Raw genomic sequence first — 72,089 nt, 5'->3', positions numbered from 1 at the left:
AGAGCGTCCATGTGACCCAGCCACCCCGCTGGCAGCTCTTAGCCAATTAACACAGAGACACCTGCACATCCACGCTATTGCTGCACTGTCCAGATAGCTGAGCCGGCCCAGATGCCCAGAGGAACAGAAAAGGAAATATCATGGAATATTCTGCCATGAAGGAAGACGAAATCATGGCATTTTTAGGAAAATACTCACAACTAGAAACCTTTCCCACCCCCACCCCCAGTTTTTAATGACAGGGTCTCGTGTACCCCAAGCCGGCATTGAACTCCCTCTGTAGCTGTGGATGACCTTGACCTCCAGAGTGCTAAGGTCACAGACTGGTGCCATTACTCTTGATGAAAACCATGATGTTAATCAAAATAAACCAGACTCGGAAAGACAAATGCCACATTGTCTCTCAGGAGCAGAACCTAAATTTAAAAGTGTGTAAGACTCTGTGTGTGTGTGTGTGCGTGTGTGTGTGTGTGTGTGTGTGTGTGAGAGAGAGAGAGAGAGAGAGAGAGAGAGAGAGAGAGAGAGAAGAGAACCACTAGAAACAGGATCATGGTAAGGAGGAGGAACTCCTAACAGAAGTGGAAATAGAGTGGAGAGCGCAACAGAATAAGCAGGGGCTGTCTAGAGGAGGGGAGCGAGTGCATGGGGGGAAAAGGAGGCAGATACAATGAAGCGGAAAGACCCGGATGTATGAACAAATCTTATTGAAACCCTTGACTTTGTTACACTAGCTTAAATGGGTTTGGTTTGGTTTGGTTTGGTTTTGGTTTTCTCTGTTTTGGGTTTTCAAGACAGGGTTTCTCTAACTTTGGAGCCTGTCCTGGAACTCACTTTATAGACCAGGCTGGCCTCAAACTCACAGAGATCCGCCTGCCTCAGCCTCCTGAGTACTGAGATTAAAGGTGTGCGCCACCACCACCTGGCTTTAAATGATTAATTTTTTAAAAACATTTTTAATAGAGTCATTAACTGGGGAGATAGTTTGGTGGTAAAAGTACTTTACACACAAGCCTGCATTTACTCCCTGGGACTCCGAAAGCTAGGGACAGTGGCTCACATCTGGAACTTCAGTTCTGCTACAATAAGATTCATATTCTCTCTCTCTCTCTCTCTCTCTCTCTCTCTCTCAATATAAAATTTAAACCAATCAATCAGTCTAGTGATAAAAGTAGTCATTGGGTCAGCATCTCCCTATATAGATATAAAGGCATGTAAGATAATTCTGAGGGGCATATTCTATACCAAGGTTTTTCTGCAGGGTTTGAAACCCAGTCACGCCGACAATAACCTGCTCTATAAACCTTCAGAAACGGCTTCCTCGCTTTCTGGGTGCATAACTCTAGTTGCCAACTAGCATTTCTTTGGAGCAGCTGCCACATAAACCATTTGCCATTGTGTCTTTACTGCAGGGTCTGTTTCAAGAGGAACTTTACTAGTGACATCTCCATTCTAGGTAGAATGTTGCTGATGGTCCCTTCAAAATTTATCCAGCGAGATGGCTCAGTGGTTAAAGGCACTTGACACAGAAGCATGTCCTCTGACTTCCTTCCACATGTGTACTGTGATATGTGTGCTTCACACGTACACACACAGATGAGGAGGAGGCATGGGTGCCCCCCCACACTGATGACGATGATGGAATTCATTTAAAAGATATCTTCAAATTTATCCTATTGAAGGAGAGCTATATTCTCCTCTCAAATTACTTTCCTGCCATGGGAAAGAGGCAGAGCTCTGCTATGTGGGAACTTCCCAGAACCTCCTTGGCTCCAGGCCACCGCCAACTGTTGATGTCCCTACACTACTTTGCCACATAAGAAAGCAACACCATCTTGGAGTCCTGGTGTCCCGTTTGATCAGGGCTGTGCAGTTTCTAAACCTAACTGCATCGAGCAACTCAGTTCTCAGTAGGGAAATGTGAGTGGAAATAGTGGAGCTGATATCTGCCTTCTTTAAAAGCCAAATACTGCCAGGTGGTGGTGGTGCACGCCTTTAATCCCAGCACTCGGGAGGCAGAGGCAGGCGGATCTTTGGGAGTTCGAGGCCAGCCTGGTCTACAAGAGCTAGTTCCAGGACAGGCTCCAAAGCTACAGAGAAACCCTGTCTCGAAAAACCAAAAAAAAAAAAAAAAGCCAAATGCTAAGATGTAATATGCCATGTTAACAGAGGGGAAACCCCACACATAGTAAATACAGCAGCGTGTTAAGGGAGGGAACCCTACACCTTCATCCTGATTGGTGTAAAGTACTTGAGAAGCTTGAACTCCATTTTACCAACAGCACTCAGGAAACTGAGTCAAAGGAAATGGCTTCAACCTGATAACGAGCCTAATTGAAAACAGTACCCAGCAGGATGATTGACAGAAACAGAAATAGGCACTGCATGCCGGCTTCTGCCATTGCTAGCCACAGCAATATAAGAAACAGAAAGCATCCAAAATGAAAGCGAAAATATTGTTTTATAGACATCCTGAACGAGCTGCAGGAGATCCTGAGAATTCCCACACCACAAAAACTATTAGCGCTAATAAATTCAGCAAGTGCATGCTACAAAAGCAGTCAGCTGTGTTTCCATGGACTAGCAATGGGCAACCTGGAAACTCAATTAAGAAAACAATTCCATTTATAATAGCATCAAATTGAATAAAACACTTTGAAGCAAATTTAACCCAGGAGGTACAAGAATCAGCCACTAAAAAAAACTATAATATGTTAGTGAAATAAATTAAATGAAACCGGCTTCAGTGAGGCTGGAAAATTAATAGCGTTAACGTGGCAGGGCTGCCGGAAGCCACTGACATGATATAATGACTGTGAAAATGCCCAAAGGCCTTTTTCTTTATGTGTTTGAGTGTGTGGAGTGTGGTATGTTTTTCACATGTGCAGAAGCATGTGCATTTGTGGGTGCCCGTCCAAGTGGAGGCTGGGGGTGTCTTCCTCAGTCACTCTCCTGCTTATACATCTAGGCAAGGTCTCTCACTTACAGTTATGCTTGCTCTGGAGACTCCCCTGTCCCTGCCTCCCCAGTGCTGAGATTATAAAGTGGCTGTCATACTTGTGCAGTGTCGATGTGGCTGCTGGGGATCCCAACTCCAGCCTTCATGATTGCAAAGCAATCAGTGCACCCACTGAGCCATCACCCCAGTCCCTAACAGCCTTTTAAAAAAAAATGTGGAAAAGTTGATTCTAAAACTCACATGGAATAAGAAGAGCCCCCAATAACCAAACATATTTAAAAAGAAAACCCTCAGGGCTGGAAAGATGGCTCAGAGGTTAAGAGCACTGACTGCTTTTCCAGAGGTCCTGAGTTCAATTTCCAGCAACCACATGGTGGCTCACAGCCATCTGTAATGAGATATATTGTGCCTTCTTCTAGCATGCAGGCATACATGCAGGCAGAACACCATATACATAATAAATAAACAAATAAATCCAAAAAAAAGAAAATCCTCAGACAGAACATGGTGGCTCAAACCTGCAATCCCTGCACTCAGGAGTAGGACGTAGGAGGCTCAAAAGCCCAAGTGATCTTCATTCATGTAGTGAGCATGAGGCCAGCTTGAGCTACACGAGATCCTGTCAAAAGAAAAGAAAGGAAGCAAGAAAGAGTCGAGTGTGAGGACTCTTAGTTTTCAGTTTTAAAATTGATCCAAGTGACACTGACATAAAGATATATAAAAAACACAGACCACCAGAATTTGAAGTCCACAAATTAACCCAGGCATGCAAAATTACATTGGTGAGGTAACTTTTTAAAAAAATTCATTTATAGATTTATTTTTTTTATTTTATATGTATGGGGGTTTTGCCTGCATGTATATATACATACATGACATGCCCATAGAGGCCAGAAGAGGGCATCAGATTCCCTAGGATTGGAGTTACAGATGGTTGTGATCTGCCCTGTGGGTGTGTCCTCTGGAAGAGCAAAGTGCTTCCCTGATGAGCCATCTCTCTCTCTGGTTCCTTGGTGAAATGATTTTCACATGTGTGCCTAGGCTACTCAAAGGGGAAAGAATAGCAGAGTTTTCAATGAAGTTGGGAAAATTCAATATCCACATGCTAATGAATGAAGTTGGATGCCTGTTTCATATATCACAAAAATTAATTCAAAATGATCCAAGTTATAAAGAGCTAAAACTATGAAATTCTTAGGGCAAAGCACAGGAGAAAGCTTTCATGGGCTTGGGTCTGTTCGTTGATTGTTTTAGTGTGTGTGAGAGCATGCATGTGTGTGTTTCTGTCTTCGTGCACACACCCATGACTTCGCGTGTCCGTTGGCAAGTGTGAAGGACAAAAAAAAATAACTTGGTGGCATCTGTTGTCTCCTTTGACCAAGTGGGTCCCCATTTAGCCACAAGTTCTTTTACCTGTTGGGCCATCTTGCCAGCCATGTCCACTGATGCTCCAATATGGTAACTAAAGCACAAGGAACAACAACCACAAAAGTAGATAAATTAGACTTTGCCCGGATTAGGAACCTTTTTGTATCAAAGTGTCTTTCATCCCAGCACTAGGGAAGCAGAGGCAGGCGGGACTCACTGGTAGGAGAAAACTAATTCCCACAAGTCTGTGCCCTGACTTTCACACATGTGCCAGGGCACACGCATGCACATCTGCACACACGTGCCAGGGCACACGCATGCACATCTGCACACACACACACACACAAATCCACAGTGAAACAGCAGGGAGTACCATGGCCCATATAGAGATGCCTCACATCAAAATAAAACAGATTAGAGAGTAACAACAGTATCGTTGAACTGACAACGATACAGAGACTTTAAAACCCTGGTACACCACTAATAGGACCGCGGCACAGCCACCATAGAAGGCGGTTTGGAGATATCTCCGAGAGTTACACAGGGCCTGAGAGTCTTTGGCGTAGTTCATTTTCTTGTTAACAGTATCGGCACCCACCTGAAGAGGCAGGGCCTTGGGTTGAGGATAAGATTTCATCACTCCAAGCAATATGATGACTGAATTTCTGTGATGTCCAATGTGAGAACCATTAGCCACATGAGACTGTTTAATATTACTACTTTGTCTTAAAACAGGCTCTCACTGTGTAGCCCTGGCTGGCCTGAAACTCACTATGTAGATCAGGCTGGTTCCTAACCTGCAATCCTTTGGCCTCAGCATCAGTTGTGCTGGAATTAAAGGTGCACAACTTGCCCTAACTAAAGAGAATATTTTAAGTAAAGAGCAAAATGAGTCACGACAAACTCCCCAAGAAGCTTCATTTCCACAGCTCCATGGGGTCTATCAAGATGCAGGGGTCAGCAAGGTCATATGTGATGGCACATACCTTTGATCCCAGCACTTGGGAGGCAGATGCAAAAGAACCTGTGAGTTCCATATTAGCTTAGTCTACATATCGAGTTGATGTGGGGTGTCCTTCTGTATGTGTGTTGCTTTTATGGGTTGATGAATAAAGCTGTTTTGGCCAATGGCTTAGCAGAGTAAAGCCAAACAGAGATAGAGGGAGAGAGAGAGAGTAGGTGGAGTCAAGGAGACATCAGGTAGCCACCAAAGGAGAAAGATGCCAGAACATTACCTGTAAGCCACAACCTCGTGGCAATACGTAGATCAATAGAAATGGGTTAATTTAAGATGTAAGGACTAGCTAGGAATATACCTGATCCATTGGCCAAACAGTGTTGTAATTACTATATGAAAGCACAGTCTCCGTCTAGTTCCAGGCCAGCCAGGATTACATAACGAGATGAGCCCCGCCCCTCAAGAAAAGTACAGATTTGGTAGCTGGACATGGTGGCCAACGCCTTTAATCCCAGCACTTGGGAGCCAGAAACATGCAGAGCCATGTAGGTTTGTAACCAGCCTGGCCTACGTAGTGAGTTCCTGGGCAGTCAGAGCAACAAGCTATGCAGAGAGACCCTGACACGATCGATCAATTGATAGATAGATAGATAGATAGATAGATAGATAGATAGATAGATAGACAGACAGGATTATTTTTGAAGTGGGGGTTATTTATTTAGTTTTGTTTTTCAAGACAGAGTTTCTCTGTGTAGCCCTGGATGTTCTGGTACTCGGTCTAGTAGATTCATCTGCCTCTGCCTCCCAACTACTGGAATTAAAGGTATGTGCCACCCTTACCTGGCTGAAAGAGTTTGGTTTTTTTTGCTTTTAAAATTCAGGGGTCAAAGATGGATATGGTGGCACACACCTTTAATCCCAACACTTGAGAAACAAGTGGATCTCTGAATTCAAGGCCATCTTGGTCTACAGAGTGAATTCCAGACAGCCCCTTGCCTAGTTAAAAGGATTTGTTTTATTTGGTTTTTTGTTTGTTTGTTTTTAAGATTCAGGGATTAGGCCTGGAGAAATGACCCAGTGGTTAAGGGCACTGATTGCTCTTCCAGAGGACCCGGTTCATTAATATATATTAATATATATTACTTACAGAGGACCCGGTTCAATTCCCAGCACTTATATGGCTGCTCACAGCTGTCTGTAACTCCAAAATCTGACTCACACAGAAATACATGCAGACAAAGCACCAAAGCAAATAAAAAAAAAAAAAGATTCAGGGATCAAAGCTGAATGTGGTAGCACACACCTTTAATCCCAGCCCTCAAGAGGCAGGTGAATCTCTGAATTCAAGGCCAGCTTGGTTTACAGATTGAGTTCCAGATATCCAGGGTTCACGAATGCCCATTGTATTTTCAGGGAGATGAGGAGGGACAGCATCTCTTCAGCAAGGGCACTCTTGAGTCAACCCTAACTCCCTAGCTGGGTTTTGTAACCTTGTAACTAAAGAGTTAATTCTTCTGGGCTGAGATAGTCAGACACCACCCTGAATGTGGGTTGAAGGTTTAACTCGGAAACGCAGGATAGGGACTAGCCATAGGTCAGAGCCAAGGAAAGCTTTCCAGCCAGAAAGAAGTGAGAGACACCAGAGATCCAAGCCTGATGGAGCAATCTTCAGAGTGTCCACTAGGGGGCATCAACAGCACCCACTTTAAAGGTTATGTAAAATCAAATACATACCAGAAAACCTAATCCCTGTCACCAAGTTACCCATACTAGAGGGAAGTGGAGAGAGCCTGGGGTAAGAAACACGGGTTGCTTTAAAATTTCAGGTTTTCTGCTTTCTCATATTGCTCGTGAGCACGGCCACACACAATATATTGGTGCCCCCACACACATACACAAACACACTTTTTCTCAAGAGGAAAAAAAACACATGCAAATACTTTTGGTTTAGTTTTTGGTTTTTAGAGACAGGGTTTCTTTGTGCATCCCTGGCTGTCCTGGAACTCACCATGTAGACCAGACTGACCTCAAACTCAGAGATCCACCTGCCTCTGACTCCTGAGTACTGGGATTAAAGGCATGCACTGAAGAGAAATGACTGCTTAAGTTCCGAAGGAAACCTGCACTGGAGGCTGGGGAGATGGCTCAGCAGACAAAATTCTTTTCGTGCTTTAGCAAGAAGACCTGAGTTTGGATTCTCAGCATCCATGTAAAGAGCTGGGCCTATTCCTAGAATCCCAATACTGGGAAGGCTGAGACAGGAGCATCCCTGGGGATTGCCCAACACGCCAGTATGGTCAAACTGCTGAGGTCTGTGTTCTGTGAAAGACCCTATCTCAGGCCAGTGAGATGGCTCAGAGCATAAGGGTGCTTAGAATGCTTGCTTCATAAACCTGAGAATCTGTGTCAATCCCCGGAACCCACATAATGGAGAGAACGGACTCCATACGCTTATCCTCTGATTTCCACATGATCACCTTGGCATGTGTGTGTGTACACACACACTCACAAATTACACCTGAATTATTTTTCTGCACATGAATCTTGTAGCAGTGTTATTTGTGAGTGATAGATCAAGAAGGAACCCAAATGTCTCCAGGTGATGAATTAACAAACCAAGGTAGGCAAGTCCATGCCACGGAGGCTTACAAAGCAACAAAACGTGATCGAGCTATATCTCCCCTACCCGGTATTATTTATATTATTAATAATACTCTTTTTGTATTATTATTGTTTCTATGCAATTTATAACTTGAGTCTCTGTACCAAGATCATCTGAGCATTTGGAGATAGAGGGTGTTGTTTGATAGTGTGTGTGTGTGTGTGTGCGCACACACACTGACAAATGAAATACTTTTACTCTGGCCTTGGGAATTGCCTCACCTCAGATCTCACACATAAATCTGAATGACAATAACACTTGCTTTCAGGGTATCCTGAAGTTCAGTGAAGTGGTACCACAGTGGCCCTCATCAAAGTGGCATGAGAGGCTCATGAATAGAGCCCACTGTTTCCCGTTCTGTTTGACAGAAAGGCAGTGAGTTTATGTGGTTTGCTTGGTTTCCCTCGTGGAGTATACGGAGGGGCTAAAGACAGGCTGTGGCGTGCATGACCTGTATTGTGGTTATTTTGGGTGGTTTTGTTTGTTTAGTTAGTTGATTTGAGGTCTTTGAGACAGAAACTTGCTATGGAGCCCAGTTGGTCTCGAACCTAGGAACCTATGATCTTCCTGCCTCCACCATCAAGTGTGGGGATTCAGGTGTGTGCCCAGAAATGGGGTGGATTTTATCCTGGTTGTATCAGAATGTGATATGCTGTGAGCATCTTGTGAAGACAGGCTCCTTGGGAGTCTCCCACCTTGGTTTGGAAAAAGCGCCACGCCTCAGCATGGAGTTCACGCCGAAATACCAGCCCTCCTTCCCTTTCCTCTTAGTCAAGTTCTTCCTGACTCATGGGGAAGATTGCTCTTTCTAAACCCTCAGGGCCCAAGACCAAGTGTCAGGCTGAGCTTGTTAGGGTTGCCTATGACCCAGTCCTGACAGGTCTGTGTCACCAGCCTGAATGACAGGTAGAACAGGCTGTGGAAGCTACAGGAAGCCACAGTCATCCTTAATGTCACCTTCCCAGCTGTCTGAAGCCCTAACCCAGGCCGTGTGGTATTGCCAAAGATGCTATGAGCCATAGTGTTTATGTCACCTCTGCCTTCTAAATAACCACACCTTGCAATTTGACACTGTCCTTGGTTCCTGTGAGTTCCTGAAGCCTCCTGAGGGTCATTACAGTTCACCGGCAACCTGAATGTCTTGGGAACTTGTGGTGTAGTAACCAGCTGGGGCAGAAGGGGAAATATTTTAAACAGACACTGTGCCCACCTTGGTTTAAACTCTTAACAATGGATTCTGAAGTGTTAGAATTTCCCCAAGCATCATATGCCTGGGGAAGGGAAAGGCTAAAGCTTTGGTTCCCACCAGAGGAGGAACTCACCTCCCAGGAGGAGATTTCTACAGTTTTTCCAATCTGTCAGACTACCCTGTAGGATAGACCAGAACCAAGTCAGGGATGACAGGTCAGTGATGGGCATGACCACACCTCAACCAGTACCACTTAGAGCTCCATGCCTCTTGATTCCTATTTAAAACACCTTACGAGACCTGGATAGAGGTGGGCAGTCCTTGGGCTTCCCACAGGTCAGGGAACCCTGATTGCTCTTCGAGCAGATGAGGGAGGGGGACTTGATCGGGGGAGGGGGAGGGAAATGGGAAGCGGTTGTGGGGACGAGGCAGAAATCCTTAATAAATAAATAAATTTAAAAAAAATAAAATTAAACCTAATGTCAATATACCAAAACTAGACTTGTGGGGGTGGCCGCTGTTCCACTTGGTCCTTCCCAATATGGCCACAAAGCATGAATGTTCATTCTCTGCTTTTTTTTTTAATTTTGTCTTGGAGCTTTTGGGGTTTTTTTGGGGGGGGGTGTTTGTTTGTTTGTTTGTTTTATTTTTTGTTTTGTGAATGTCTGTGTACTACTTGCATGACCGGTACTAGAGGAAGCCAGGAGAGAGTGTCAGATCACCTGAAACTGGAGTTAAAGACAGTAGTGACCTAGTGTGGGGATGCCAGGAACCAAGCTAGGTCCTCTGGAAGCGTAACCCATGCTCCTAACTGTTGAATTATTCTCTGCACCCCTCAGTCCCTGTTTTGAGGTGGTGTTGGTGTTGGTGGGCTTTTTATTATTGTCTGTGTTTTATTTTGCTTTGTTTGACAAGATCTCATTATGAGACCCCAACTATCCTGGAACTCACTACATAGACCAGATTGGGCTTAAACTCACAAACTTGCAAACTCTGCCTGCAAGTGCCAGGAGCAAAAGTGTATGTCTGTCTCTTTTTTATTTATTTATTTATTAAAAATTTCCACCTCCTCCCATTTCCCTCCCATTCCCCACTCCCCTCCCTCTCCAGTCCTAAGAGAAGTCAGGGTGCCCTGCCCTGTGGGAAGTCCAAGGCCCTTTCCCCTCCATCCAGGTCTAGGAAGGTGTGCATCCAAACAGATTAGGTTCCCAAAAGCCAGTACATGCAGTAGAATGAAAACCCAGTGCCATTGCCCTTGGCTTCTCAGTCAGCCCTCATTGTCAGCCACATTCAGAGAGTCTGGTCTGATCTTTAACTAGCACAATGGGGACAGGTGGTCAAGCCTAGCTTATCAAGATGCTTGGATTGAGGCTTATCCTAAGCCCAGGGGAGGCAGTTCCTGATGGGAGAGTGAGGATTGTCTTGAACCCGGGCTCCAACAGTACCAGCTGGGACCTTGGACTCCTTTCTGGGAGTATAACACGTTGTACTTCTTGTTGAGGCTCCGTGTTCCTCCTCTGTGAAAGAAAATCTGAGACCTCTCTCCCAGCACCATCGTGGGTATAAATGAGATACATTCATCCCTCAGTATCTGGGGATTGTTTCCAAGACTCCTCCCCAAACTCAGATTTGCAGATATACAAGAGGCCCTTGGTTTATCGATAGCCAGTGTGCACCACCTGTTCTCTAGGCAAGCATTGTACCACTAAGCTGCACCCCCAGCCCTCTTTCCACTTTTATTTTGAGATATGGTCTCCACTAAGTTTCCCTGACTGCCCTTGAAATGTCCTTCTGCCTCAGCCTTCCCAATAGCTGGGAGTACATGCCTTCACCACCAGGTATGGCTCAAACACCATCTATTTCTTTGTATTCTATTTTTTGGGCTGCAGAGATGGGTCAGCAGTCCTAGACACTTGCTGCTCTTGCGGAGACCACAGTTCAGTCTCCACAACCCACATCCAGCAGCTCACCACCATCTGTAGCAACAGCCCCAGGGGGGACGACTCCTTGTTGTGGCCTGTGATAGCACCTGCGCACATGTGCACATCCCTCAAACACGCATACATGTGCATGCATGCACACAAATAGTGTGTTTCATTCCTGCACTTTGGGGATCAATCTGCACGCTAGGCAAGCACTTGACAACCACTGAGCAGAATGCCCTGCTCCCGCCCATATTCTGTAAATGAATTACAGACAACTCAGAATCTCTCATCCAAGGTAAGGGCTCTAGAAACATTTGTTATGCCGTATTCTCTAGGGAACATTAATAGAAGGAAAGTCCATACACGCTGCATACAGAAACAACTCTTCTCCGAACATTTTCACTCGGCAGCTGGCTGGAACATGAGCGCAAAACTGCAGTTGGGAAGGGTGGGCGTCAGCAGGCATTGAGCACAGACCTGCGACCCTGGACAGATGCAGAGACGAGCGTGGGTGTGTATGTAAAGGTGGACGTCATAAGGAGCATCACGCCTCACTCACAGCCTAAGCCACCATCCCTGTAATGAAGCGTCCCACCTGCCAGGCCTGGAGGGAGGCTGGGCAACAAGGAGGGAGACTCAAGCCACAGCTTTGCTTTCATGTCCCAAGCTCCCCGCTGCTGGAGAAGCCGGGCAGAACCACTTATCAAGAGTTATTTCAGGGCTTCATAAACAATTATCAACAATTATACAACTCTTGCTAGGTGCCTCAGGGCAGACAGATGTCACACACAAGGTCGGTGCCCTCTGGGAAGTTCATCTAAAAGCAAAGACAAGGTTTAAAAAAAACAAAAACCAAAAAAAAAAAACAGAACAGAACAGGAAAAACAAGCATGGGGTGGGGTGCTCTTCTGGCCTATGGCCAGGCCTGCTGGTAGCTCTTTGGTTCCTAGGAACGGGGTGTCCCTTCTCAGGGCTTGCCCACAGAACAGCTCAAGCCTCCTACGGGAGCCAGTCAGATGTAGTCCATGATTCAGAGGCCCTCCTTCCCAGCCAGGCACACCTAGTGCTGTGTGACATCAAGCATATGACCTCACGTCTCTGAACTTCACTGCTTCATTTAAATTATGGGGATGACATTGGGACTGACTCACAGGGTCAATGATTTAAGGAGTAAAGTCAAGAAAAGTTTTTGGCGTAGGTGTGGTGAGGAGAAAAGGCCCGGCCGACATCCCTTGCTTCCCTGGTGTTTATCCAGGTTACAGTTGCATCTGAAACATGCCTTCCACTGATGGCTACTTGAATGTCCTAAATATTACAGGGTTCTTGTGCACACCAACATTCGGTAATGTGTTTTAACGGCTCTTCCAATAGGGTACTGCTTTGTTTGAGGGATGCTGCTTGGCTTGTCGTTCTGAAACATGACTTTACTAGGAGCCAATGAGATGGCTCTTTGGGTAAAGGAGCATGCCTCCGAGTGGGGTGACCTGACTTCAATCTTGGAATCCACATGGTGGAAGCAGAGAACTCACTCCCAAATGTTGTCCTCTGACTTCCACATGTGAGTAGTGAAATATGAACAGAAAACATAAATAAAATGTTAAAAAACATATAAACATTATTTTACTGTCATTGTAATTTGTTATCATTATGATATCGTCTGTCATCTTATATCATTATTTTCATCATTATAATTTGTCATTTTAATCATTTAAAGTATACAGTTCAGTAATATCAATTTATGTTGTTTTGCTAGGATGTGTGTGTACTGTACAGTTGGATACATGTGAGTGCATGTACAAGCGTGCACCTTGTTGGAAACCCGGGACAAATGACTAACTGTGGTGCCTATTAGTGTACCAAAGTGCACCCTGGTTGCCAGGCTCACTCAGTACCTGGGCCTCCTCTTCTTACCATGCCTCCTACCACAAACCTCTCCAGCCCAGGGGCTTTGATTTCCTTCCCAGCTTCTGACTCCGACATAACCCTGGCATTCGGGCCACACTCTCTTGGTCCTCCACTCTGATCTCCTGGTCCCCTCTCTCGCACCTCTCTTTTCTTCCTTTCTGGTTCCACTGGCCCCACCCCATGGCCTGGTCTATCCTGTCATCCATGTTCAATCTGCTCCTTTCTCTCTCTGCCCTGGACTCTTTCCAGGTCCCTATGGTTGAACTCTCCCTCAAATCTACAATAAAAACCTTCCTCACCAGACCTTGGAACTGTCATGTCCTCGTTTCCATTCACACATGTGTACAAAGGCCAAAGACTGATGTTGGGTGTCTTATTCTCCACCTTACTCTTTAAGATACTACCTCTCAATGAACCTGGATGTCATTCGTTCAGCTACATTGATTGACCAATGAGCTCCAGGGATCTGCCTGTCTCTATCATTTCCCTCCCTAGCCCTGCCATTTAGATATGTGCCTAAATCTTATCCTACATGGGTGCTGTGATAAAACTCAGGCCCTCACACTTGTAAGGTTGACATGTTACTGACTGGGCTCTCTCCCCAGCCTGTTTGTCACCTTATTAAAAAACATCATTGCTTTTGAATATTATTTTGCTATCACTGTTATACATTACATAATTTGCCATCTTAACCTCTTAAAGCGTACAGCTCAGCCAGATGTGGTGGTGTACATATTTAATCTCAGCACTCAGGTGACAGGGACAGGCGGATCTCTGTGAGTTCGAGGCCAACCTGGTCTATATAACCAGTTCCAGGCCAGTCAGACCTGTACAGTGAGACCCTATCTTATAAAATTGAGGGGGGGGAGTACTGTTTTGTACTATGAAGTGTATTCACCGTGTTATACAATAGATAGCTAGAAAATTTTCACTTTGCAAAAATGGAACTGAGCACCATTTCCTCGTGTCTCCTTTCCTGGCTCCCTGAGGCAGGGGAGAAAGGGCAGCAGGTCAAGGGGAGATGGAAGAGAAAGATGCCCCTTAACATGGGATCTGCATTCCTGCTGGCAGGGAGTCAAGAAGCTTCACATGACTGATAAAGCCAAAATGGCCTACAGAGATAGCAGTCGAACACCCAAAGACGTCACAAACAAGGCTGGTAAAGCAGCCTGTGCTGACTCAGGGCCAGGGTGGTGACGGTCTTGAGTTCACCTCTACCAGCTCCCCTCTCGCACCCCTAAACCTAACCAGTGTACTTCTTAACCACTTTACTATTTCATTTACCAAAGGAAATCCTTCAGGATAAGAAAAACAGGTAAACCAGGCTGAGTGTTTTTCCTCTCCTTCTCTTCCTTCCTTCCTTCCTTTCTTTCTTTCTTTCTTCCTTTCTCTTTTTTCTTAACTTTACAAGTCACTTAAGTTGTAAATGTTAGCCTTTTTACCTTGTTATAAGTTACAACCTGTGAGCAAGGCTACATAGAAAACCACAGAATTATACATGTAGCCACTGCAAAGTCACTGCACACAATATTTTCTCTTGTGAAGACTGACAGGACCACAAGCAGGGAGAGAACTGACTCCTGTAAGTTGTCCTCTGTTCTGTATGCATTTGCACACACACATGCACGCACACACATGTGCACACTGTGGCACACATACACATAAAATAAAACATTTTAAATGTTAAAAATTAAACAATAGATGCCCGTGCTTCACTTTAAGGAATGCCCTGAGCCTTATCTCTACTTAATAAACTCACTAATTCTGCCTTATTCTGACTTGTTCTGGATTCTCTCTCTCCCTCTCTTCCTTCCTTTCTTTCTTTCTTTCTTTACTTCTTTCTTTCTTTCTTTCTTTTTTTCAAGACAGAATTTCTCTGTGTAGCCCTGGCTGTCCTGGAACTTGATCTGTAGACCAGGCTGGCCTCAAATTTAAGAGATTTGCCTGCCTGTGCTTCCCGAATGCTGCACCTAGAGGCATGCACCATCATGCTGGGCTTGTTCTGGATTCTTTTCTGCAACGTAGTCAAGGATCCAAGTTGACTTAAGTGAAGGTCCCTAAGAGGGAAAGAACTCCTCAGGCTGTTGGCAACAGTGCCGGGCTGCATCTTCCTGTCACCACTGACAACACCAGCCCTTGGGGACCACCACACCAGTCTCTGTTTCTATGAAAAGCTTCTTTTAACCCTATATACAAAGCCAAAGAACAGGGTCCACAGCAGCTGCAGCTGCCCACACTAGAGACGCACAAACAAGCCAGTCAAACTCCCTGCGTGGGTGGAGGAGTAACTCGTGAAGCCCCACCCCTCGAAGAGTTGCTATTGGTTACTGCTGGGGAAGAGAGCATCAGTTTTCTTCAGGGAAGCAGCTCCAGTACATTGTCCTACATCCATGCACACACACAGGGAGCACTAAGTGGATTCAGTGGCCTAAAAAAAAATAAGAGCATATGATGTTGGGAAGAAAAAGTGGGCTGGGGGAGGGGCAAGAGGGAAGAGAATGGGGATGGATTTGATCAAAATACAGTATACGTATCTATGAAATTCTCAAACAGCAAAAAAAAAAATATCATAAAATGAACCAGGACCCACAACATGGGGCTGGAGAGATGGCTCAGCAGTTAAGAGCATGGGCTGCTCTTCCAGAGGACCTGGGTTCAATTCCCAGCACTCGCATGGCAGCTCACAACGGTCTGTGACTCCAGTTGTGGGGGATCTGGCACCCTCTCACAAACATCGTGCAATCAAAACCCCAATGCATATAAATACATAAATATAAATAAGTAAATAAACCTTTAAAAATAGGATCTACCATATAAGTTATGGAACTTAGAACAAAATTAAAAAGTAAAGCTCTGTGCTGGGCTGAAGAGATGGCTCAGGGGTTCAGAGTACATACTGCTCTTGCAGAGGAGCCGAGTTCAATTCCAAGGCCCCACACCAAGCAGCTCACAACCACTGTAACTGCAGCCCCAGAGGGTCTGATGCTTCTGGCCTCCATGGGCACCTGTACCTATCGGCATGCACACATAATTAGAATTCTGTGCTCGGGATGTACAGAAATTGTCAGGTTGGAAACAGCAGAGAATTAAGCCACACTCAGGGCCCTTCTGAATACAGTCACAGAGGTCACGAGGCAAGGCCACAGAAGCCTAAGGTCCCAGAAGACGAGTGGCTTTCCTGAGGTCACACACACCAGCTGGGGCTGAGGTCCAAGCCTATAATGTTCTGTGACTCCCAAGCGGGGAATGCAGCCGAATTGGTAGCATCCCCAGGGCTCCAGCCTCATGATCACACATACCAGCTGTGGTGAGGAAGCCCCTACACCTCAAGAGGATCAGAAACTCAAGATCATCCTCCGCTGCAGTGAGAGCGTGAGTCCAGCCTGGCCTACATGACCCGGTGGCAAGAGAAGAAAATTTGCCTGCTTCTTTTTCTTCCTACATTGGCTAACGGGAAGCTGCTGATGGCGGGCTCGCGTGCCAGGCCCCCAGAGTCGCTCGAGTCACGTGGCCAGGTCCTCTATATGATTTTAATATGAGCAATGAGAACCCCCCCTTTTTAATTAATTGGTTTGAGTGTTTCCAAAGAATTAAATTAGCCCACAGATGCAGTCTCAGCAGAGGGGATCAGTCACGCTCAGTCCTCTGTGACAACTCTGCTTAGCTCCTAGTGTGTCACAGCCCCACGGTAGGGATGGACACTAGGATTACTTTCCAGAGCTATAACCTTCAATCCTGTTTAGTACTTTCATTAAACTGCTGAACTCAGAGACCTGTCCCCTCGAAAGTCTTTAAAAGTAGGTGCCGTGGAGATTGCTCGGTGGTTAAAGCCCACAAGTATGAGGGCTGTAGCTTGATCTCCAGAATCAACGTAAATGCCGGGCACCACACCCACCCACAGTCCCAACCGCAGCAAATACAGACAAGGGCTCCTGGAGCAAGCCGGCTAGGCAGACTAGTCCTATCTACCCGCTCTGGGTTTGACTGAGTCTGCCTTACTGAATAAGATGGAAGAGCGATGCAGGGGGATTCCTGTAACCAACCTCAGGCCTCCACATGCATACAAACCCATGCAGCACACCCATTCATGCGCCTACACACATGCAAACATGCATACACACATGTACACCACACACAAATGAAAGAAAAAGGGAAAAAAAAACAGTCTGTAAAAGTCATGGGGTTTCCTTTGTTCTCCAAGTTCCTGTTGGTTCTCCTTCCTAGCTTCTCCCAAGGCAAATGGTCCACATTACTAAAGAATACCCTACTGTTAACTAAACTCAGCTCTTCTCTCCATAGAAGTGGGATGGGGTAGAGAGCTTGATTATTTAAAACATGAATTTTGGGTTTGGAGAAGTGGCTCAGTAGTTAAGAATACATGCTGCTCTTGCAAAAGACCCAGATTGGGTTCTAGCCTCTACATGGCAGCTCACAATTACCTGTAACTCCAGCCCCGGGGAATCTGGGGCTCTTTTCAGACACACACACACACACACACACACACACACACACAAAGAGGGAGAGAGAGAGAGAGAACTTTAAAGAATCTCATTTGTAAATATAAACAAAAATGAATTTTAATAATAGTTAAAGAGCCAGGCTTGGTAGCAAACGCCTGTCATCCCAACACTTGAGATAGAAGAGGTTCCAGTTGACTAACTCTAATCCTAACTAGATTTAAGAAGCAAGCTTAGTCAGGTGGTGGTGGTGGTGGCAGCGCATGCCTTTAATCTCAGGACTCGGGAAACAGAGGCAGGCAGATCTCCATGAGTTTGAGGCCAGCCTGGTCTACAAGAGTTAGTTCCAAGACAGCTAGGCTGTTAACAGAAAAACCCTGTATTGAAAAACCAATTTAAAAAAAAAAAAGAAGAAGAAGAAAGAAGAAGAAGAAGAAGAAGAAGAAGAAGAAGAAGAAGAAGAAGGTAGAAGCTAGCTCAATTCAGGAAATAACCAGGCCAGCTTAAAGATAAACAATGATATTTTTAATTGTTAGAAGGGGAAACTCACGCCACAAGAATGGGAAGTCCGAGTTCTTCTGTCTCCGGCAGGAATCACCCAGAGAGAACAGATAGAGCATGCACCTGGTTCCTCCCAGTTTTCTTCCTGGGTTCCAGGTAGCCACGCCTTAACTAGACTCCACTTTTTTTTTTTTTTTGTAGCCATAAAACATTTATAGAGGGAGAGAAGGAGAGAGAGAGAAAGAAAGAAGAGATTTTAAAAAGAGAGAGATAGAGAGACACATGCGCACGCCAAGGAAACAGAAAGGGAAGAAGGAGGCTCCACTTCTTAAAGGTGATTGGTTAACAGAGCTTCTCCCATCAACTCCCCCTTTTGTCTAAACAAGATCGATCCAAACCCAATACAACTATATACAATAGGAAGAGATACCAAATATAAAATTACAAACAATATAAACAATATTTAGCAAGGAACACATAACAAAAGTTTTACTAAACATTCTGTTTCAAGGAGTCTAAATCTGGCATTGAAATTAAGCTTGGCTAAATCATGAGGAAGGTAACTACAACTATCTAATCTTCAACCCCATCGAAGATCTGAGAAGGGAAACAATATTACTTGAGGAAGCAGGAAGTGCAACCAAGCAACTTCCAAAATGTGCAACAAATGACAGAGACAATTAGCTGCCCCGGCAATCACCCAAAGTCTCATTTGCAATGTTGAAGCAACCAACTTTGGCTAAGGCCTAAAATGACTGACAGACCATTTTCAAAGGCAAGAAACTTTTCAAAACTATCTTACCCTGTCTTGGATTTGACAGTCCTGTTTTATATATTTACGGATACTATGTATCTTTGTCAGCGGTGAGGTATGGCCTTTTCTTTGCCCAAAGGCCAGTTCTGCCACAAAGAAAACAATCTCCAGGTGGAGTGTCTTTGGTGCTCAACATTCTCTTGGGAAAAGATCAGTGCTTCCAGGAGCAATTATGTCTCACTTCAACAAAACTCTAAGTTATTTAAATGCCATTTTCTACAGCTCTTTGAAGCGGTTGAAGATTATCTATCAATGCGGAATATAATCTCTATGTATCTAAAGAACCTGATTAGTCTAACTATAAGTATGACAAACATAGGTGACTATTGATCTATAATTCTTAATACCTATATAACTTAAAGACTAAGACAATGTGCAACAAATGAGGACAATGACCTCCAAATGTAAACAATGTATAAGTATCTTGATCAGAGGCAGAAATGTACACTGCAATATGGTAAATATGTATCAATATATAAAAAAATGTTTTAAACAGAGGTAGAAGCATGCATGCATACAATATTCAATATTATTTAACTTTGTATCAATATACAATAATCTATACCAATGTAATTGCTTATAAATAATAACTCACAAACCAAACTATAGAAGAAGCAAGCCTAATTCTTTCTCCTTCAGAAAGAACATTTTTCTGTCTTAATGCTTGTGGGAGTCTTGGTTTGCAGTTGAGGAAGGAGAGAAGGAAACATGGGGTCAAATAAATGGCTAAGTCATGTTTCTGATGTGACTGATACAGGTTCCTTGAGTGGGCTTAACTCACCAAGTTAGGGTCCGAAAAACTCAACACCCACCAAAGCTACCCAAAGTCGACGGCTTCCAACAATTCCCTGTCTCACATCCGAGAAGAGTAAAGATACATGGACAAGGAATAGAGTCAACATAAATTTATTGAGAAAAAGAGAGGACTGGTGGTACCACTAGGTGGTTATGAGCACTGGTTGCTCTTCCAGAGGACCCGGTTCAGTTCCTAGCATCCCATGGTGGCTCACAATTGTCTGTAATGCTAGGGCCCCCACACGTCCTTTTCTGGCCTCTTTGGGCACTACACACATGGTGCACATACATACATGTGGAAAAAAACACCCATACACATAAAATAAAAATAAATAAAGCTTTTTTAAAATATTTTATTACATTTATTTTTGTGGATTAGTATTTTGTCTGCATGCATACTCTATGTACCATGTGTGTGTCTGATGCCCAAGGAGGTCTGAAGAGGAGGTGAGGGGAGGTTAAATCCCCTGGAACTGGAATTGGGGTTGTGAGCCCCCATGTTAGTGTTGAGAACTGTACCCAGGTCCCCTGCAAGAGCAATAAGTGCTCTTAAGTCTCTCTCTCTCTCTCTCTCTCTCTCTCTCTCTCTCTCTCTTAAAAAAAAGGTGAAAAAGACCTCTGAGGGTAGGAGCTCCTCTGAGAGAGAAATACCAACGACATCTGTCCTGCTGGGTGGGCTTCTAGGAAAGAAGCTGGATGGATCTATTGATATTGGCCATTTTTTAGTAAATCAAGTGTTGAGCCAGTAAAGAGTCCATACACCTATGCATGTTCTCTCAGCCCAAGCAGACAGTTATCTGTGCATTCGGTGGAGAGGTCATGTGTGCTACGTGACTCGCTCAAGATCCACCAATTGGGCCCCACCCTTACTGCCTAAGGGAAGCTGGCTTTTGTCTCCTAATGGTATCTTGTCATCCGTGTTTCCTACATGGCTTCCTGTGAGTTTATTGTTCGTTCTTGATTTTCAGTTAAATAATGAATACCTGTGATCCTACTCATCTGGCCAGGAGCAGAGCCTTTGGCACAACACAGTTCCTGGAGGCTCCCCAATGTCACTATCATGAAGCTCAAAGGGGACTGCTAGCTGGAAGTGTTTTTTAAAGCTGTCTTAAATGTGAACCCTAGAGAGGTAATGCAGTGCTCAGTTTTGCATGCCTCTGGCATTTATAAAATGGTTATTTCATAACATGTTGTCTAGGGACTAGAGAGATATCTCAGGGGTTAAGAACACTTGCTGTTCTTTTGGAGGACCAGAGTTGGGTTCCTAGCACCAACATGGTAACTCATAACTGTCCTTAACTCCAGTTCCAGGGGATCCAACACCCTCTTCTGCCAATGCCAGCATGTACACCCAGGTGGTACATGTAAGATCACTACACACGCATGTGTGTGTGCATGTGTACATAATTTTTAAAAAATCATTTATCATCTTTCATGTATTTTATTATTAGGTATTTTTTTGTTTGGAGGTTTTGTTGTTGTTAGTGTTTTTATTTTGTTTTAGTTGTTTTTGTTAGCTGTAGCCCAAGCTGGCTTCAGATTTATAAAAATCTCCCGGCTATATTTTGCTTGTTTTTGGAGACAGAGTTTCACCACATAGCCTGAGCTAACCTCAAACTCAACATTCTCACCTCCGTCCCCTGATTATAAGCATGTGCCATATCCAACAAAATGCCATCTTTTGATACTCGTTTGCATTTTGTTTCTCAATTAGGAAGCTGATGCCAGGTATAGTGGCCCACACCTTTAATCCCAGCACTTGGGAGGCAAAGGCAGCGGTCTCTTTGAGTTCTAGGCCAACTTGGTCTGCGTAGTGAATTCTAGAACAACCACAGCTTCAAAAAAGAACCTTTATCAAAAAAGAAAAAAAAAAGCTGAAAAATTCCACCGTGTTGTAACATAAAGCTGTGTGTATCTATTGTCATAGCTGAAGCACAATTAATAAAAACTCAGAGACAGAAATTGGGGTTCAACCTGAAGGTCAGAAAAGCAAGATAGCCAGACACTGGCTCTTACCTCTACCTCAGTCCGAAATGGCAATCCCGCCTCCAGGAATCTCAGAATGAGACTGAGACTGAGAGCTGTCTCCTCCCGTTTTATATTCCTCTCTAGTTCTGGGATTAAGGGAGCGCACCACTACCGCCTGGTTTCTATGGTAAACTAATGTGGCTACTGGGGTTAAAGGTGTGTATCATTGCTGCCTGGTCTGTAAGGCCGGTCAGTGTGGTGTTTTACTTTTCTGATCTTCAGGCAAACTTTATTTATTAAAATACAAATGAAATGCCTCTACGAGGGCTATGTAATATCCCATCATCTAAACGGCCATAATAAGCTTCTCCATTCTTTTGTAGATGGATCTTAGAGATGTTTCAACGTTCTGCTACTACAAAGGGGGGGGCGGGGTCCATAAAATTCTTCAACAGTAAATCTCCTTGTATGAACAACCAACAGTAGAATTATTGACTTGTAGAGTAGAGGCATGCCTGTATTTACTAGAGAGTGCCAAACTGTTTTCCAAAGTGGTTGTTCAATGCACAGCTACCTGCAATGTGGAAAGATCTCTGGTGTCAACGTCTCATGTATGGCAGTCAAACTTTTAAAATTATTTTTTATAATATTTTTGATTGTATGCGTATGACCGTCTAGCCTGCATGCATGTATTTATGTACATCACACGTGTGCCTGGTGCTCAAGGCCGAAAAAGAGCATGAGAGCCCTTGGAACTGTAATTCCAGATACTTTAGCTGCCATGTGGGTGCTGGGAACCAAACCCGGATTCTCTACATGATGTGGGAGTGTCATATATCAATCTGTTGATTTCATTGGTTAAGCAATAAAGAAACTGCTTGGCCCTCATAGGTTAAAACATAGGTGGGTGGAGTAAACAGAATAGAATGCTGGGAGAAAGAAGCTGAGTCAGGGAGTCGCCATGATTCTCCCACTCCAGGCAGACGCAGGTTAAGATCATTCCTGGTAAGCCAGCTCGTGGGCTAAACAGATTATTAGAAATGGGCTAGTCCAGGTGCAAGAGTTAGCCGAGAAAAGGCTAGATATAATGGGCCAAGCGGTGTTTAAAAGAATACAGTTTCCGTGTAATTATTTCGGGGCAGAAGCTAGAGCTAGCCGTATGGGCGGCCGGGTGCCGGGGACGCAGCCCTGCCGCTCTTATTACTACATCTACAAGAGAAGCAAATGTGCTTAATTGCTGAAACATCTCTCCAGACCCATGGTACAAAACTTTTTAATGTCAGTAGTGGAATGAGTGCTGAATTGATAGAGGGCTGGTGAGGAAACAATGGCTCCCTTGCATCAGCTTTTGAAAACTATCTCTTTATTCTGTCACTGGCAGCTTGACATATAGGTTCAATGAGGAGCTCCCATCAAGGCCAGCAAAGCAAAGACCTGGTAAAGTTAGTGCACAGCAGATTAGTGAATTTATTTAATGAACTGAAAGGCACAACAAGCTGTGAGTGTGGCTTCAGGGGACAATTTGCCTAAGGCCCACGGTAGCTGTGGGTATGGTTGAAGGTTAGAGGGATTTGAAGCTACTTAATCAACAACACAGGTTTAGATACTAAGGAAAACATGTGGTGGCATAATTATTTTTCCTTTATTAAGGTTGTTTTAGAGCCAGGCGGTGGTGGAGAATACCTTTAATACCAGCATTTGGGTGGCAGAGGCAGGCGGATCTCTGTGAGCTTGAGGCCAGCCTGGTCTACAGAGCAAGTTCCAGGACAGCTAGGGCTGTTACACAAAGAAACCCTGTCTTGGGGAGGAGAGCGCAGAAGAATTGAAAAGCATTGTTTTAGAGTTGGGCATGGTGGCACATGCCTTTAGTACCAACCTTCAAGAAGCAAAGGCATGCAGAACTCTGTGAGTTCGAGGCTACCCTGCTCTACAAAGAGAGTTCCAGAGCAGCCAGGGTTGTTAAAAATAGAAACCCTGTCTTGGAAAACAAAGCAAACAAACAAAAAACAAAATAACTGTATTATTATTATTACTATTATTATTATTTTACTATTATTTGTGTGTGTGAGTGTGTGCATGCCCGTGTGTACGTGCAAGTAAATGCAAGTGCCAATAGCCGTCACGTACCCATGAGGATGGAGTTACAGGTGTTTGTGAGCCACCTGACCTGGGTGCTGGGAACCAAAGTTGGGTCCTCCAGAAGAGCACTGAGCACTTTTAATTTCTAAGCCATCTCCAGGCCCAACTTATTTTTCTGATTTTTTTTTATTTTTAGATTTATTTCATTTATGTGTATGTTTTTCCTGAATGTATGTCTGTGAACTACATTGGTATCTGGTGTCTGTGGAGGTCAGAAGAGGGAATCAATTCCCCTGGAACTGGAGTTCCAGTCAGTTGTAAGCTGCCCTGTGAGTGCTGAAAATTGATTTCCGGTCCTCCGCAAGAGCAACAAGTGCTCTTAACTGCTGAGCTGTTTCTCCAGCCCAAGTTATTTTTCTCACCCAAGAATTCTGTCCTTGAAGAGAGAGTTTGTTGGTGTATTGTGCAAGTCTACAGCTGGAGAAAGGAATGATGGCAGAGATAAGGCAATCAAAGTAATACTTTCTTTTTTCATTTTTTAGACAGGGTGTCTAAAAGCCTGGGCTGACTTTGAACTCCTGATCCTCCTGCCTCCACCTCCCAAGTGCAGGGATTACAGGTTTATATGTTCACACCTTTCTTATACACAGGTTGGACTTAGAACCTGACTCATCAGCCATTTTTTTAAATTAATCTGGAAAATGGAGAATAGTCACAGATCTAAGAGCTGTTAATAAGGTGATTCAGTCAATAGGCTCTCTATAGTCTGGTATTACTTTGCCTTCCCTATTACCTAAAGGATGGCCTCTTTTAGTTATTGATCTAAAAGACTGATTCTTCACTATATCTTTACAAGAAAAGAACAGAGAAGGTTTGCCTTCATAGTGCCTACTTATAATTCTCAGCCTGCTAAGAAACATTAATGGATGATTCTCTGACAGGGAATGTTAAATAGCCCTACCCTGTGCCAACATTTTGTAAGTCAGCCACTGAAAATGATACACAATTTCCTGAATCTATAGTTTACTATTACATGGATGACATTTTGCCATCTGATTCAAATGTAGATACTTTAGAAAGAATGTTTGAAGAAGTAAAGGAAATTTTGCCTTGGTGGGGGATTAAAAATTACTCCTAAAAAATACAAAGAGGAGATTCTATTAGTTATTTAGGCTATAAAATAGGTTTACAAAAAATTAGACCCCAAAAGGTGCAAAGTAGGAGAGATCAAATGCAGAATGCTAGGAGACATTTCCCATCTTCGGCACACTATTGGGATAAAACATGATGAACTGATTCATTTAAACAAAACCTTAGATGGAGACAAGGACTTAAATAGTCTCAGGGAATTATCAGATGAATCTGAGAAAGAATTGACTTTGATTGAAGGGAAATTACAGAAAGCACATGTGGATCCAAACCTTAAATACCTGCAGGATGTAACCCAAAAGGTACTCAAAGGAATAAAATCTGGCAGATGTGTTCCATTTTGTAAAATTTGGAAAACCAAAATATGTACACCACACCACTAATACCTATTCAGGTTTCCAATGGGAAACTTCTTTGAGTTTGGAAAAGGCTGGCTCAGTAATCACACATTTGCTAGAAGTTATGACAATCATGGGTATATCGGCACAAATAAAGACAAACAATGCTCCAGCATATGTCTCTAAGCAAATGAAACAGTTTTTCGCTTATTATAATATAAAGCATATTACAGGTATACCACACAATCCTACAGGGTAGGCAGTTAGAGAAAGATCAAATCAAATTCTAAAGGATATATTAAATAAACAGAAAGGGATAATAAATACCCCCAGAAATATATTGCACAATGTTTTATTAATTTTGAATTTTCTAAATGCTAACAAGAAAAAATATAGCTGTGGAGAGACACTGGATAGTAGAAAAATTACGGAATTAAATCAGCTGATATTCTTTAAAGATGTACTGACCTCAGAATGGAAACCAAGACATGAGTTATGTTGGGGAAGGGGTTTTGCTTTTGTTTCCACAGGAGAAAAAAAGCTATGAATACCAACAAAATTGATTCAATTTGAACAAGAGACACCTCTAATTAGAAGAGATAATAATTCATCAAAAAGCATGACCATTTAATCTAATCTAACCTATAACACTAACAAATGCTTTTCATCCGATCAGATATAACTGGCCAAAAAAGAATCTCCCCAAAATTAGGTTTGGGGAAGGGTTTTATTTCTGTTTCCCCAAGAGAATAAAGGTATCCAGCTAAGGACTCTGAAGACCACTGGAAAAATGAGACAACTGAAGAAAAATTACAAATCATCCAGGAAAAATGTCATAAGAAAAAGAGTAAATCGGCTTATTGGTATATAACATTTACAACAGGATAAAATTTCATAATTTTATAAAATCATCCCAAATGTTTGTTTTTTTCTGCTGTTCTCTATAGATAAAATAATACAGATGGTCTTTTCATAGTCCCTGCCCAGTTAAGGATTAAAGCTGGCTTTGGAGTGGAAGTGTGGCTCTCTCCTTCTCTAAACCCAAGCATACTTATTAAAGTAAAACCCAAATTCTCTGTCTCATGTCAGAAGAGCCACTTGATATGGAACAGAAGAAAACCAAAAATTTAAGGACTATTTTATTGTTACTAATCTCATAATCTTTTGGTTTTTTTTTTTTTCGAGACAGGGTTTCTCTGTAGCTTTGGAGTCTGTCCTGGAACTAGCTCTTGTAGACCAGGCTGGCCTCGAACTCGCAGAGATCCACCTGCCTCTGCCTCCTGAGTGCTGGGATTAAAGGCGTGCGCCACCACCGCTCAGCATAATCCTCTGCTCACCACCAGACGACAGAGCCTATTGGACAAAAAACAGTCACCAAGAATCTGCACTTGATCTGTTCTTGTCTGTCTAGAATCCTTTTTTTTTAAGCTTTCCCAGGCTTTATGTGGAATTTTTGCCCAACCTCTGGGTACCAGGTATATTATTTGTTTTAAATAAGTAAAGCTTGCCTTAAGATCAGAAAGTAAAGGAGCCATACAGGTCAGACAGTGGTAACACACACCTTTAATCCCAGGACAGAGGCAGATGATCTCTGGGCTACACAAGATTAACTAACTCAATCTAAAAGAGAAACAAGTCTTGGGATAACAAATCTTTAATCCCAGCACTAGGGAGGTGGAGACAGGCGTGGTAAGGCTGGGTGGAGAGAGGAGACAAGAACCTGGTGGTACAGTGGAGTTTGAGGATTTGTGAAGACAGGCTCTCACCCCCATTTCATTCTGAGGTAGAGGTAAGAGCCAGTAGCTGCCTGCTTTGCTTTTCTGATCTTCAGGTTAAACCCCAATCTCTCTCTCTCTCTCTCTCTCTCTCTCTCTCTCTTTCTCTCTCTTTCTCTCTCTCTCTGTTTTCATTAATTGCGCTATACTTCTGATCCTTTTTTTTTTAATCTTTTTTTTTTTTTTGGTTTTTCGAGACAGGGTTTCTCTGTGGGTTTGGAGCCTGTCCTGGAACTAGCTCTTGTAGACCAGGCTGGTCTCGAACTCACAGAGATCCGCCTGCCTCTGCCTCCCGAGTGCTGGGATTAAAGGCGTGCGCCACCACCGCCCGGCTTTTTTTTTAATCTTATAAATATATTTTTTATTGTTTTTATTGAGCTACATATTTTTCTCTGCTCCCCTTCAACCCTCTCCCATGGTGCCCATGCTCCCAGTTTACTCAGGAGATCTTGTCTTTTTCTACTTTCCTTGTCGATTAATGTATGTCTCTCTTAGGGTCCTTATTGTTGTCTAGGTTCTCTGGGATTGTGAATTGTAGACTGGCTTTCTTTGCTTTATGTCTAAAAGCCACCACTTTTATTTTATGTACATAGGTGTTTTGCCTCCATGTATGTCTGTGTGGAGGTATCAGATTTTGGAGTTACAGACAGTTGTAAGCTGCCATGCGGGGGCTGGGAACTGAAGTCACATCCTTTGGAAGAGTAGCCAGTGCTTTTAACCACTGAGCCCTCTCTCCAACCCCCAGAGGAGGAATCTGTGTCTCTGGGAAGCATGCAGTCAGTAGGATATGCTGCAACTTTCTTATTGTCCCTAGAAGACTTAGCTTCCTGGGTTTACAGATGTGCTGAGTGGGGAGCATAGAGCTACCACATACATTTCCTCTTTATATGTATACTTGTTTGTTTTTTTACCATTTTGCTTTAGTGTGGTATATTTGTTGCAGTTGAGGAATTAGTATCAATGTATTATTAGCTAAAGCCCATAATTTACATTCCCATTTATTATGTGCTGTACAGTCTATGTTTTTGCTTGTTTAGTTTTTGCTTTTTCTGGGTTTTGTTTTTTGTTTTTTCAAGGCAGGGTTTCTCTGTGTAACAGCTCTGGCTGTCCTGAATCTCGCTCTATGGACCAGGTTGGTCTCAAACTCACAGAGATCTGCCTGCCTGTACCTCTCAAGTGCTGGGATTAAAGGTGTGTTGCTACCACTACCCGGTGTTTGTTTTGTATAGAGGATCAAACCCAGGACCTCCTGAATGCCAAGTTAGCTCTGTTCCACTGAACTACATCACCAGCCAGCATTCTGACCTTGATAATATAAGGCTGACATCTTATAAGATGACATAAGTCCATCTTCGCAGCCCCAAAGTCCCCCAGACTCTACCTCTTTAGGCTTCCTTCCTACCTCCCTCAAACACTTGCAGCTACTGATCTTTTCGCTGGTTTCATAGTCTGACCTTTTCTAAAATGTCACATAGCAAGGACCACACAGTACACAACCTTTCCAGAGTGGAATATTGTCCAAAGAAGGGGAGGAGGAGCTGGTTGGATATGTAGGTCAGTTGTAGAGTGTTTGCTTACATGTACGGCCTTTGGATCTACTCCCAACAACACAGAAAATACTTTTTGTTACAATTTTTTTTTCAGATTTTGTTTTGTTTTTCTCTTTTTTTTTTTTTTTTTTTTTTTGAGACAGGGTTTCTATGCAGCTTTGTAACCTGTCCTGGAACTCACTCTGTAGACCAGGTTGGCCTTGAATTTATAGAGATCTGCCTGTCTCTGCCTCCCAAGTGCTGGGATTACAGGCGTGTGCCACTTTGTTTTTGAGACAGGGTCTCCTGTAGCCCAGGCTTTTCCTCTACTTGCTTTAGAGCCACTGATGACCTTGAATTTTATTTTTCCAGACAGGGTTTCTCTGTGCAGCCTTGGTTGTACTGGAACTCTCTCTGTAGACCAGGCTGGCTTTGAACTCACAAGGATCTGCCTGCCTCTGCCTTCTGAGTGCTGGGATTAAAGGCATGCGCCACCTCCACCTGGCTTTAAAATACATTTTCTTAACTGGGAGAATAGGGAAAAAGAACAATGAACAAAACAAAACAAAAAAACGTAATCTTGGCACTCTGGAAACTGAGGCAAGCAGAATGTGAATTCAAGGCCAGTCTGGGCTACAGTGAGACCAAACAAGAAAAAAGAAATCCAAAAGAACAAACAGGCATACAACTTGCTAGCTACTGATAATTGTTAAGAAAATCAACTGATAACTGAGACCAAAACTGATGATTGTGGTAAACTGAGATCAAAACTCGTAACTATCTTAATTAAATAAGATGCCCTTAGGAAGGTTTCTCTGACAAGATGATTAATTTAAACCAAATTCTGCCAGAATTTGAGACATTGGCATTTAAGTTTCTTGAAACTCTGCCACCTCTTGGATTTTGTTCTCAGTTGCCCATCTTCTCTGAACCTAGCCTGTAAAATTCAGAGGAGCTGGGCATCAGACACTGTAAATGATAGCAATTGTTATGGTTTTACAGTAATTTTATTATTTATGAATTTATAGATGCAATACGTCCCCAAGCCACAAGAGAAAAAGTATGCCAACCTTCCTAAGGGACTCTTTGACAAAGTTTCTGGCGCCTGTAATTAAAAATGGGATTAGGACCCTGCAGCGGGGCAAGCACTCCCTTCTTTAAAACTCGAAAAATGCAAGACTGTTGGCTTTAGGCCAATACACTGGAGATAATTTTTGCCGTTATTAATTTGACATTTATTCAGCCACCTCTATTGAGGCACAAACGTGCCAGGAGTGGTCTTAAATATGGAAATATATTCATGGATTTAATCCACCGCGACCCAGCAAATCCTCTATTCTTTTACAGCCTCTTTGAAGAGAGGAGTTACATCAGAGCCCCGGGGCTAAATTCAGACCCAGGCAACTCCGTCACCGAGGTGCCTAACACACGGTAAGAGCCGAACACGTCTCTTAGGATGCTGGTGGTGGGGAGGGAAGGATGGCTTAGGTTCTCCCCAGCCGCGTTTGAGGAGTTCAGGACGTGCAGTCTGTTGGGAGGGGAGTTGGCTAGCGCACGCACAGTAGCCGTCACGGTCGGTCAGGGGCTCACCCCTCGGCACAGCCCGCAGCAGTTAGAGCCGCGGCGGCGTGCGCGCCCCTTCCAGGCCCGCCCAGTAGGACAGTCCGCCTCCCCCTCCCTCCCGACACAAATAGTTCCTCCCGTTCTCCCCGCTGCTTCTGGTTCCACGCTCCGAGTCACAAAGCGCGAGGTCACGTGGGCGGGCCGGTGCGCTTTGTGACGCCACGGCCCCGCCCCCGGCCCGCCTATCGGCGCACGCCCAAGCTCCGCCTCGCGTGCGCCGCCCGTGCTGTCCCTGCTTAAGAGACCCCGGAGTGGGGGCGCTCGCCCGAAGCCAGGCCGCGGCCGCCATAGTTCCTGGCGCGGAGGTGTCGCCGGCGCTGGGTGCGGGCCCGAGAGCGGCCTGGGGGGCAGAATAAAAAAAAGAAAAGAGGCAATCCAGCGAAGCCCTAGCCGCCGCCCGACCGTTTCTGGGCTTCCCGACGCGGTCGTGGGCTCAAAGGCGACAGAAGCGGGAGCAGCGCGAGGAGCGGCAAGAGGAAGAGTCGGGCAGCCTCGGCAGTGTCCCCGGGGCCAACGAAGCCGCCGGCCGGGGCCCGGGGTGGTGAGGAAGGGCCTCGCGGCCTAGCTGGGCCCCGCAGCGGCTTTGTGTCAGGCGGCGGCGCGGCGGCGGGGGGGAGGCGGAGCCGAACCGGGCGGCCGCTGGAAGGCCTCTCCTCCGCCGATCGCGCGATCTCGGCCTAGGCCGCGGGCCGCTCGTGGCCTCCGGGGAGCAGGCGCCAGGGTGTGTGTGCGGTGGGGGCCTGGGCCTGGGGACGCCGACGCCGGTCGTCCGGAAGCCGGGAGGAGGCGAGAGACCGCTCGTGGACTCCGGGCCTAGGCCCTCTCCCCGCAACCTTCTCCCGGGGCCTGGGTCACCCCCATCCACGGAGAGAGACCAGCCGGGAGGTGCGGCCGCTATGGACCCCTGACCCCGCGGGGTCATTCGGACTCTAACGTGTGGACTGACCGCTACTGACTGCACCGCCTGCCCTGTCTCTTGCCGGCCCTTAGCATGAGCGAGGGGGACCCAGACGGGTGACATTGTGCCGGTTGGCGGATCCTCGATTGCCCCTTTTCCCGTCCTGCTCCTCCCACATGAAGCGATTCTGAGTACGGGGGGTTCCGGATTATTGTTCTCACGAACCCCCGCTTGTGGTTGGGGGGTATTTAATTTGAGGCCTTAGGGTCCTTCGTTGTCTTTTGAGTGTTTTGTGTGTGTATATATTTTGCTCTTAAGTTTATAAATATACGTATATTGAGAGTGTCCACGTCTCCTCGCTGAACCTTAGGAATCCTTTGCCACAATGTCCTGTGTGCACTATAAATTTTCCTCTAAACTCAACTACGACACCGTCACCTTTGATGGGCTCCATATCTCCCTCTGCGACTTAAAGAAGCAGATTATGGGGAGAGAAAAGCTGAAAGCTGCCGATAGCGATCTTCAGATCACCAACGCGCAGACGAAGGAAGGTAAGAGGCACATGGCAGGCAGGTATTTATTGGGTCAAGGTGGGCATTATAAGTTGCTTGTTAGAGGCCTTACCTCCATTCCTATTCGTTGTAATACACAGAGTTTCATTGATAGCCAAGGATTGCAGCACCCGACCTTGGAGTTTAACTGGCCTGTTTGCCTTTCGAATGCTGGGGTCATCTCCAGTAGGCTAATCCAAAAACGTGTTAATCTGGTTCTTCTCAAATGTGTCACCCCCCCCCCTTTTTTTTTAATTTATTGAATTTTAACACGAGAGGGATTGAAAAGAGAAAGGATTGTCATCCAAGTCTGTTGGGTTTTTGCCTTGTGGCGTTCCCTAACTTATTTTTTCCCATCAGGAGAGGAGTGCTCAAAAGGTTTCCCATTATTTGTTAAAGCAGCAGTAGATAGATCTTGTTTGCTAACCTAGCATCGATTTGAAGTTAACAGAAAATTGCATGTTCCCCCTTTTATTTTCCGGGTTGCTTGTGGAAAGGGGGTATTTTGAGGATTTAATCAGTGTTTTGGAATATAAAATGTCCAATCTGACCACTGTGGTGTAATTCCAGAATTATTGATACTTAGTCAAAGGTGAATTGTGTAGCCCAGGCTAGCCTCCAGCCCCAAGTGTGGGGAATGCAGGTGTTAGACCACACCCAGCAGCACACAACCCTTAGTTGATGACATTAACCTAGCAGTTCTGGAAGTCTTCAAAGTGCAAGGCCCTGGATTGCTACATATATATAACTAGGTTTCTGAAAAGTAGTTCAGTGCTACTGTATGGGAATACAAGGAAGCCACTAGTTAGAACCCTTGAGTTCATTTTAAAAGCCATATTAGGACTTGTTTTTATTTTATTTCTTTTTGAGACGGGTTTTTCTGTGTAACAGCCCTGGTCTGTTTACCTGGAACTGACTGTTTACCAAGCAGGCCTCAACTCAGATCTGCCTTACTCTGCCTCCCTATTGCTGAGATCAAAGGTGTGGGCCACCTTGAAGTCAGATCTTTTTGCTTCTGCCTCCCTAGTGCTGGAATTAAAGGGATATACACCACCTCCTCCTGCAAAAACAGTAATATTGGGACTTGAATGGTGGATGTATCTTTTCTGACTTGAACTTGTTTTTTTTTCTCAGAATAGTAATGCTGATGGGTGGGTTTTAGTAGATCAGACTTCTGATATTTACTAATAGGATGTGGGGGAAAGTATTCTAAATGGGGTTGTTTTGTTTGTGACATCATCTTACTATGTAGCCCTTACTGGCCTGGACTTTGCTACATAGATCAGGCTAGCCCCTGATTTACAGAGATCAGCTTGCCTTTGCCTCTGCCTTGAGTGCTGGAATCAAAGGCATGCTTCACCAAGCTAAATTTGATAGAGGGTGTGGCATGGGTTTTTAGTTGTAGTTTTGGGGTATGGTCTTATCTCATTAGCCTGTAGTTTGGTAGGTAGGACAAATCTTGAAGACCAGTTTTTCATTTGTAATGCAGACATATGCATAATTATAATGCAAAAATATTGTCTACTTAAAGTAAATACCCTTTCAGTAATTGTATTTTTCTGTAATTCCTCTCTGTTTTGGAAGAGGAAAGGTTGTTGATGGTAATAAACAGCTAAGTAAGCCACCCAAAACAGCTCTTCGTGTTGAAGTCTACTTTACAAAACACATGGCCTTTTTTTACTACATTGCTGTAGAAATACATCTTTATGAATGAGAGGAAAGATGAAATTAGGGAATATTAGCCACTTACAAGTATACTGGTTTTATTTTTATTACAATATTGTATGGTTGAATTATTTGAAACTAGGCTTGCTACCAACCAACAGTTAAAAGTTGCCTTTAAACTGGAGTAAGTTGCAACTAAAAATTCTTGTTCACAAATTGCCATTTTTGTGACTTTGTATTTTTTTTCTAGTTTAGGACGGGTAATACAACACCTGAAATGCAGGGAAGTTCTTTGCCCACAGCATGTTTTCTTCTTAGCTGGAAAAAGTTTAATGTTGATGTTAGGTTGATTAAGAAAAAGTTGTGGGAGCTTTCTTTGCTTTATACACTCAGATTAGGGGCGGTTATTGATAGTGGTACGGAAACTTAAGGGCTCAGCCGTCAAGAGTGCTTATTGTCCTTGCAGAGGACCCCACTTTGTTCCCAGAGCCCACATATGCCCTCATGGGAACTCAAAATTCAGAACTTGAGTTCTGAGATCTGCAGCCTCTGGCTCCACAGGCACCAAGCATGCTAATCCAGACAGGGACCCAGTTTTACAAGACAGTTGAATGAGAATTCTACTTGGTTTAGAACCGTCCAGTAAATTAAAGTTTACAACAAAATAAGTGTTTATGATACTTGGTTTCTTAGAGTGTCTAGATTCTAGACCCTAGAAGAAAAGTGTATTTTTTAGTAAATTTAAATTACTCATCTTCAGTGTTTCTGTAAAACATTCCTTTAGTTCTAAAAAATCTGTCAGTTAACTGGGACCATAAACCTTTGGTAAAATTAAAATGCTTGTCAAACTTCTGTTTTGAAATTAATTCTGCTTGTTTCTAGATTGTTATTTTGCAATGAATTCCAAATGATCTTTAGAGAAAACTTTTGTTTTTGTAGGTTGTTTTTTATACTAATCCTCCCATTCACCTAGTAACCTTCATACTGGATCAACTTGGTTGATTTGGAAGATGAATATGGGTTTCTTTTTTTTTATTTGTTTTGTTTTGTTTCTTGGTTTTTTTGAGACAGGGATTCTCTGTAGCTTTGGAGACTGTCCTGGAACTTGCTCTGTTTGTTTTTTATCTTTATTCTGGCTATCCATTCTTTATATTCATCTTGTTTTTCATTCTATCCATAACTTTTCTTTTTTTAGATAAAATTTATACTGCTAAATTACTCTCTGAGAGCTGAGGCAAGTGCTCTGCCACTGAGCTAAATCTCCATCCTCTGAGCCTTTTAGATTTAAAGGAACTACTTGTTAGGGATTTGTGTGTCAGACTCTCTTGGGCTTAGGAAACTGACGTAAACACGAATTCTTTAACTGTACAGCTAGAACCCTGTATTTGAGTGTGTTGGAGCACCTGACTTTAGTAGTGTAATACAGCATGTGTTGATCAAATTAGGTTGTCTTTGTTTATTTAACCAGATCTTGCTGTAAGTGACAATCCTGCCTCAACCTCTTGAGTGCTGGAATTGTAGGCTTGTCACTACCCCACCTTATTAAGTTGTTCTTGAAAGGTTTTGTGAGTACATTTAAAAAACAGTCAAACCTTTGACACTTAAGTTTGGGTTCTAGAATTGGTTTGTTTTGAGACAAGGTTTCTCTGTAGCTTTTGTGCCTGTCCTGGAACTAGCTCTTGTAGATCAGGCTGGCCTTGAACTCAGAGATCCACCTGCCTCTGCCTCCTAGGATTACAAGGTGTGCACCACCACTGCCCGGCTTGGATTCTAGAATTGTTAAACTTATTAAAAAATCTCCCAATTTCCTGCTTCTGATTTTTCTTATTCATGTTGCTTGTAATTGGGACTGTTGAAGATAATGGTAGGCTTGCATGCCTACGTTTAGGAAATTGCATCATTCTTGATTGGATGCCTGTGAGACATAGTCAACAACTAAAAACAAACTAAAGAACTCTTGGTTGGACAGTTTGCTGTAGAAAAGGAATACTAAATGCTTGATGACCAAAAGTAAAGTGGATACACATTAAAAGCATGAAATAAGGCTAGCCACTTTGTGTTTGGTATGTTAAGTGAGGCAAGTAGCATTGAGGGTGAACCCTGGCCCAGCAGTGATGGCTCACACTTTTAATCCTGGTACTCGGGAGGCAGAGACAGGGAATCTCTGAGTTCGATGCCAGCCTGATTACAAAGCAATTTTCAGGATAGTTAAGACTGTTTGACCTAGAAACCCTGTCTCAAAAACCAAAAAAAGAAAAGTGAGCCCTGGTCTTCTTCTGTGAGATTGATGGAGAGTTATGCATCTATAAGGTTGTGTGTTGTTTTTTCCCTGATAATTTTACTCATTCCTTCCTTAACAATTTTTACTACACTTAAGGCCTACTTAATTTCATTCTTATAGAACTATTGTAATTATAGAGTAGAAAAATGTTACTCATTCCTCCTCAAACTTCTTAAAAAGTGACATCCATTTGCTAAAACTAGGAGCCTAGGAATTCATGCCTGGTTCTTCTTTCTCCATTTTTACAGAATTTAGTCCATGAGCAGGCCTCCATAGCATTTTGACCATCTAATGCTGGCTATCACCAGAGTCTGAAGCAGCCTTCTTTATGACTCACCCTGTTTCTGTTCAGTTCATCTCCCTGGCTGATTCCAGAGCAAGTCTTTTTATGACATAAATTGTCATCACCTCACATAAAATACATTAGTAAATTTTTTTTGTTGTACATAGAAACAAAGTATAAATCAGCATTCGGCTTATACTTGCCCACCTTATTTCATGTAAGTCTCTGATTTTCTTCAGCGCTACAGTCATCTTTGTGTCGTTTGTTTCCCTCACGTTGTTCACCCTGAGTCAATACTATATTCATTTAGGTTTTTTTGGTCTGCCTGGCTGGCTTTTCATTTACAAATACAGTTCTTCCAAGAGGCTTTGTTTAAAACAATATTCTCTTGAAAATAATGCACATTCTCCACTCTTTTATTTTAAAAAACAACATAATTTCATGTATAACCTGTGTTTTCTAGCAATATACTGCATAAGAACATGAATCATAATACGTAGCTCATGCTTAGGGACTAGGAAGGTACACTCATTTTAGATAACCCCATTGTTTCCTTTTCAAGCATTTCTTGGTTAAATGAGCTGGGAAGCAGCATAGTCTTATGAGACTATGAGTTTCAGAAAGTAGAGGAGGTCCTAGAGCCAAGAACATAGCTAACTATATTATATCCTTTGAAGGAACCAACAGAGGACTGGGATATTTCTTCTTACAATACTAGTAACCTAAATGCAAAGGACATGCATTTTGGTATTCTTGTACTGTAAGCTCACTTCCCATAAAGCTGATTTTTGAAGTTTTCTCATTCCTGAGTACTTAGTCAAATCCCTAAACAGAAATTTGACTCTTTGTTTTCAGAATACACTGATGATAATGCGCTAATTCCTAAAAATTCATCTGTAATTGTCAGAAGGATTCCTATTGGAGGTGTTAAGTCCACAAGCAAGACATATGTTATGTGAGTATTTATAAAAGCTTATGCATTTACCGAAGTAGACTTTTTAAAAAAGGTTTCAAAATATTTAACACTAAAATTTTATCGTGCTAATTATGAAAACTGTAATAGGAGTTTTTTAGTTACCTTTTTTTTTTTTAATTTCCCCCCTGGCAGCATCATGAATATTAAGTAATGCCAACATAAGCTTTTTATCAATACGAGTCTTTAGTTCAATGGCCATTATGAATCAGGCTCATTTGATTTCATCTCATTTTGGATAAATTGCCTGTTTTAGGATTTCTCTACAGCAGGGTTATGAGTGTAACTGGCACAGTTGTCAGAACTTTTATCCAACTATTCTGTGTTGTGATATTTCATTTGTATTTTAATAAATAAAGCTTGCCTGAAGATCAAAGAAGTAAAACAGACAGCCACTGGCTCTTATCTCTACCTGAGTCTGAAATGGAGATCCTGCCTCCAGAAATCCTTAGAATGAGACTGTCTGGGAGCTGTCTCCTCCCGTCTTAACTTCCTCTCTATTGCTGGGATTTTAAAAGTGTGCACCACTACACCCAGTTTTTATGGCAAACTAGTGTGCCTAATGGGATAATGGTGTGTGTTACCACTGCCTCGTCTGTAAGGCTGACCAGTGCGGCTATTTTACTCTCTGATTTCAAGCAAGCTTTATTATTTTAGGATAGATACAGAGTATTTTCTCTGTATTTGTCAAATGCAAATAGACTAGACCTTATTGATGTATTTATTGCCTGTATCAAGCAAGCTTTATTATTTTAGGATAGGTACAGAGTATTTTCTCTGTATTTGTGAAATGCAAATGGACTAGACTTTATTGATATATTTATTGCCTGTATTGTATATAGTCATTGTACTTATTGTATATAGTTTTTCTTATATTAGTTACAGCCTTCTATTTTAGACAAAAAGGGGAAGTCTGATATTTCATTTGTATTTTAATAAATAAAGCCTGTGTGAAGATCAGAGAGTAAAAAACCACACTGGTCAGCCTTAAAGACCCAGGCGATGGTGACACACACCTTTATTCCCAGTAGCCACACTAGTCACCATAGAAACCAGGCGGTAGTGGTGCACGCCTTTAATCCAGCCCTTGAGAGAAATATAAGACTAGGTGGTGGGCAGCTCTCACACAGTCTCATTCTGAGATTCCTGGAGGCAGGAACACCATTTCGGACTGAGGTAGAGGTAAGAGCCAGTGGCTGGCTATTTTGCTTTTCTGACCTTCAGGTTGAACCCCAATATCTTGTCTCTGGATTTTTTTTCATCATGCTACGCTGTGTCTGCAGTAAGTGCAGAGCAGTAGCGTCATAATTGCTTATATATCACATTTTCTTAAATCTGGAGGTGATTTAAGGTACAGAATATTGCACAGTTTATATAAAAGTGCATGCTGTTTTCTGTAAATGATTTGAGCATCTTTTTGGTATCCACAGTGGGTGGGAGTGCAAATCCTATATCCATTCCCCTATAAATACCTGGTGATAACTCTCTCCAGCTTGTAGAGTGTATTAGGAATTAAATAGCTCTTAGCATAGGATGAATATCTGTTATTAAAATTATGGCAATCTTTGAGAATAGTTTAAAACCTCTATTTATTAAAAAAGAGACAAAACTATATTCCTAACAATTTTTCTTTAGTATTTATGCAATGCTGAGGATTAAACCTAGTCCTTTGCTCGTGTTAGGCAAACACTCTACCACTGATCTCCATCTGTAGACCTCTTCCTTATTTTAGTATTTCAAGACAGAATTCTATTAAGTTTGGGCTGGTGGTGGAACCTACTCCATAGACCCAGTGGCCTTGAACTTGATACCCTGCTGCCTCAGCCTCCTGAGAGTTGAAATTACAGATCTTCACTGGGCATGGTTATCTGAGAAGTTTTATATTGACAGCAGAACTGTAGAATTATTTTTTGTTTTAGCATGAAATTACATTACTGTTTGCTTTTTAAAAACTTGTATAAAGTAGGGTGTGGTGGCACATGCCTTAATCCCAGCACTTAGGAAGCAAAAGTGAGTGGATCTACATAGGCTAAACTGGTATATACCAGGGCTTTATAATAGAGACTGTCTCAGAAAAACACACACAAAGTAATAAGTGAAACAAATATTAGATATTTCATCTCTAGATTTTTTTTGATATTCAGAAACTCTTGAAAAGGATATTTTTTAAAAAATATTTATTTATTATGTATACAATATTCTGTGTGTATGCCTGCAGGCCAGAAGAGGGCACCAGACCCCATTACAGATGGTTGTGAGCCACCATGTGGTTGCTGGGAATTGAACTCAGGACCTTTGAAAGAGCAGGCAATGCTCTTAACCTCTGAGCCATCTCTCCAGCCCCTTGAAAAGGATATTTGAGGTTCATGGACATGTTAAGTTTGCTTCATACAAAATTGCTTATTATATGTAAGATTTCTGTTTATGTTTGCCTCAAAGTACTTCTCAGTTTGAGCAATTATTAGAAAGTTCAAGTTATATTGTCAGTAGTTCAGAAATCACATGAATTTAAAGATTCCTTTTAAGTGCTGTCTAGTATTTTCTCCACAGTAAACTTTAGACATTAAAAAGCCTATTCTTAGCACTTCAGTTCTGGTCCCCCTTCAGTCTATCAAGACGAGAGAAATGTTGGGCTTGTTTATGTTTTAGCAACAATTTGTCCAATTATACACAAGTATAAAATGGATTTTAAAATATTTCATATTATGTTGTATCTTTTAGAGACCTTAAATTTTGTTCAGTAAATTGGTTATTATTTTGATTTGTTTGGAATTTGAAACAAGCTGTCTATACAGCCCTGACTGTCCTGAAATTCACTATGTCCAGGCTGGCCTGGAATTCAGAGATCTGCTTGCCTCTGCCTCCTGAATGCTGGAATTAAAGGCATGTGCCACCACTGCTTGGCTTTAAAATATTTTTAAAATTATAATCATCAGCCTGTTTTGTCTGGATTTGAAAGCTAGTTTTTGAGCACAGCAGATAGAGCAGTCCGTCAAAAATGTTACTGGCGCTGTTCTGCTTAAGAAATTGGATATGTAGAAATTTATATCTAGATTTACCAAAAAAAGGAGGAGGAAATACTTACTCAGTTCATTATAAGTAAACCACAGAGTTTATAAATGCAGTACCTTTTCAGAAATGATATAATGTCTCTATTTCAGAATGCCTCAATTTGGAATTGTTTTAGAAAGTAGGAATGTATCTTAAACTATTTAGTAATGACAAATAATTATCAGTTACTTGCTCATTGTATTAAGAAATTGATTATATTAAAGCTTTGTATCAAAAGAAAATTGTATTCTTAAAGACCTAAAATTAGAGGTATGTATTAATATTGTTAGTTATACATGGTGATGCAGACGTATTATTCTAGCACATGGGGAGGAAGATCAAGAGGATTGGCCTTGACTATATAGTGAGTTCAAGGCTGATCTAGGCTAAATGAGTCTAAAAAAATATACACACACAAACACGTACGTGAAATTCAAAAATAGCTAATGTTAGTTTCTGTTTCTATTTTATTTTTTAGAAGTCGAACTGAACCAGTGATGGGAACTACAAAAGCAGTATGTAAAAACACAATCACCCTTTTTCTACACAATTGTTTTTACCTTTATAATGTTTTCAGTGAAGTAAATCATTTAGAATACCCAACTGACCATAGCACACACTGTAAATAAATTGTATTTTGATGACAGTTCAGTTGAATATGGATATATGTGGCATAATTTGTAGTTACTCTGTAGAAATGGCTAATTGGTGCCCTTTTAAACTGTTTCATATTAAATATGATAGCATTCTCCCTGTATGACACTGTGGTGTACAGTAATGTATGATTCTTTTTAGATGGTGTAGGTTTAACACTGAAGAACATGACAACATGTTCTACATCTGTCTGTCTATTAGTTAGTATTTTGTATGTATGTACAGGCTGTTTTGTGCTTTTTGTTTCTTGCAATAAAAAAAATTGTTTGGAGTGTATATTTTGCCATTTTCACGTTGTTTCACTTAGTTTACTAGGGCTTTTTTCCTGCCTGATTGATGGCTTTCAAAAATGGATTAGCAACATGCAGAACTTACATTATTGATTGGTTCTTTCTCCAAGTTCAAACACACTCAGAAAAGAGCTTTTGAGAGGCTTTGGATGCAGCTTTATTAGTCAGTGTTGCTTTATTTGGCACCTGTGAGCTCCTGTCCTTTGTGTACTTTTATACCATACAGTACAGACTGAAATTTAATCTCCACCACCCAGAGTGCAGAAACATGCCAATGATTTTAATGGTTTTATGCAGTTCATAACAAGCTAGTTTATTCTAATTGGAATGTTTCCCTCTCATAAAATGCTAAACTGCTGCATTAGTTAAATAGTATCAGAAGCTGTATCTTATCAAAAGCAAATCCCGGTTAACTGGGATAACATCTTTTTATGACTACAGTGTAACCTGTAGTGTGACACTATTTTGGCTTTGAGCTTATAAATAAAAGTATCACTTGTAAATTGTGGGACGGTGCCTCAGAACACAGGGCTATCTTAACTGGGTTCTGTAACTTGATGGTTCTCTAAACATTTTACTGCTCAGGCTGAAAACTTGTACACAAAAACACAGTATTTGAAATTTTCATTTAGAAATCAGGGGTATTGCTTGCTGTTTCATTTTATTCTTTTTTAAATACTGCCGATATTTGTGTATGAGGCATTTCACTAACCTTGGATCATTGGATCTTAAACATGATAAGTAGAATATATCAACTTTGAACTTGTTCTCTAAAGTGTATGGCCTTTAGTTCCTGTCTAAATACAGTGATTCAAAGAAAAAAAGTCAGTGTTTGGGGGATTTTCCCCCACATTTGGATATATGGGTTGCTTTTTGGGTGTGGGGGAGGGCGTTTGTTTTTGGGTTTTATTTTTTTGTTTTTGGGTTTTTGTTTTTTAAAGCATAATGCTGTAAAACTGTCCAAGTTTCTGTTTTGCTGGTGATTGGTTTAAAACTGATTTTTATGTATCCAAATGCTAGCACAAATTAGAAAAACTGTCCTGGTGACTGTAGTAGTAAATGTAACACATTTGTACAAACTATTTTTATATAGTATTTAAAATTAATTCAGATGAAGTTTTATTTCTTGAAGACAATAATTTCCTTTTTGTTTATTAGCATGTGTATAAACACAAATCACATGTTCATAAATAAAGTTAACATTCTTTTAGCCTTGTGTGTTCCCTGGCATGTCTGTATTACATTTATAAGAAATTTATTGTAAGCTTATTCAGATTTCTCTTCGTTTTAGTGCTTTAAACAGTTTTAATTTTTAGGTAGAATTAAGTGAGATGGAGACATAACATAATCTGTTGTCTCTATCTTTTATTTGCTTGGATGGTTTGTTGACATTTAGGATCACAGAAACATTTTCACTGACTAATTAGTATTCATAACTTAGGAATGGATGGTTTGGCTATACACATTAACAAGCAAAATAGAGATCCTGGGCAAAATTTTAAAATGCTGATTATATAAAGTATGTCTATATACATTTTGGTTTTGTATTTTGAGATGGGGATCTCATAGCTCAGACTACCTCTGTATAGGAGACTGCCACTGAATGCTTATGTTTTACCTCACCTCCCATGTGCTGGATTGCCGTCTTAGACTGTCTTGTGCAGCTTGGTTTTTGAAAACTTTTTTGTTTTTTGCTTTTTGTTTTTGAAGACATCAAGGTCCTGCTGTGTAACAACTCCAGCTGGTCTGGTACTTGCTCTTTTTTAGCCAAGACCACCTTTGAACTCATGGCGGTCCTCCAGCCTCAGCCTCTCAAGTGCTGGTAAACAAGTGTGGACCACCATATACCAGTGCATTTTTGGTAATTTAAGCCAAATCTGATCAAAGATGACTATTTATTCCCCTAAGCTTTTAGTCATCCTTCCATGTTGGACTGTTACTGCAAAGCTAGATGCTCTTGCTAACATTGGGATTACATTGTACGTTTCATTCAAATGTAATTGGCCTAAAAAGATTTCAGGTGCTTGCAGAAGAAAATAAGAGAGGAGGGCTAATCTTAGTGATATCTGTAGTACACATCATTTTTAAATATGGCAGGTTTTGCAGTATTTTACTGAGAAGTTACTTTTTATGATGGTTTTGGAAATATAGATTCCTAATCATTTTTAGCCATTCTTTCTTATTTTTTTACTGCTGTATGTAAAATTGGATACTTTTCTAAATTTTTGGTAAATTTGACCTCTTAGATTGTAAAGTCTTTAGATACTATAGAGATTATTTGGTGGGGAAAACCGTAATTACAATGTAATTTGTGGGAAACCACTTTAAACTCAAGTCCATGATAAAAGAAGTGGAGGAAAGCAAACAAAGTGACAGCATTAGTTACAGGGTGGATTTGATTGGGTTAGCAACTGTTTAGTCAGACCTTTGTCACCTACGTTACAGTAATTCCTGGTGATTTAAAATGTAGATCTTTTAAAAATAAACCTGAATGGGTTAGACTTCCTTCTGAATAAGAATATATTTTTTCCTAATTTCTTTTTTCTGCTTCTTTCGATTAGTCCTTAAAAAATTCATAAGAGCTAAGCAGGAGAGGTCTGTCTTACACGTTAGTGGTTACACATTAGAAATGTGGGCTTAGCACACGCTGAACTCTGCTGTCCTTATGTGTGGAACAAATAATCATTCGTCTAACTAAACATTCCTGTAATTGTACCCATCAGACTAAACCTAAGGTGTTTGTAAGGTTTACTTTTATGAAACAGTCTTGCTACAGAGGTCATGCTGACCTCAAACCCACTGTCTAGCCCAGCTCTCAAACCTGTGGTCCTCCTGCTTCAGCATCATATGCAGGTACCACCATGGCTAATAAGATGTGTCTTAAATTTAGCAAATGTAATTCTTGTATTTATTGAATTTTTTTATAGTGGATATGATATTGGCAACTTCATTTGAAACTTGTTGCATTTCACTTTTTGTTTGCAAAAGTTTTAGAAGGATATTTGAAAACATTTTCTTTGCCAGATATCCTACTTGAAGGCCTTCTGTTCCAAAGAATTCTGACCAGTATGATACAAAACACTGTAATGATGAATAGGGATCTAAGGAGCTTTAGAGAAAGCTTGTCGAGAAACTGGTTACTAAAAATGCCTTTGTATATTGCAGATAAGCATCTTTTTAAAAACTAAATCATTTAATGGAATCAAGTGAAAAAAACTTAAAAAAAGGTTAACATTATATAATACATTTTTAAAAGCTCTTTTTGTCCTTAATATATCCTCGCCCTGTTTGGTTAAATTGACTTTTCTCCAAATATTAAGATCCATCCCTGTGTTTGACAGCTCTTTGACTCTTTCCCAGGTTACCTTTTCTGATTTTTTTCTTTTTCTTTTTTTTTTTTGCTTTCCCTTTTTTTTTTAATTTATTTTTTATTTTTGGTTTTGGGGTGACATTGCCTAGCAGTCTGCCTTGATAAGGAAACCTGTGGCTTCTTGACAAGTGGAGCTATATTCTTTGGATGGGAAAATAGACTGAGAAGTTGATGTTCAAAAAGGAAAACACTAGGAATTGCCTGGGAGCTGTTAAGTTTATTTACAGCAGTTATCTGAGGCCTAAAGAGCTACTTGTTTTTACAGTGTTGTTTAATGGCATTAGGAGAAATTGTTTTTTAATTCTCACTTCTAGTGTGCATTGTTGTGAGCATTATCATATTTAGAGACCATTGAGAAACATGGGACTCACAATGTAGTACTAAGTCACCGCTCTTCAGTAGAGGAATTTTCTACCCTCTCATTTTTCACTGCAGGAAGGCCTCCCATACATCATGTAGCCTTTATAACTGGGTATGAAGTATACACAAAAGATAAAATAGCTTGAGCATATTTTCAGGCTTCAAACAAAATATTACTTTAGAAAAGTAAGAAAATGCCCAATATTTAACATTAAGTGACTTTAGGGGCTAAATAATCACTTTCAGATGTTTTCAGTGTGGAACTTGAATGTGTGTTTAATTTTTTGTGAACAGATTGATGACTCTTCTGCATCTATTTCTCTGGCCCAGCTTACAAAGGTATATATATATATATATATTCTTGACAATATAAGTCTAACATTTTTAAAATATGACACAGTACTGTTTTAAGGTGGGTGGGGGAGGATATGTTTTGTGAATGCATCGTACATACAGTGACTTCCCTGTAAAGAGTAGTTGCCGTTCTGAGAAGATAGGGGAGTAACTTGGTCAGCGCCCCTGCATAATGTTCATCTTCAAGACTGAAGAAACACAGGAAGCTACACTTAACCGTTTTTCCCCCTTACACAATTCTGTTTAATTAGACATTGGGAACTAACACAATTCTGGAGGAATTCCCTGGTTTTGGCTGTGAATTATGTGGACTTCTTTAAAATAGCCAAAACAGAAGATTTCCTTTACATGGACGATTATGTGGTTAATTTTTGAAATTTTGAATTGATCCCACCAAGGTCATTATTTTAAATGTGATACAGTTGTTTCCTTATGCTTTAGACTTGTAGTCTGTCTGAATCAGAAAAATTTTAAACAACCTAATTTGTTTGAACACAGACTACGTGAATTGTGTTAAGTGTATACTTATAAAGCTGTTTGCAGGAATATGAGTGTGTATGTTTTTGGCAGAGGGCCAAATTGTTACCTTGAAATTATTGTGTATACCATGTTGTTTGACAAGGTTGCTTGCTTTTATTCTCAAAAATGTGTATCTTCTGTTTGGGAAAGCACTGGTGATGGATTTTTTCTTTTTTTACACAGTATTTTAGATTGCAGATTGTGTTTTTAGAACAGAGCAGGCTGGCTTCAGGGCTCAGAAGGAAGCTGTCCAGCTTCCCAAAAGTCTTTGGCTACTATCAGAAATGTAAAGTCTAATTTAACAGCCAATAGAAATGAAAATGAGAAGGCTTATCCGTAGTGCTGTCCCTATTTTGTCCGTGGCTTTGTTGTGGGTGTGTCCATTTCCTAGATGTATCCTTAAAAGATGGCCTGTTAACAAATTAGTTGCTACTTAAGCTCTAGTCTTAAGAAAACAGAACACTAAAATTAATGATCCTGAACAAAGTGGATGAACCATCCTATTTTATATTTTCTAATGCAAAGTGGTTTTGCATAGAGTTCACATCTTTGGCAGCTAATAGTATATACTGTTTATTCTTATGTACTGTAAGGACCAAATTTGAGTTCTGATCTGTTTCTACCATTGTTACTTGCTGGGAAGATTTGGGAAGTTTTGGAAGTCTGGGGATTTTTTTTTAAATCTATTTGTAAAATATAATATTTGGGTTCAAACAAATTAGTTCTTAAACATCTGTAATCAGTTTTCTGTAAATGTTACTGTTCCAAGCTCTGTTAATGTTAAGCATTTTTTGTATATAAAATTACAATAAAGTGTTAAAACTGGTTGCTTGTTTTGTGGATGAATGTAAAAATGAAACTCAGTGAGTGACCGATGTGCGTGGTATTAGAGGTGCAAGGTCCAGGTTACTAGAAAATCACTCCCTTAGACCCTGTTTATATCTAGACTGTTAGGTTATTAAGTTCATAAAATTTATCTGGGGTTTAAATTTTAAAAGCATACCTTTGAACTAACTAAAAACTGACACTACTAGGCAAACAGCCTTCTGACTTGTGTGTAGTAATGCTATCATTTACCCGCCCCTGCCTTCCAAGTTCTAAATGTAAACAGTAATCTCAGTGCTGGGACACTTGGAATTTTTTAAAGGTTTGACAAAATCAGTGTTTCTCTTTTAATTTAGTATCACCTGGCCTTTAAGTTCCTTGAACAATCATGCATGTAGATCCTAATGTAAGGTACAGACAAGGTCTAAGGTCTGAGTGCTCCCAGAAGGACTTCCTCAGCCTCCCAAGCTCTCCTAGACATAGAGTACTGTAAGAATTCCCAGTGCTTCTCCAATTATATGTGTATTAAAGCGCAGCTCATTTAGATGTTGCTCTGTGTAGGATGAGTGTGTTGTCTTTGCTGTGTGGTCTTAATGTGTTTCTAATGTGTGTGTCAAATAATTACCTGTTAAACAGACTGCCAATCTGGCTGAAGCCAATGCTTCTGAGGAAGATAAAATTAAAGCAATGATGTCGCAATCTGGCCATGAATACGACCCAATCAAGTAAGTTCATAAGTATTTTTATGCTAATACAAATTTTGGGGTGTGTTTGCCCCCACAATTAGAAACATTGTTTTTCTTAAGTTTCTGATTACATACTGATTCTTTTTCCTTTTCAGTTACATGAAGAAACCTCTAGGCCCACCACCTCCATCTTATACCTGTTTCCGTTGTGGTAAACCTGGTCATTATATTAAGAATTGCCCAACAAACGGGGTAAGTTCATGTAGAAACTGATACATCTAGTTTTTCTTCAAATTATTTCTTAGTCATATTTGCCATGGTAAAATCTCCATTAAAATGGCAGATGAGCACAGCTTTTGGGGTGTAGGTTGCCAGGCCCCAAGTCTTGGCTGTCTTGTTTTTTTTTTTGTTTTTGTTTTTAATATTTATTTATTTATTTATTATGTATACAATATTCTGTCTGTGTGTGTATGCCTGCAAGCCAGAAGAGGGCACCAGACCCCATTACAGATGGTTGTGAGCCACCATGTGGTTGCTGGGAACTGAACTCAGGACCCCTGGAAGAGCAGGCAATGCTCTTAACCTCTGAGCCATCTCTCCAGCCCTTGGCTGTCTTGTTGAATAGAGCATGTTGCTTGTTTCTAGGTCTGGTTTTCTCTGAAGTGGTTATTAGTCCATAGTTCACATAGCTGATTCTGGGAGTTAAATGAGTTCCTGGGGGAAAGTATCACAAGTAGTCAGTAGTCGGTGATGAGTGTTGCAGGAGGTGTGCAGGCATTACTAAAGAAGGCTGTTCTGTTTTTCTCTCCCTTCTAACCAGGATAAGAACTTTGAGTCTGGCCCTAGAATCAAAAAGAGCACTGGAATTCCTCGAAGTTTTATGATGGAAGTGAAAGACCCTAACATGAAAGGTGCAATGCTTACGAACACCGGGAAATACGCAATCCCCACTATAGATGCGTGAGTATGCAGGTCAGGCTGACCTGGGGACCAGGCAGTCCCAGGGTGTAGGGTTTCAGTCTTGGGCTTGTAACTTGGCTACTTGTGTTCCTTGGGAATTTTCCATTCCAGAATTGTTCATTTCCACATGTTACATTTCTGTGTTAATTCTGAGAGGCTGCAGTCTGCTCCATTTTTGCAAATTTAAATGAATTTGGGGATTTTTGTCATTAGTGAGTGCCACTTCCCTTGTGTCTTCTAATTCTTTCTTTCTGTCATTCCTTTCTTCCTCATTCACATACATGTTCCCACATTATCTTATATATGCTATTTCCATTTCCTAAGTGAATAAGACATGTAACCATTTGAGAAACATATGTTTAAGAATACAAGTGCAGCAATATAACGAGGCAAATTTAAATGCCAGGCATAAATGAAATACTGAGGATTTTTGGGTAGGTTTAGATACATTACATTATCTTTGGTCTAAAGTAGAGCTTATTTTACAAACCACTATTAGTTCATTTCTGCCCGGCCAGCCCTGTAAAATGTCATAGTGGGTTGGGGTAGGGTGGTTGGGTTTTTTTGTTTGTTTGTTTTTTTATTTTATTTATTTATTGTTTTTTTTTTTCAAGGCAAGGTTTTTCTGTAGCTTTGGAGCCTGTCCTGGAACTAGCTCTTGTAGACCAGGCTGGCCTCGAACTCACAGAGGTCCGCCTGCCTCTGCCTCTGCCCCTCAAATGCTGGGATTAAAGGCTGGCACCACCAACACCCAGTGGTGCTTATTTATCTCCTACAGTAGAAACATGCATAAGTATGTTGTAAGTGTTCCTCTAGGCTAGGATTCCTGGTTCTCTGCCCTGAATCTCTAGTTTTTATTTAGAAACTGTGGTAAGATTCTGATTATGTATTTTAAAGCTAGCTTTCCAAAAGATTGCCAAGTTGAGATCTAGAACATTCTTTGTCCAAAACCAGTTTTCGAGGCCAGTTGTCTACTTTCTCAGGGGCAGATGAGTTCCCCAGCTTCCTGCACGAATGTTGAAGAAGCATGTAGGATTAGTATTGAAAGGATGTGTAGTTAGGGATGTGCACTTTAGTATGTAGTTGGTTAGCAGAGAACTGATGCTCCCTCCACCCCAGCCCTGCTCACATGCTCTGCTTCACCCCTCTGCTTCCATCAGCCACCATCCTGCGTTTTTCTGGTTCATTGTATGCTGTAGCTAATCCAGAGACATTTCATAAATGCTATGGAACAATTATAAATTGGAATTGATTGTTTGCAGTCAATTTAAGAGCAGACTGCTTCATCTATATTACGTAAAAGTTCTTAGTGAGTAGAAATTTGTGTCGATAAAGTTAACATCACCTGTGAGCCCTAACTAATAATTCATTGCTTTGAGTCCTGGGGGAGAAAAGCTCATTTGTGTCAGATGCACAGCCCATACTGGGGAGAGATGGGAGCCCTAATATTTTAAAGAAAACATTCACCCTCTCCACTAACACCACTGATAAGCAACTCAGACTCTTCTTCTGTTTCTTTTTCTATCCTGTTCTCTTCCCCTCCCCGTTTTTTGTTTTTTCCCTTTTTTCTTTTCTCTTGGGCAGTGGGAGACTCCTCTTTCACAAATTGGGAACAATGGGGCATAAGCAAATTGATACTTATTTGTGGAATCGTGGTGATGTCTATGGAGCAGCTGCAACACAAATAACACACCTAAGGTACCCTTCTCCATCCAGCTGAGACTATTTCATTTCAGCGTTGATGAGCACATCCTGTTCCTAAATGAAACAGATTTTCTCTTAAGAATTCCTATGGTTTACAGCTTTGTCTGAGCATAGGGAAGTGGGGGCTTATGGAACAATAGAGGCAAATCTGAGAATGACTTTTGTATGTTTTTAGATGTATTTAGCGCTTACCATTCCTGAAAAATTCATTTCGACAAAAAAATTGTATAATGATACGTTCTCTCATATTTGTTTGACGCATTCTAATCATTAAGTCATGTTTAATTGACAAGTAGATTAATCTTTAAAGTAGTTACAGGCAGGTCATTGGTTACCTATTCTAATGACCTTGGTTATAGATAAGTTCCCATCAGTGTCTGCATGGGTGTGACAGAATGCTGGAGTGTGGGAGACACTTTTGTGTTTATTTATTTATTTATTTATTTATTTTTAAGAAACATCTGGTTAAAGAAAAATTGTGATTAAGGGTATTCGCCAAGTTCAAATTCTGTCTATCTGACTCTTACATAGGACATTCTGGCATCTTAACATGTTGTTTTACCTCTGGCCTTTAGTTCCTAGAGTTAAGGATTCTGAGATCCTTTATTTGCTTTTAAAGTGTTTCTTTACTTTTGTTTACTTATTGTAGTTCTGATTTATGTCTGTGGAGGATAGATATAACTGCCTCGGTACATTGAAAGACATGTTTGTCTAAACTCAGTGTATTGTCCTGAAGTTACATGTTCTGTTATGATATAGTATGCTGAGCATAGAGCATTTGACTACCCTGCCTTTTGGCAATCCTAAAATGTGGAAACTATCTTTTACAGAGAGGCCTATGCAATTGGGAAGAAAGAGAAGCCACCCTTTTTACCAGAGGAACCATCATCATCTTCAGAAGAAGATGATCCTATCCCAGATGAGCTCTTGTGCCTCATCTGCAAGGACATTATGACTGATGCTGTTGTCATTCCCTGCTGTGGAAACAGTTACTGTGATGAATGTAAGAGGCTGGGATACTTTTAGAGATGTCAAAATGTATTTGCTTGGTAAATTGTGAGGTGGTAGTTGTTTGGGTGGATAGTTGGTTGTTTTTAAAAATGGTCTATCGGGCCTTTGTTCATTTCCTTATTTATTTTTTGATCTTAAGCTGGGTCTGAATTTAATATCCTCCCTGACCTTCTATCATTATTTTTTTTAAACAAGACTCTTGGGTTTTACGTATGCATGTAAGATTGCTTTCACGTGTGTGTGTGTGCTTGGTGACCTTGGAGGTCAGAAGAGGGTATTGAATACCTTGGAACTGGAGTTAGAGGCAACCTTGAGCTGCTGTGTAGGTACTGGAAACAACCTTAGTCCTCTGTAAAAGTAAGTGCTCTTAACCACTAAGCCGTCTCTCTAGCACCATTTAGTTTTACTTTGTTTTGTTTTTTAATGCCCAGTTCTTGTTAAGCCATTTCAAAGACTCTAAAAGCATGTAAAATGTTTATTACTCTTTTCTAGACTTAGTTTTATTTGTTTGTACAATATTTTCATTACTAGCTAAATAAGGATTGGTATTTGATAATGCATTTTCTGTCTCTAAACATTTGTTTGCGGTCTGGGCATGATGGCACATGCTTTTAACTCAAGCACTTGGGTGATAGAGGCAGATGAATAACTGAGTTCAGGCTAGCCTGGATTACACAGTGAGACCTTGTCTCAAAAAGACATATTTAGGACTGGAGAGATGGGTGTTAAAAGCACTGCCTAATGTTCCAGTGGACCCTAGCTTCAGGTTCCGGTACCCATGTGGCAGTTCACAATCATCTGTAACTCTAAGTTTATAGGATCAGACCCCGCTCTCTGGCTTCCACGAAGTTGCTGTTTGTTTGTTTGTTTGTTTGTTGTATTTGAGACAAGAGTCTCATAGTTTAGCCCTGAGTGGTATAGGTTGTCTTCAATTCGTTATGTGAACATCAAGTTCCTACAGTGCCACCTCATGCTTAACATCTTATCATACATAGGTATTAGGACAGCACTCCTGGAATCAGATGAACATACGTGTCCAACATGTCATCAGAACGATGTTTCTCCTGATGCTTTAATTGCCAACAAGTTTTTACGACAGGTAGCATTTGTATCTTTTTACACAAAAGTATCATTAGCATTTTCACTAATTGAACCCATTTAAATGAATGATATTACATACTTGGCATTTTTATGTTTGGTGTCTGTAGGCTGTTAATAACTTCAAAAATGAAACTGGCTATACAAAAAGACTACGAAAACAGTTACCTCCACCCCCTCCCCCAATACCACCACCAAGACCACTCATTCAGCGGAACCTGCAGCCTCTGATGAGATCTCCAATATCAAGACAGCAGGATCCTCTGATGATTCCAGTGACGTCTTCCTCAGCTCACCCAACTCCCTCTATATCCTCATTAAGTTCAAATCCGTCTTCCTTGACTCCTTCTGTGCCTGGAAATCCATCTTCTGCCCCAGCTCCAGTACCTGATATAACTGCAACAGTGTCTATATCAGTTCATTCAGAAAAGTCAGATGGTCCTTTTCGGTAAGTCTGTACCTTATTATCGAAGACAAATGAGGTCAGTAGTGCAGGTTTTCTTGATAGTTTTTGAAATAGGGTCTTACCTTTGAAATCGTGTAAGACCCACTGTTGGCCCCTAAATTCATAAAGATTTGCCTCTGGGTGCCTCCTGGTTGCTAGGATTTTAAAGTTCAGGGGTTTTGTTTTATTTTTCTAATTTTTCAATTTCACTTTATGCATATGAATGTTTTGCCTGTCTGTTTCTGCAGTGGTAAAATGGGGTGTGTGATGCCCTAGAATGTCGTTACAGATAATTTTGAGTATATTATGTGGGTGCTGGGAATCAAACCTGGGCCTCCAGAAGAACAGCTGATTTTCTTAGCCACTGAGCCATCTTTCCATCCCCTAAAGTAATAGCTTCTTTAATGGACTTCTATGCTTATTGAAATACTAAATTGCAGCCAGATGGTGGTGGCGCACGCTTTCAACCCCAGCATTCGGGAGGCAGAGGCAGGTGAATCTAGAGTTTGAGGCTAGCCTGATCTACAGAGTGAATTCCAGAACAGCCAAGGCTACACAGACAAACCCTGTCTTGAAAGACCAAAAGCAAGAAAGAGAAAAGAAGAATAATTTGATGATATGTCACCTTCTGAAAGCAACCTAGGACTTTGTGGTCTACTAACACATGCAGTCTCTTAAAAGTCAACCAAGTTTATTAAAACACAGATGCCAGGTCCTGATTCATACATACTGAAAGATAATCTTAAGGGTAAAACCTTTCCATATATAAGGCATACCACGGTTTTAGTTTAGTCTTCATTTAGTCAATAAAGGAAATAAGGCAATACAGAGAATTCTCTTAGAGTATTTTCCTCCCATAAAGACATTAAGTGCCCTCTTTACTTTATAATTTTGAAGTCTTAAATGTTTGCACTTATTTTCTATCATTGTATATTTCTTCGGGCAGTTCTTTTTTTTTTTTTTTTTAAGTCTAGCTGCCTCAACCATGTGTGTACAGAAAGAAAACAGCTGTAAGGACTTGGTTCTCTAGTGCCATCTTGTAGGATCTGATCAACCAGTTAGGCTTGCATGCAAATTTTTTTTGAAAGATTTATTTATTTATTAGGAATACAGTGTTCTGTCTGTCCGTATGCTTGCTGGCCAGGTAAGGGCACCAGATCTCATTACAGATGGCTGTGAGCCACCATGTGGTTGCTGGGAATTGAACTCAGAACCTTTGGAAAAGCAGTCAGTGTTCTTAACCTCTGAGCCATCTCTCCAGCCCCATTTTTTTTTTTTTACTACAAAAACTACTAAAGCATCTCACTTGCCCAGGTGTAATGTGCAGAGTTTTAGAGCCTATCTTTTGACCTGTCTCAGAGATTGTCATTAACTCATTTTAATGCAGGACATTGATAGGCAGCATTAGTAATGGGTTTCATTTTATTCATTATCATCCTCCCTGGTGACATTTTCTTCTGTTACATTGTTTTCTAGGGATTCTGATAATAAATTATTACCAGCTGCTGCCCTCGCATCAGAACATTCTAAGGGAGCCTCCTCAATTGCAATTACTGCTCTTATGGAGGAAAAGGTAGATTTTGTTGGCTTTAAAATTTAGTTTTTAATAGGTGTTTTGCTGTTTTGTTTTGATTTGATTTTTGCTTTGACTTATAAAACTTAAAACCTATACCTGTTTTTTTGTGGTTATTCCTAAAGGGTTACCAAGTGCCTGTCCTTGGAACTCCATCTTTGTTGGGGCAGTCATTATTACATGGACAGTTGATCCCCACAACTGGTAAGTAACATTATTTTCATTTGGACCCTTTTCCCTTTAGGAAATAATGAACGGTGAATCTCACATTCATTCTTTTTTGTTTATAAGGTCCAGTAAGAATAAATGCTGCACGCCCAGGTGGTGGTCGACCAGGTTGGGAACAGTAAGTATATAACTCAAAATAACTTTCAGATACTTGTCTTTGAACTAAAAATGTAGTAGAGACTACAAACTAGACAGGAGGTTGCTGAATTGTTCCTATAAACTCCTTTAAATATGCTAGATTAGTGTACTTTTTATGTCACAGTTCACATTTATATGTCCAATTATTATCTGAATGAATAAATGTATTTTATACTTGAAAAACTTGGAGCTAGACATACTGGCATTCATACAATTGAAAATATACTGGGAGTTGGATCCCCTAAAGTAATAGCTTTTTTAATGGACTTCTATGCTTATTGAAATACTAAATTGCAGCCTGATGGTGGTGGTGGCATATGCTTTCAGTCCTAGCATTCAGGAGGCTAGGGAGTACTTTGCCCCAAGCCCATCACATTTGACTTCCCAAAGCTTTACTCAGAGTCTCTTGACTGACCATCCCCCAGTAGCATAGTTGATTGACTCCTTACATATACTGTATGTGGTGAAAATGTATGCTACACAGTTTAGCAAGTAAGCTGCACATGGAGATTATTAGCACTGCCCAATGATTTAGGTAAATGCTTACAGTAGAATCCCAGGGTTACTCTGTACACAGTGATTAATTATATCCAGTTTTGATCTATTATATTGCATCTTTGACTTCTCTTGGATGGTGCTGTGTGCAATCTGTATAAAGTTTTAATTTGATAAGATTAGATGTTTTGTGATTAAAAATACAAAATAGACTTTTAACAGCATTTAATGTATTCATAATACCCTTTTCTTAATTCAGTATTTCCAGACTACCTTGATTTGTCTATAAATTTTTCAAATTGTCATAAATCTCAAAAAAAGAAATCCACATTGTGTGTTCAAAGTTAAAACCCGTTTCAAAGGTCACCTTGTAATTCTTTTCCAAAATTGAAGCATACTGTTAAGTCCTTTTCTTCCTTAGAATATAGGGATCTTGACCTCAAATTAGTAAGTTGATCCTATATTTTAAGTTTTCTAGATTTTAATTTTTCTAAAAGGTTCAACTCTATCCTGTCTTGTTTAGATGATCAAAATTCAATTTAAGGGCTGGAGAGATGGCTCAGTAGTTAAGAGCATTGACTGTTCTTCCAGAGGACCTAGCGCCCTCTTCTGGCCTGCAGGCATACATGGAGGAAGAATATTATATGCATAATAAATAAGTAAAATCTTTTTAAAAATTCAATTTAGCACCGGGCAATGGTGGCGCACGCCTTTAATCCCAGCACTCGGGAGGCAGAGGCAGGCAGATCTCTGTGAGTTCGAGACCAGCCTGGTCTACAGAGCTAGTTCCAGGACAAGCTCCAAAACCACAGAGAAACCCTGTCTCAAAAAAAAAAAAAATTCAATTTAGTAAGCAAACATCATAATATTAATGTCTACCACACAGAGTTTTTTGTTTTGTTTTCTTGACTTGTTAATAGTTATTAAAATCTATAGGATGTGATGTTCTGCCCTGGCACACAAAGAATATTGATGTCTATAGAATGCTTTATGGCATTAAAAATTAGTAGATTTTGGCTGGAGTGGTGGCTCAGCGATTAATAGTACTTGGTCTTCCAAAGGACCTGGATTCAGTTTCCAGCATCCACAACCATCTATAACTCAGCTCCAGGGGATCCAATGCCCTCTTCTGAAACTTGTAAAGCCATCAGGCATGTACCTGATGTGCAGATATGTCTGTAGGAAAAATACTCATACACATACAATTAAATGTTTTCCTATGAGACTTAAATCGTAAAATCTTTGATCTTTTTGTTTGATGGATAAACCAAATTTCTTTTTTTTTTAAATAGAATCCATTTTTTAAGATTTATTTATTTATGATGTATACAGTGTTCTTCCTGCATGTTTGTCCGCATGCCAGAAAAGGGCACCAGATATCATTACAAATGGCTGTGAGCCACCATATGGGTGCTCAGAGTTGAACTCAGGACCTCTGGAAAGAGTAACCAGTGCTCTTAACGTTTGAGCTGTCTCTCCAGTTCATAAACCAAATTTCTTATAGAGAAAATAGACAGATGAGAGATTAGAAGAATATATCAGTAGAACATGAAATTTAGAGACAGACACACCTGAGTTGGTATCCATTTACTGGGTACAGGACTGTGAGCATGTAGGTTTCTCCTCAGCCTCCATTTTTAATTTGTAGCACTTAAAGTATTGTATTCAAGCATGTAAAGTACCTCCATAGAGCTTTGCAAATTAAAGAGCCCTTTTCTAACCAGTAACTTTGTAGAGTGCTAATGAAAATACAGGCTATTGTTTGCTTAGATCTCCTCTGGAACAACTTTAAAAGTTCAAGATTAGGAAACATTTTCAAAACAGTTAAAATAGATACTCTCAAATATGTGATAGCTTGTATATTATACCTAATGAGAAATATTCAATTCTGTTTTCTCTTTCTACACCTTTATACAGTTCCAACAAGCTTGGGTACCTGGTTTCTCCACCACAGCAAATTAGAAGAGGGGAAAGAAGTTGTTACAGGTAAGCATGGTAAGACTCTTGGGAAATAGCCCAATGGCACACTGGGTAAAGAAGTAAAACATGGAAGTGGTAAGAAGGAGACACTTGTTCTCTTTCATTTTAGTCTTTAGAAGTGGTCCTTAAGTAAGCTAGGAACTGGGGTTATAGTCCCATGGTTATTCAGGTTCAGAATACATTCTTATTTGAAGATATGTTTACCAAAGCTGTTTGTTGCTAAGTGTAGTGCACACCTGTAATCCCAGCATTTGGGAGGTTAAGTCAGGCAGATTGTGAGTTGGAAGCCAGCCTGGATGACATAATAAGACCTGTCTGGGGAGGAAAGCAGAGGAGAGAATATAGGAAAACATAATATTGGAATTAGTATGATGATTTCTACATCTCCCATCTTCGGTATGTATGTGAGCATGCATGCTTACAGGGGCCCATGGAGGATATCAGGTACCCTGCTCTATTGTTCCCTGCCTTATCCTTTTGAGAAAAGATAGCTCACTGAAACTGGAGCTAGACTGGTAGGCAGCAGGCCCCTGCAGTCCTCCCTGTCTGCCCCTCCCAACACTGGGATTAAATGTAGGTATGCATGGCCGCATATGACTTTTTAGGTAGGTACTGTGTGGTTGAGCTCAGTTCCTTGCACTTGTGCAAGCGCTCCACCTACTCATTAAGCCACCTCTTTGGCCCTTCAGGCTCTGTCCTTTGTAATCCTTCCAGTGATTATTTGGTTTGTATCAGTACATGGCAGAATACAGCTTATGAAATTAGCTCAGCTCCCAGATGGGAAAAAGAATTGTGCTTCTTTGTCTCCCAGTCTCTCCTCACTTCTTTTCTACAAGAAAAGGTCAGAAGATTCGTTATGGCTTCTTACTCTGACAGTATTAATTTAAGAAGCTGTAAGTTTTTTTTACTATGGTGGTTGTTATTTGAATCAGGGTCCAAAGACTTCCGAATTTGTTAAGATTTTTACTGATCTACTCTTATGATAGTTAAGCTGATTTTTTTTTTAACTAGGTTGCATTAAAAGGAGGTGATAAGTATTAATTTATGGTTTTGAGCACACTTAAGTCTAAAGCCTCCCTACTGCCATTATATACCATTTGGCCATTGGGTAAAAAACCATTAGTTTAACAAAAGCACACTTGAATTCTTTGAGACAATTCAGAAACTTTAGCACTATTACTTCTGTTTATTAGGGAAAACATTGGCGTTTTCAGTTTTGATTACAAATCAAATATTGGTATTAGTATGATTCTGTTTTGTTTGGTCTTCACCTACTTCCTCCAAAAGGAAGTTATAGTGGTTTTTAATGTAAACTTTGGGTCTAAAGACAGACATTTGGGGGAGAACTAGGTCACAGCCATGTTAACCTGTCGTTTCCTTCAAAATACATTTTCTGTTCGTTGCTAAGTGGCCTTAAAAATTAGAATCTTGGGGCTGGAGAGACAGTTTAGTGGCACAGAGCACTCGGGATTTTGAAATAAGAATTGAGAGATTTTTGTTCTGGGAAAGTTGTTACCCGAGCTGGATTCATGTGATTGTCTAGCCTCCTGAGTAGTTGGGACTATAGACCTATATCACCATACTTGGCCTATAGAATTAATATATATAAATACATGTTACTTGGATTTGGCTAGAATAGTTGATTCTATTCCATTTTTTTACTTTGGAAAAATAATTAAGAAGAAAAAAAGACAGCCTTGTTTGTCTCGGATACATTTAATTTAAAGATACAATACCTTGGAATTTATTTCTCCAGAAGTATAAACCGCGGGCGACACCACAGCGAACGATCACAGAGGACTCAAGGCCCATCACTACCAGCAACACCAGTCTTTGTGCCTGTTCCACCACCTCCTTTGTATCCGCCGCCTCCCCATACACTTCCTCTTCCTCCAGGTGTTCCTCCCCCACAGTTCTCTCCTCAGTTTCCTCCTGGCCAGCCCCCACCTGCAGGATATAGTGTCCCTCCTCCAGGGTTTCCACCAGCTCCTGCCAATATGTCAACACCTTGGGTGTCATCAGGAGTTCAGACTGCTCATTCAAATACCATCCCTACAACACAAGCACCACCTTTGTCCAGGGAAGAATTCTATAGAGAGCAACGGCGATTAAAGGAAGAGTAAGTATTTCCACTTGAAATTATCTTACACCTTTTTCATTTTCTGATACAACATTAAATAGGTATTTTGGAAACTTTTTTTTACTTTTTATTTATTTATTTATTTTAGTGTTTCCAGTTAGTAAAGAAAATTCACCTAAAATTTAAACCATACAAGCAACTTCGTCAGGGATACCTAGTTAATTATAGTTTTAAAGTAGAAAACTAATGACAATTTCATTCATTTCATTCATGATCTAATTACATTTGTCTTGTTAGTTTTCTTAAATGGTTTTTGTTAACTTTCACTCTTTAACTTTATTTTACTAGGGAAAAGAAAAAGTCCAAGCTAGATGAGTTTACAAATGATTTTGCTAAGGAATTGATGGAATACAAAAAGATTCAAAAGGAGCGTAGGCGCTCATTTTCCAGGTTAGTGTTTTGCAAGCCTTCACAACAGAATTACAAATGGGACTTTAAATATCCAGGGATTACCTGTGGATATAAATAACACTGCACTTATGAGATTTTTCTAATTCGGTCTAGTTTATAGAATGGAGGAAATGTAGCTTATTCCCCAATATGTCCATTAAAATAATGTCTCAGTGTAAATTCTATTGTGTTGAACTAGCATTTATGGGGACTGAATTGTCATTGTCCCTTGAAGTTATTTATTTATAATATGAAATCAATGGGAAATGTTTATGGAAGGAAGGACATAAGGAACTAGCCAGAGAGTATTCTGAGGACCTTTGCCATAAGGCTGTAGCTTCTTGCTGGAACATTAACCTGTGTGACTCAAAAGCCGTGGTAGAGAACTTGATCTTGCATTGGTAGAAAAAACTGAATTGCAGAAGTTCCCTGGAAGTTTGTTTTTTAGACTTACATTTAAAATGTGGTTCCTTTTAAAGCTAGACTGTTAAAGCTAGACTGTTGGCTAGTAGAAGATGAAAAGACTCTTAGCTTAAATAATCAGACAGGAAATTGAAATTTAATTGGCATGTGTTTAGTGTTAATAAGCTCATAAAACTCACGGTACATTGATGCACTTCACTCTGGTTGTCAGGACTTTTATTTTGTAACAAGTGATTTATGTACTTTATTCCATTCCAATAGAGGTCAGTGTACCTCTTTAATCATGTGAGATGAATTTGCAAAGAAAGATAAAACCATGAGACAAGAATGCTAGAATTTTGTCTGTTTTTACTATGTATGTATGTATGTATGTATGTATTTCTCAACCATCAACTGTGTTTTTGTTTTTAGGTCTAAATCTCCCTATAGTGGTTCATCATATTCAAGAAGTTCATACACTTACTCAAAGTCAAGATCTGGCTCCACACGGTCCCGCTCTTACTCTCGATCCTTCAGCCGCTCGCACTCTCGTTCCTATTCACGATCACCTCCATACCCCAGGAGAGGCAGAGGCAAGAGCCGTAATTACCGTTCACGGTCCAGATCTCATGGATATCACCGATCTAGGTCAAGGTCACCTCCATATAGACGTTATCATTCACGGTCAAGATCTCCTCAAGCATTTAGGGGACAGTCTCCCACTAAACGCAATGTACCTCAAGGCGAAACCGAGCGTGAGTATTTTAATAGATACAGAGAAGTTCCACCCCCTTACGACATCAAAGCCTATTATGGACGGAGTGTCGACTTTAGAGACCCATTTGAGAAAGAACGCTACCGGGAATGGGAGAGGAAATACCGAGAGTGGTATGAAAAGTACTACAAAGGGTATGCTGTGGGGGCACAGCCTAGACCCTCAGCTAACAGAGAGGACTTCTCCCCAGAGAGACTTTTACCTCTTAATATCAGAAATTCTCCCTTCACAAGAGGGCGCAGAGAAGATTATGCTGCTGGACAAAGTCATAGAAATAGGAATCTAGCTGGCAACTATCCAGAAAAACTTTCAACAAGAGATAGTCACAATCAGAAAGATAACACAAAATCAAAAGAGAAGGATAGTGAGACCATTCCAGGAGACAATAAAGGAAACAAGCATAAGAAACACAGAAAACGAAGAAAGGGGGAGGAGAGTGAGAGCTTTCTGAACCCCGAACTGTTAGAAACATCCAGGAAATCCAGAGAGTCATCAGGCGTTGACGACACTAAGACAGATACACTGTTTGTTCTCCCAAGTAGAGATGATGCTACACCTGTTAGGGATGAACCAATGGAGGCAGAATCAATCACTTTCAAATCAGTGTCTGAAAAAGACAAGAGAGAAAAAGATAAGCCAAAAGTTAAAAGTGACAAAACCAAACGGAAAAGTGACGGATCTGCTACAGCCAAGAAGGAAAGTGTTTTAAAACCTTCTAAAGGATCCCAAGAAAAAATAGATGGGGAGCGTGAAAAATCTCCACGGTCTGAACCTCCACTTAAAAAAGCCAAAGAGGAGGCTGCAAAGACTGACTCTGTAAAACCTTCGTCATTGTCTCAGAAGGATGACAAGGTCACCGGAACGCCCAGAAAAGCCCACTCTAAGTCTGCAAAAGAACATCAGGAGACAAAGCCAGTCAAGGAGGAGAAGGTGAAAAGGGACAGTTCCAAAGACATCAAGTCAGAAAAGCCAGCCAGTAAGGATGAAAAAGCCAAGAAGCCTGAGAAAAATAAGCTGCTTGATAGCAAGGGAGAAAAAAGAAAGAGAAAAACTGAAGAAAAGAATGTAGATAAAGATTTTGAGTCATCGTCAATGAAAATCTCTAAAGTAGAAGGAGCTGAAATAGTGAAACCATCACCAAAGCGCAAAATGGAAGGTGATGTTGAAAAGCTAGAAAGGACCCCAGAAAAGGACAAGATCACATCATCAACTGCCCCAGCCAAAAAAATCAAACTTAACAGAGAAACTGGGAAAAAAATTGGAAGTGCAGAAAATACATCTACTACAAAAGAACCCTCTGAAAAAATGGAGTCAACATCTAGCAAGATTAAACAGGAAAAAGTCAAGGGAAAGGCCAAACGAAAAGTAGCTGGGACTGAAGGCTCCAGCTCCACGCTTGTGGATTATACCAGGTATGAGGGCTGAGGGGTAGGTGTTTTTTGGGAAATGATGTCCTTTAATCTTGTATTTGCTCAGGTTCTTGAGTGTCTGGATCATGGAAAATCCAGACTAGTCTCGTTCCAGGCTAAGTTATAAGAAAGTGTGGGGAAGAGGTGAATTAGGTTTTATAGTTTGATCATATGTATGTTTCTTAGAGCATAATTTAATTTTTTAAAGCTAAAAAGACATCGTATTTTAAGCTAGCTTTTAAAAACTTACTATTGATGCTTTATCATTAGTAAATTTTTCATTAATTAAAAGTATATTCATTCATTTTAGTACAAGCTCAACTGGAGGCAGTCCTGTGCGGAAATCTGAAGAAAAGACAGATACAAAGAGAACAGTCATTAAAACTATGGAGGAATATAATAATGATAACACAGCTCCTGCTGAAGATGTTATAATTATGATCCAGGTTCCTCAGTCCAAATGGGATAAAGATGACTTTGAATCTGAAGAAGAAGATATTAAATCCACACAACCTATACAGAGTGTGGGGAAACCATCTAGTATTATAAAAAATGTTACTACTAGGCCCTCAGCTGCAACCAAGTACACTGAGAAAGAAAGTGAGCAGTCAGAGAAAATTCAGAAGCTCACCAAGGAGGTGAGCCATGAAATGACACAGCACGAGGTCAAAAGCTCAAAGGGCTCTGCGTCCAGTGAAAAGGGGAGAACCAAAGACCGGGACCACTCGGCGGTATTAGAAAAGGAAATCCCTGACAAGAGGAAGAGCAGCACCCAGCCAGAGAAGGAGAGCACTGTGGACCGTCTGAGTGAACAGGGAAATTGTAAAAATCTGTCTCAATCTTCTAAAGAGACCAGGACTTCAGATAAGCATGAATCCATTCGTGGTTCCTCAAATAAAGACTTCACTCCTGGTAGAGATAAGAAAGTGGACTATGACAACAGAGAATATTCCAGTTCCAAGCGAAGAGATGAGAGAAATGAGCTAGCAAGAAGGAAGGACTCTCCTCCTCGGAGTAAAGATTCTTCATCTGGACAGAAAAGTAAGCCAAGGGAGGAGAGAGATCTGCCTAAAAAGGGGACAGAGTCCAAAAAAAGCAGTTCTAGTCCCCCAAGAGACAAAAAGCCTCATGATCATAAAACCCCCTACGATACCAAACGCTCATGTGAAGAGACAAAGTCTGTAGATAAAACCTCTGGCAAGGAACGGGAAAAGCATGCTGCTGAGGCTCGAAATGGGAAAGAGTCCAGCTGCAGCAAGTTGCCATATATACCGAACCCGCCAGACCCCACTCCAGCTGAGAAAGAGCTGGTTGCCGGACAGGTTGATAAGAACACCATCAAGCCAAAACCTCAGTTCAGTCATTCCTCTCGACTTTCCTCTGATCTAACTAGAGAGACCGATGAGGCTGCTTTTGAACCAGACTATAATGAGAGTGACAGTGAGAGTAATGTGTCTGTGAAGGAAGAGGAGGCTGTCTCCAGTGTCTCCAAGGACTTGAAAGAGAAAGCAGCAGAGAAAGCAAAGGAGAGCTTGACTATCGCAGTGGCCGGCCAGCCAAGTGCAGACAGGAGCCAGAGTCAGAGTAGCCCCAGTGTTAGTCCAAGTAGAAGTCAGAGCCCTTCCGGTAGCCAGACCCGAAGCCATAGCAGCAGTGCCAGCTCAGCAGGAAGCCAAGACAGCAAGAAGAAGAAGAAGAAGAAAGAAAAGAAGAAGCACAAGAAGCATAAAAAGCACAAGAAGCATAAGAAGCATGCAGGTGCGGATGGGGACGCCGAGAAGAGCCAGAAACACAAACACAAGAAGAAGAAGGCAAAGAAGAGCAAGGACAAGGAGAAAGATGACCAAAAAGCGAAATCTGTCACTGTGTGAAAGACGGATGTTTTAATTGACTTAATTACTAAGTCATCTGTATTAAACTCTGTTATAATGTAAAGAAATTCCAACCTTGTAAATAATGAATGGAAGACCCTGTGCTGCACTTAAAGTATTTGCTGCTTGATTATTTCATTTTTACATCAGAGCTTTATAACGAACTTTTGTACAGAATTGTGAGTTGTGACCATGGAACATGAGAGGTTTTGCTAGGGCCTATTATTTTTAACCACCATTAATTAGTTGGGGTGGAGTTTACTGTACTGTGAAATTTTCACATTTGAATTTTTTTAATTGCCTGGCAAATGCTGGTATCAGTTCAAAAATATCAGCAGAATGATTTGCTGAACTCATTACAGCCCCGTTATGTCACTTTTTGATTACAATAAAAGTTTTCAGTAAACTTTTCACATGTTGAAGATGTCCATTAATTAAAGACAATAGTGTCTCATTTCTTCTCTTTCCAGCATCCTTCCAGCCTGTGAGTCAAACTGAATAGACAATTCTAAACATTGAAAACTTACTTCAGAGAGGACTGGTAGAAGATAATCGTTTCTAGTAATTAGAAGTTAACTTTCAAAAGGGGGTGGTGGGGTGCTTAAATCTTAAGAGATGAGGAATTGGGCCTCTTTTCTAGCCATTTGTTTTTGTTGGAATTCTGCTAGGTTAAAACTAAATACCTTGTGAAACAAATCATTTAAAGCCAAGTGTTTTTCTCTGTCCTCTGTTCCACTGACAAAAAAGTAAGTGGTAGCAGACAGGCAAGAGTCTCTCCTTCACTGCTTCAGGAACCTAGTGATGGCACCAAAAGGATTTGGGACAGGTTGAGCATGGTTTTAGAAGACATGGCATGAGTAAGGCTTTTCACAACCCATGGTCAAGAAACTGCTAGTCTGTTGTGTTGTGCAGGTTAACTAACAGCAGGGTGCTTCCAGCTTGTATGCCTTGATACATTAGCCTGGACTATCCCATGAATATTGTACTCTTATATACTTGCTGGTTCTCAGCTTTGAGTCAAGACACCTGAATGTGATGTTTAGGTAACATTTTCCATTTCAAATTCTCAGTGATATTCGTGTGTGTGTGTCCCATGGAGGTAGGAAAGGGCATTGGAGCCCTCTAACTGCCTGATATTTAATCCTGGGAACTAAATCCAAGTCCTGTGCAAGAGCAGCAAACACTTTTCACCTCTGTTTCATCTTTCCAGCTCCTGAGACTGGTTTAAAAATAGAACACAAGGGGCTGGAGAGATGGCTTGGTGCTCTTCCAGAGGTCCTGAGTTCAATTCCCAGCACCCACATAGTGGCTCATACCCATCTGTAATGAGATCTGGTGTCCTCTTCTGGCATATAGGAATGTAGAGGAACACTGTATACATAATAAATAAATCTTTTAAAAAAATAAAACACAAGTGCAGAGGGTGAGTTAGTCATCCAGGCTCAAGCTTTGCTGTGATGACTCTGCCCTGCCAAGATGCCAGTTGCGTACTTGTCTGTTCCAACATAACCTTTTGTCAGGAGTGGGATGTCCTGACCACTCCAGCCCACGTGCAACATACTGCCATTTCTGCTTTGAGATAATCCAGCTAGATTGTAGTCTTAGTTCCTGCTGATGAGATCTATAACTAGATGCTGTTTCCCACATCCGTCGAAGAGTTGGTACACTATCCAATCTTGCTCACACTGGGCTCATTCTTTAAGCTCAACTGGCCTTAACTTTAGTTGCAGCCCACTCTCCTGCCAGTTTCCAGCCTCCTGATGACCTGAAGGTGTTGCTCCTTTGCAATTAGGAGCAGTTTCCTAGCTTCATCTCTTGGTATTTGAACTCCTTAGTCCTTTCCATTATTGTGGCCGGCCTTTTTATGTGCCAGCATCCACAGAACCACAAAACCATCACCACGGAACCCCCAAACTGCTGGTATGCTGAATATTTGGCAGGATTGAGAGCCTTGAAAGAGAAACCCTCAAAGGCTGGAGATGTGGGTTAAATGTTTGCATAAACCTAAGGACGTGAGTTTGAATCCCTAGAACCCAAGTAAAGCCAGATAGCAGATGTGGTCTATTTGCAGAGCTCCTCCCATGAGATGGCAGGGAAAGGAGACTGTCCAGAAGCTCGCCTAACTGCAGCGCAGCCAACAACAACAGACTTAGGCTTGGCCTTTGACCTCCACATCAATGAGATTTTTATTTTGTGGGTGAATGTAGAGGTGTAGAGATGGGAGGAACAATTTGAAATATCAACCAACAAAAAGGCTTTGTTTTTTAATTATTTTGGTAGGCACTGCAAGGTGCTTGTTATTTAACCATTAATAATACCTCTAGCCCTTCACAGTACATGTGATTTTTTTTTTCAACCTCTGCTATTAATGCTAGTACCTGAGTGGTCTTAATTTGCACTTTGCTGTGAGGAGGGATCAGTCAACAGGAAGACTTCCCTCTTGTTTTGCTGGTCCCCCAAAAGGCCATATAAACATGCCTTTTTTCTTTTTAAAAAATACTGTATTAGTGTCTCTGTGGCTTTCTGCATGTGAGTGCAGTACTCATAGTGGCCAGAAGAGGGTGCCAGATCCCCTGGAGCTGGACTTAACAGGTGGTTTTGTGGTCGGCCCCAAGTTGGTGCTGAGAACCAAATTCAAGAGAAGTTACTGTCTGTCCTGCCCTTTGGGTTTGTTTGTGTTTTCTAGTATTATGTAACCCAGACTGTCCTTGAACTCCTGTTTTGTGGGTTTGTCTTGTTGGTGTTTGGTTTTGGTTTGTTTGTTTTATACTAAGGATTAAACCTAGGGGTCTTGTACCCATAGATAAGCAAATGTTCTGCCAGTGATCTTATGTATAGCTCCAGCCACCATACTGCCCTTGAATTTATACTAATCCTCCTGCCTCTGACTTTTGAGTACTGGGATTAAAAGCACGTGCCTACACCCCTACACCTGGTCCCAGTTTCTCAGTCGTTGTTGTTGTTGTTGTTGGTGGTGGTGGTGGTGGTGGTGGTGGTGTGTGTGTGTGTGTGTGTGAACTCAAAATCCTAACTTCATGAAACATGGGACAATGTTGTTCCTTGTAGTCACTGCAATGTACAACAGCACACCAGAGCTGTTTTTTAAAGATTTATTTATTATGTACATAGTGTTCTGCCCACATGTACACCTGCATGACAGATAAGAGCACCAGATCTCATTACAGGTGGTTGTGAGCGACTGTGAGGTTGCTGGGAATTGAATTCAGGACCTCTGGAAAGAACAGCCAAGTGCTCTTAACCTCTGAGCCATCTCTCCAGCCCACACCAGAATTTCTTGCTCCTGCCAAACTATAACTTGATAGCCACCATCATTGCCATAGCCTCCTCAGCCTCGACAGAACATCATTGCAGTACACCTCTATCGGCAAAATCAGCTTTTTCTATGTTTGAGTCAAGGTCTGTATTCTGTCCCAGGATGGCCTGTTTATTCACTGTGTCACTCCATCAGCCTCCCAAGTGTTGGAACTGCAGATGTGAGCTGGCAGATCAGATCAGCCCTCATAGCCAGCCACATGTGGATGGGGCTGGGGCAGAACCCACATGGGAGAAGAGAACCAACTCAAGTAAGTAGTTCTCTGACCTGTGCACCCTTTGCTCGTCATGCATGTTTGCTTATGCATGTTCACACATGTGCACACAGATAAGATGTAATAAAATATGTAAAGGATGTTTAAGGACACCCACAAACTACAAATGCCAGACTTCTTATGACTGGAAAATATTCTATGTGTATAGTCCTTCATGTTTTGTTCTTTTAGTTTTTCAAGACATGGTTTCTCTGTAGCTTTGGAGCCTGGCCTGGTACTAGCTCTTGAACTGGCCTTGAACTCACAGAGATCCACCTACCTCTGTCTCTGGTGGGCTGGGATTAAAGGCGCGTGCCACCACCGCCCAGCAAGTCCTCCATCTTTATTTGCTGATCAGTTGATAGACACTTAGGTTTGGGGGGTGGGGGTAGATTTTTGTTTGTTGCTATTGTGAACAGTGTTAAAATGAAGAGGGAGTGTAGGGCATTTTTTGTTTTATAAAAGGATGCCATTTCCCTTGGATATAGACACCACTTGGGTTTGCTGGATCATAGGGGCAGGTTTATTAAGAATAAAGACTCACTATGTAGCCCGGGCAGCCTGTCATTCTCTGCCCAGGATGGACTCAGCCTTCCACCTCTGCCTCCTGAGTGAGTGCTCAGGTTACTGGTATGTTTCATACATCTGACTAATTTTGTGATGGAGTTGCCAGGTTGCCTGGCCTGACCTTGTGCTCCTTGGTTCAAGGTATTTTCCCACACACACCTCAACTCGTTTCCCACCTCTGAATAGTGAGCGATTATAGGTGAGCTGCGCTGGCTATTTCTCATCTTTTGAGAAACATCCACATTGTTTTCGGTGATTGCCTGTGCAAACTCATTTCCTGCCAGCAATGTATGAAGATTGAGTTGGTCACGTGTTCCCATCCTTACCAGCAGCTGGTTTAAAAAGCAGAGCGATGGGTCTAGGAAGATGTCTTAAGGAAAGTATGAGGGCCGGAGTTCAAATCCACAGAACCCAGAAAAACCAGAGACAGGACCACATTTCTGTATCCCAAGCACTTCTCTGATGAAACGGGAAACAGAAACAAGAAAATCCCCAGCAGCTCACAGTCTGGCTCTCCTGACTCGCAGAGGTAAACAGCAAGCGACCCTAGCATACCCAAGGCGGAAGTGCAGCGACTGGCGGTCGTCTCTGAGCTCCACGTGTACACATCCACACTTACACGTGACAATGCACACACTAAAAACACGGAGCTGCTGTGTGAATGATGACAACACAGGACACAAAATACAGGCGAATTGAAATTAACCAGACGACTGAAGATTGCAAGTGAACTCTTTCAGTTATGCGCAGAGTAAGCGTACCCTCCCTCAGGTACCCCAGGACTGCCTCTGACTCAGTGTCTAGCCCAAGAGTAACCTTGTGTTTCCGATCCTCCGGGCTCAACTTCCCAAGGCCTGCAGTTATGAATATGCACCTCCTGTACTGGCCTCTAGGGTGCCCGGCATCAAACTTGGGCTTCCGGCTAGGCCAGAAGTCTACCCTCCACGCCACACAGCCATCTCCCCCAAACCTCTTAGTTACAAGTCTATGGGATCATGTTAAGGATTTAAAATAATTTTTGTTAATTCCCTTTTTTTGCTGGAGGAGTGTGTACTGGGGAATTGAGACAGGATTTCTCTGTGTAGCCTTGATTGTCCTGGAACTCACTCCGTAGACCAGGCTGGTCTCAAACTCACAGAGATCTGCTTGCCTCTGCCTCCCTGTGTACTGAGACTAAAACCACGTGCCACCAGTGCCCGGCCGGCTCTTAATTTCCTTCTACACTTTACCTTTTAAAAAAACTTAATGGGGGGCTGGAGAGATGGCTCAGTGGTTAAGAGCATTGCAAGCTCTTCCAAGGGACCCAAGTTCGATTCCCAGCAACCACATCTGTAATGAGGTCTGGTGTCCTCTTCTAGCAGGCATATATGCAGGCAGAATATTGTATCCATAGTAAATAAATAAATAAATATTTTAAAAAAATAAAAATAAATAAAAAAACTTAATGGAGCTACACAAGTGCCACGTGCTTGTCCTCCCAGATCATCACAGAATGCTACAGCAGGGCAGGAGGAGTGTCACTAGTTCAAGGCCAGCCAGGGCTACAAGAGAGAGAGACCCTGCGTTTTTGTTGTTGTTTTTAATTTAAAAAAAATCCTTAATGGAAGGTAAACAATGATCTTATTAGAAACAAGATGAATCTTACTTTTCCTTTGAAAATCTTGCTTTTTCCTTTCGTAGTTAGTTTGATTTTTGGCTTTTCCCTTGAAATGTGATTTTTGCTTTAGTAATTTTCTTGACTTACCATGGCCTGGATGAGTCATTTTCAATTTAAGACTTTATTCTAAGTCTTCGGGATTTTTTTTAATTCTAACATGAGACTAGGCATACAGTTAGGATTCAGAATAAAATTCTCTTTTCTAGAAGCATTGACATCTTAGTAAAAATTTATTGTCTAAATGTGTTATCCAAGGTTTAATAACATTAAAACTAGTGGGTTGTTTTTCTTTGCTTACAAACAAATATAAGAAAAGTTATCAGGAAAGCGGTAATGTGGTAGAGAACCAGGAAGGAGGCTGGGATGGGGAGAGGAAGGGAAGGGACACCTCCTACTGGCAGCTCCTCATGAAGCACTTGACCCTTGGGAAGCTCTGTGTGTTGTGCACCCGTAGCCTGAAGCAACAGAGTAAGGCCTGGAGCAATTGAGGGATGTTCTTTTCTGGCTTATTGAAGCAGGGTCTTACTAAGTAGCCTCAACTGGCCTTGAACCCACTCAAAGCAGACTTCTTGCCTCAGCTTTGTGAAACCTGGCACGGAAGTTGTATATCAACACGCCTGACTGGCACAGTTTCTTTAAAATCACTTTTAAGGCCGGGCGATGGTGGCGCACGCCTTTAATCCCAGCACTCGGGAGGCAGAGGCAGGCGGATCTCTGTGAGTTCGAGACTAGCCTGGTCTACAGAGCTAGTTCCAGGACAGGCTCCAAAGCCACAAAGAAACCCTGTCTCGAAAAAACAAAAACAAAACATAAAATCACTTTTAAGAGCAGGGGAGACTGCTCAGTGGTTAGGGTGTTTGCCACACACTTGTAAACAAACCCATGTAAACGCCAGGTGGATTGGTGGCTAGCCTGTAATTCCAGGCCAAGAAGGCAGATTCCCAGAGCAAACTGGCTAGCAAGACTAGTCATATCTTCAAGCTCAGTCTATCTTTGACTGAGAGACCCTGTCAAAGAATCCCTGACATCACCTCCCTGACTGACAGCACCTTACACATGTGTTGCAAACATAACCCCCCCACACATGAGCTCACACACAGGCAAAATCCATGGATACTATATAGCAAATGTGAAAATGAAAAAAGAAACGAAATATAAAATCACATTTAATATGATGAACATTTTACAAGGAACACAGGAGGCACGGGCTACAGGCTTGCGGCTCCAGGGAAGACTTTAGCTGGGAAGGAAGCTGGGTCACGAGTTCCATCCTAGGGCCATTGAGAGACAGGCTGCACAGCCCTCACAGCACTGTGGCGCTGGCACAGACTTGATAGACAAGTGTTCAGAATCGATAGAGAGCTAGAAACTGGGCTAAATGCAGAATTATCAACAGCAAAGCTCTGCCGGCCGTGTTGTACATCAACATAAGCAAGTGTAAAAAGGGAAAGCTTTTCCTTCAAGGCACTTTGAAAAAAGTTTTCACATCTTCAAATTTCAAATATTTTTTCTCCAAATTTTTATCACATGGCACTTGGTGTAGGTCAACATGCCCATTTCCAGGATCATCTTGTTTTACTAGTTTAGGTGTGTTTTCAAACCTGCTAGTCAACTGGATACCGAGGCTCTTCATATCCATCTCAATGTGATACTTCTTTTAAAAAAAAATAAGGAATTTCATTTCCCCCTGCATTTTTCTGTCTCACCTATCCCAGGCTGACCTCAAAAACATTATGTAGTCCAGGATAACCACAGGCCCCTGATCTTCCTACCTCCATCTGTCAAGTGCCAGGTTTAGGTTTACAGACCCTGCAGTCTAGGGATGGAACCTAGGACTTTGTACATGCTAGGCAAGCAAGCTGTATCCCCAGTTCATCCCTAATGATAGTTTTGATGCTTGTAGTGCAAGATCTAGTTTCCGTTGGTTTGCTCCCTTTTTTAAATTTTTATTTTGCTATTTTTTTTCTTCTCCTGGTTTTCACACTATAGGAGCATCCCAATTTTCACAAATGTTCTAGCAAGTCTCCCTTCCTTCCCAGAACACATATGACCTTGTCGTATGTGCACCTCCATCCCGGTCACCGAAGCTCTTCACCTTTGCCACTGAAGTTAGTGGTTAACTCAGCTGAGAGGCACATCCACGGCCATTAGAGGGCAGAATCGAGCGGCTACCGACTGTGCTTTCAGACAGCACCATTTCCTCTGGCTACAGCTCGTGAAAAAGACAGTCTAAGTTCTGCGGGAGCACAAACAGCCATTTGATCTGTAAATGTTAAACGTCACTGACAGCAAAACAAAAATGCCAATGAGAGCTGCTTTATCCGTGGGCGGCGGTGGCGCACGCCTTTAATCCCAGCCCTTGGGAGGCAGAGACAGGAAGAGCTCTCTGAGTTTGAGGCCAGCCTGGTTACATGGAGAAATGCTGACTTGAAAAACAAAAAAAAACCCAAAAAGTTGCATTGTCTTCATAATTCTGATTTGCCAAGGCCCAAAACAACACCTTGGTGCACCTCTCCCTGATCCCACTCAAGTAGAATTTTACCACTGGCTTAAATCAGAATGGGCTTGTACAATGTTTGTGTGTAAAATACCCAAAGTTGCGAGCCAGCGAGACGGCTCAGCATCATGGAGCTGGCCTCAAAAGCGGGATGGCCTGAATTCAAACCCTGGAATCCACATAAAGGCAGAGGATAGACTAGACTCCACAGAACTGTCATATGACCTTCCCATAGGTGACTTGGCATTCGTGCAGCCCACCCGTCCCCACACACATTATAAACACTACACTAATAAAGACCCTAAAACACCTCAAGATTGATTCATTCACTATAGTGAGGTTCCTCATGGAATTTTATTTTTTTCTGGAATTAATGAAATCTCTCGTTTTAGAAAATGGTTTGCAATAGTT

The 72,089-nt window shown here is 41.4% G+C and overlaps 1 protein-coding gene across 2 annotated transcripts; it reads left to right on the top strand.

Annotated features, from left to right (window-relative positions):
• The first annotated feature begins 30,186 nt into the window (after positions 1 to 30,186).
• On the top strand, positions 30,187 to 63,781 carry Rbbp6 (RB binding protein 6, ubiquitin ligase). Of its 2 annotated transcripts, XM_041667275.1 has the most exons (18): positions 30,187 to 31,440; positions 36,525 to 36,624; positions 40,172 to 40,208; positions 44,662 to 44,706; positions 46,702 to 46,790; positions 46,907 to 47,003; positions 47,572 to 47,711; positions 50,246 to 50,418; positions 51,422 to 51,525; positions 51,635 to 51,972; positions 53,446 to 53,542; positions 53,668 to 53,746; positions 53,834 to 53,888; positions 56,321 to 56,389; positions 58,140 to 58,502; positions 58,812 to 58,913; positions 59,748 to 61,502; positions 61,810 to 63,781. In XM_041667275.1, exons 1-18 carry the CDS (start codon positions 31,275 to 31,277, stop codon positions 63,368 to 63,370), a joined length of 5,370 nt encoding a protein of 1,789 aa, XP_041523209.1. In that variant the 5' UTR covers positions 30,187 to 31,274; the 3' UTR covers positions 63,371 to 63,781. The 2 variants fall into 2 exon arrangements, with proteins under 2 accessions (XP_041523209.1, XP_041523210.1); XM_041667276.1 differs by lacking the exon at positions 58,812 to 58,913.
• Positions 63,782 to 72,089: the final 8,308 nt, after the last annotated feature.

The sequence above is a fragment of the Microtus oregoni genome, unplaced genomic scaffold (genome assembly GCF_018167655.1).
Source record: "Microtus oregoni isolate MIOR12 unplaced genomic scaffold, Mior012 000016F_ref0000370, whole genome shotgun sequence".
Lineage (NCBI taxonomy): Eukaryota > Metazoa > Chordata > Mammalia > Rodentia > Cricetidae > Microtus > Microtus oregoni.
This window is presented reverse-complemented; position numbering and strand designations above follow the sequence as displayed.

What these genes read in the sequence shown, in the direction of transcription:
- Rbbp6 (XM_041667275.1), top strand. Translation starts at nt 31,275, where the DNA reads ATGTCCTGTGTGCACTATAAATTTTCCTCTAAACTCAACTACGACACC. An exon ending in AAGTCAGATGGTCCTTTTCG is followed by an intron (nt 51,973 to 53,445) that starts GTAAGTCTGTAC and finishes ATTGTTTTCTAG; the next exon opens with GGATTCTGATAATAAATTAT. An exon ending in ACAGTTGATCCCCACAACTG is followed by an intron (nt 53,747 to 53,833) that starts GTAAGTAACATT and finishes TTTGTTTATAAG; the next exon opens with GTCCAGTAAGAATAAATGCT.